The following is a 70,515-nucleotide window of genomic DNA, read 5'->3' as shown; positions in this document are numbered from 1 at the left end:
TTTTATCTCATGCTTGTCAACAATATTGTAGTTATTATAATCAACTTTCTACAGGTCCAAGAATCATCTTAATCTCATTTGCAACGCCAAGTTTATTCTTGTTTTATCGAACCTGTAAAAAATAGTAAAAACTTTTAATTACACAACAACTTATATTTTATACAATTTATTATAAAACATATAATATTTAAACATTTAATAAAACAAAAACTATATATTTATATTATAAAACATTTAATTAATGTACAATTTTTATGTTTATCACCCACTATTTTGACATTTTCATCACCCTCTGATGACAAACGGGAAATCCAATTTTCTTAATGAGTACGCAAGGTCCAATTGCGAAATTATGATCCCGAATAATATCAGCCAATCATAACTTCCAAAAGGTAGAGCCCAATTGCAAGTCCTTGCAACCCTTACGTAATTTTGCCTCACGTTTGAGGAGGGTCCAATAATATGATCCCCTTTCTCTTCGCGTGTCGAGCCGCCCATCAATATTGAACTTTAATGGACGGTCGCCATGAGATCCCCCAATAATATGAGCCGAAGTCATGGGAGTTCCACGTAGTTCACATCAAATATGTCAGTGGAAGTCACAACTTTCCGGCGTCCAAGCCTCCCCAATAATATGAGTCAGACACTGACCGCATGTAGCGTTCATCATGCAACCACCGTTGATGGAAGGCAAGGAATTATTAAAGTTTCTTTTAATTATCCTTTTAACGGGCTTGATTTAAATTTTGGATCTCATCCAAAATGAGGGATTTTAGTTTAAAAATTTGTCTCATCATTATTTTTAAAAACTCGTGCCATGATTGTTTGTATGATTGCCGGATTCATGCAACTCTTGTCATTATATTAATAATAACGCACATAAAAATTATTTATAAAATATCACATACATTATAAATAATAAAGAATGATCGATAACCGAGAGCTAATTGATCCGTACGAGCCACTTACGGATCCAAATCCATAACCTAGGTAAATGCAGGAATGCAAATGCAATATTACATAAGCTTCCAATATTTTACATGTCTTCGATCTTAAAAACTCCTTCCGAGGATTGGGCCCACCGTCTTCAAATCTTGATCTCCCACTAATTCTAATATTTACATTAAATATCCATGGCACATTGGGATACAAATTTAGGGGGTGGGAACGGACCATAAACTAGGTCCATTTTTAATTATCAAATAATCAAAAATTACAACACATAAAATATCATAACATACACCTAGCACATTGGTGATGACTCTCAATCATTCTTTTTATCATATAATATCATATATTATATAAATTCGATAATTTCACATATTAACAATAAATTGTGTATCTCGTAAATTATCACTAACCGCCATAATTATCAAATGAAATAAACTCTTTTATTAAATTTCAAATAATTAAATTTCTTGTAAAACACCTTTTACCATAAATAATTAAAATCATATTTTAATTATTTATTTTGTAAGAAATTGATTTTAACAAAATTATTGTAGGGGTAAAATCGTCCATATTTTCATAAAATATCGATTTAACCCAAAATTTTAAAAAATCAAAATATCGCCTCTAGGTCCGAACAATTCAAGCCCACGACCCAGTGCGGTGCCCAAGATGTTCCCGAGCACCTGCCCGCGCCGCCCGCCTGCTGCCCGATCCGATCGGGCGCTGGGCGCTAGCCGCGCGCACAGGTTTATTTTATTTTATTTTTTTTTCAAAAACAGATTTTTCAAAAATAAATTTAGGCGCGTTTTCCATAAAAATTCTTACATGGTTGAAATAATAAATTCTACACAATTTATTTAAAACACACGATTGAGATTAACCTGACTCTGATACCAGTGTTGAAACATCGTATTCTCGCACCCAAGACGCAGCGAAAGTTTAAATTTTTTGTTCTTGGGAGTCGTGTGTTTAAAAACATTCATAGGGCGTTTAGAATTATACATTTGCGCTCTAAACACTGGACTCCAAAATATTCCGGTTTGAGGCGGATATAGCTCTTCTTATAAATCCCTACGAACGGCTCTTCAACTTTAATCACCTAATTAGGTCCACGATCGAAGACTGTTTTCCTCGTTTTGTTTGCACTAGAAATCCAAATGATTTGTGCGTTTAGACTGTAATCTCCGAATTTCCAAAATCCGGATACGAAGCGGTGCGGTGGTAAGAAATAAAAAGTGGCCAAAATTTTCACCAAAATTTTTCTTTCTTGGCCGAGAGTTCCATGATCATGAATTTTGCTAATTGATTCTTAATCAATCATTAACCATGATAATTAAGTCATTAATCAAAATAAATCACAAGACTCAATTTGATTTTGACTCAATATGGTCGTCGGTCTTTTTATCGAGGAAGGAGAATTTTTGTTTGCTTTGTGCGCAAAAATTAAGGTTTTTTTTTATTATGAGTCCTAGTGGTATATATAGAGTGAGACACCTAATCCAATAGGAGTCCTTCTACCACAAGGACTGTAATAATTTCATTATATTTAAACTCCCATACAATTAATATATAATGTATTTATTAACCTTTTATAATACATGATATATTAATATCATATACACATATTTTATATCCCCATATAAATTAATATATATATGTATATGTATATTAAATTAAATAACAATTATTTAATTTATAAACTAATTTCTTAGTTAATTTAATTCTACACTATTCTAGAATATTTATGAGAATTTATGCATATTAGTAGTCACCACTACTAGCACAATCATTTAATTAGTAAATTCCAAATTCACAATAAAAATGATTCTGAACTCATTATAACCAAAGATACAAATCTTGTTCATATAATGACAACTGAAAATTTCGAAGATCAAAATTTTCATTTGCCAAATTTGGAACTTACCATATATGGCAGTTACCATATTTGGCAGCTGTCAGTTTTAGTGAACTCCTTCACAAAACAGGCAGTTATACTCTCCTTCCTTATTTAACAATCATGCCAAATTCCATTTCTTCCATTCTATGGAATCAGCTCATAAACTCCTTTATAAGCTTTTTGTTTGATCTCCATCAACTATAGTCGTCAAATTCCAACTTTTTGAAATTTAACTATCTCAACGGAAACACAGAATCCGATAGTTATGTGACCCTCGATTGTTCAGGGATACAGCTAGCCGTCGGTTCACATCTCCATATGATTCAGAATAACATTTATTCTTATTCGGGCTTACCCTACTTAACCCCATTCTTTTCATCAACTTTTTGATCAAGAATGTCAGAGCTCATTTCTGATTGCACCCATCGAAACATGGTAAGAGCGTCTAGCAGCATCGCCTCATGATCCCCTAGGTATCACTAATAGTGCCTGCAAGAACCTTTAGTCATGGTTAGCGTACAGTACGTCCTTTCAACACACATATCCCAATCGAATCTACAATCATTGGTATATCGAGAGTTGCATATGAATTCGATAACGATGTGATTTAGCTTTGAGTATTAATAGTGGCATGGTATGTGCAACTAGGAAAACACCTTTCCCTAAAGCACATTTCTTGCTCTGGCCAGAGGCTCCTTGCACTATTAACTCATCAGATGACATAGGATATCTTCACCCGTAGGCGAACGGTGAATCCCCGACTACAATGCATTTGCTACTACGTATTTCGAAACTACACCCAACCTCGTCACCTGATGACCCTCAATGGAGTCGGTAAACGGATCAAAGTGCATGCTAGTACGTATAGCCCTTACATTGTCTGGGGTCAAAGGACTAATGGTGTACAACCATAACTGCGGACTATTCCACTTGATAAGTAGGAACCACTTGGATAGTCCGAGGGAGGTTGTTCAGTGCATCATCTTATGATCACTCATCTGTGTGAATAGGCATCTCTATGCCCTTGCCAATGAAACATGGCATTTACACCACAAATGCTAGTCTCAAGCTCGAGCGATCTTTGTCCTTGTTTTAGGCGGCTGAATCGACTAGGAACCTGTTTAGAATATACGGTACACTTCCTAATGAGTTTCATGATCTTACGTTGTGATGCAGAACTCATGGTACCTACTGTATATTCAAAGACTTTATATATGCAGCTTGCATGGGTATACAGATATAGTATAATGCCATAATCGAATAAAATCGTAAAATATTATTAAAATAAAGATTGTTTTACATTAGAGTCAATAAATCCCGAGCCACAAGTTCGCTTGTCAGGCACCTACTCTAACAATTTTGAGTTGAATGATTGTAATAATTATCAATTTTCAAGTGAGCTTTGTTTATGGCCCGTTCTCACCCCATGTGATGTATCCCTATTTTCCATGGATATTTAATTGTAAATATTAGTATAGTGGAAGATCAAGATTGAAAGATGATAGCCTTGATGATTATGAAGATCGAAAACATGTAAATATTGGAGGCTTTTGTAATAGTCGCATTTGCATCCCATGCATTTCCCTAGGATTGGACCTAGGCCCGTGTTTAGCTCACACGGACCATTAGTTTTAGGGCGATTGATGATCCATGTTTAGTTTACTGTTTATAATATATGCATGATATATTATAAATAACGAGTATGTGCGTTATTATTATGATAATAACAAAGTTGCATGAATCCGGCAAACATACGATCAAACATGACTAGCTTTTAAATAAAAATTAATGTTGAGACCTTTCAGATTTAAAAACCCTCATTTTGAATAAGATTCCAAATTAAAATCAAGCTCGAAAAGGTGAATTATAAAGGTGTTTATAATTTCCATGTCTTCCATCGACAATGGGTGCATGATGAACGCTACCCGTGTTCAGGGCTCGGCTCATATTATTGGGGGGGCCCTAGACACCGAAAATCCGTGACATCCATTGACATGATGATGTGCACTACGTGGAACTCCTATGATTTCGGCTCATATTATTGAGGGAACTCATGGCGACCGTCCATTAAGGTTCAATATCGATGGGTAAGGCTTGACACGTAAAGATGATCGACGTCATATTATTTCATCCTAATCAAACATGAGACAAAAGTTTACGTAGAGGGTTGCATGGAGATGCAATTGGAAACTACCTTTTAGGAATTATGATTGGCTGATATTATTCGAGATCATGATTTGCTAATTGGACCTTACGTACCTACTGAGGAAAGGAGTTTCTCGTTTCCACTAGAGGGTAGTGAAAGATGCCAAAAGATGCCAAAACAGTGGGAGTAAATATTTATAAAGTAAAAGTCCATACTTTATATCTTACTAAATATTTTAAAATAGTCATTAACATTTATTTGTTTTACTTTTCAGTACAAATTTGACAATGTCTTTGATTCGCAACCCATTATCTGCAATACTCGAATATGTTTGAGATATTTAAATAAAAGTCTATTGGCTTTGTATTTGTTACAAACCCAAATAGAAAAAGCATGCAAGGGAGGTGAAAGGTTGGAGACAATTTTTTCATTAAACAATGCATGACATGCTCAAGCTGTAACGCGCCGAAAATTTAAAGGTCCATGCGAACCACATGCATTTGAGTTATTAAATTCTTTGTATTTTAATTAAATGTTTTAATTTCATAAATTAATTATGTTGTGCATATTTGCATGTTTAAAATATATTTTTCTACATGGTTGCATTAAAATATATTTTTAAAGGTTATTCGAGTTGCGATCGAGGAACGGAGACCGAGGGCTGAAAAAAATAGCAAATATTTTTATTAAATAATTTTTTTTAATTATTCAAATTAAGGGGGATGCTTTTTCATATTTTTGAAAATAAGGGGTTTTGAAGTGATTTTATACGCCGGAACTTAATTTTTATCGGTGTTGGATTTTCAACAAAAATACGAACGTTTTGGCAAACCGGCTAATAAATTCACAAACTTATTTAAGCAAAATTATTTTTAAAATTCTAATTAAGCACTAATGGGTCTAAATTACCTACTTAATGGGCCTAAGCCTAATTAGTGATTAATTAGCTACAAAATATATTATAACCCACCCCAACCCCTCATTGTCACGGCCACACACCCACAAACAAATCAAACTCTCCCCTTGTAAAATTCTTCACGGCACACACAATTTTGAAAAGGGATTTCGAAGGTTGCAAAGAAAATTCAAGCCAAGATCGATCGTATCGCCGTTCCTCGCAATCGTCAACGTAAAATCGTGCGTTAATTACGCAAAGGCACGTTATATTATCCTTTTCTCATCTTTCACACCATAGTAATTATTTAAAATTGTTTTGCATGAAAAACAAGGCACAACCTTATTATTTTCGTATATGCATATTATATGGTTTTAAAAACATGTAATTTGATCCAAAAATCATTATTTACATGTATATAAGGGGCTGCCATGATTAGGAATTGAAAAGGGATAGTTTTACACAAATTTAGAGGCCTTAGAAAACACGAAACATGCTGCACAACCTGTTATACAAAAGCTGGAAAACGTGGGAATAGCCAGGACAAGGAAACGTAAGTTGTGTGTATTCAGGTGGCTCGTCTTCTTTGCATGGGGTCTAGGGGCTGGCCAGGGCTGGTTGGGGGCTCGGCCGAGGTCAGGTTCGAAGGCTAGGTAGGGTCCTAGTGTGGCTAGGGACAAGGGAAAACGCTAGGGAAGAGTCCATGGGAGTTGGGACTCTTCCCCATGCGCGAGTAGGAGAGTCACGGCTAGGAGGCTTGCGGCTCGCCTAGTGGCGAGCCAAAGTGGTCTATTAGGGTCCAAGGGAGATGGGCAGGGGTCGGGCCAGAGCTTGGTGCGGTTGGGTTTGGTGCTGGCTCAGCTGGAAGTGGAAATCGTAAGGGAAGCATCACAAACGCGCGAGGCTGCTGTGCTGTTCAGGTGGCTCGGGCATCGGGTCCAGGGGCTTGGGCTGGTCTGGGTTGAGTTTGATCTTGGTCCAGGGAAGGTCAGGGAGTGCTGGGCTCGGTGGTGGCTTGACTGGAGGTGTCCTAGTGTCACTCGGAATCTATAGGAATGATTTCTAGGATAGTGCATAATTGGGTCAAGTTCAGTAGGCTTTTTGAGCTAGTTAGGGTCATGTTCTTTTTGCTGGGCTTGGTCAGCAGGGTCTCTAAGTGGGTTGGCTAGGTTTTGGCTCAAGGTGGCTTGGGCGTGGCTCGAGTAAATTAGGAGATGGCTCGGTGTGTCCGATAAGGTGTCAAAAACAAAAATAATAAAGCTAAAATTGAATCCATGGGTCCACGGGTGTGGCTCATGACTTGGAAGGATGGAATAAATCTTAAAAATGTTGTGTTAAAATTTTGGGATCAAAATAATAACTTTTGGATTTATTCGGGATTTAATTGCCGCACGAAATGCTAATTAACGAGTTAATTGAAAAGCCTAGTTTTAAGCTTTATAAAATAATGAAAAATTATATTCAAGCTTAAATAATTATTAAAAGTCTAAGTTTTTAATTTGGGAATTTTATATTAAGTTTTGGTTTAATTCGAGATTAAAACACAGTAATACGTCTTATTTAAAGATTAAATTAAAAGTCATCGAATTAAGCTAAATAAAAATAAGAGAAAATTCATGTAAGCTTAAATAATTATTTGGGACATGTTACAGTCAATGAAATTAAGATAATGTCAAAAACAGGAAATTTTACGTCCAGGGGTAAAACGGTCATTTTACACCTAGAAATTAGTAAACGTCATGGCAGTGCCCTGAATGCTATTTTATGTGCTAATATGATTATTTTCTATAGTTATGGATGTTTATGGAATTTTATATGTTAAAATTATATTTAAACATTTATGGGGATTTTATATGTTAAAATGATATTTTAAATGTTTAGGGAATTTTATATGTTTATGATTTAATATGTCAAAATGTTATTTTAAATGTTTTGAGGTTAAAATGATTATTTCTTTAATGGTTATGAAATGTTCATGATTAAATTACGATTTTTAAATGTCCATGGTTTTTTATGTTTTAAAGGTTGACATTTAAAAGACATGTTGCATGCTTGGTTTCAAAAGAAAAATGGGATGTTATGCATGATTTTTATAAAGTAATGAGACTGTTAAACGTTGAAGGAAGTGAAGTAATTGTGACTAATTCGATAGTGTTGGAGATATCGTGAGGGTTATGGTCCCAGTGGGAGCCCAACGATCGTGTTTCCATCATTACGAATATGTGGTAACGGTTTTGTGGTAACGGTAAGAATGGGAATATCGTGAGGGGAAAAGGCCCACGAGGGAACCCATTTGTGGGAAAAGGTCCCAGAGGGAACCCCGACGATCGTATTTCTATTCGATGAGAATAAGCCAAGGCCCAGTTGACCGGTGAGAGTGTCGCTGGAGTCCCCGCCGTCCAGTACTGTGGTTACATGTAGATGGATCCATCGACTTTTGAGGTTTATGTCATGATAAGGAAAGTCACAATTAATGATCTGAATTCAACAAAAGAAAAGGAAAATGTTTATGATCATGAGAAATGTTTATGTTATGTCATGTTGAGGAAAAAAGAAAGTTAAAGTTTATGTTTGCATGTCATGAAATGTTAGTTTTACGTAAAAATATTTTCACTGTTGCATGTGGTTTTATACGTATTATTTGTTACAAAGATTATGGTGTGTTCAGTCTTTAGACTTACTAGGTGTGATGGATGCAGGTGAGGTTGAGGGGGAGCTTGACAGATGATTTGACTGGACTGATAGCGCACACAACCCGAGGACCAGCGCTTATACTTTTTCCGCATTTATGATTCATGATTTACGTTAAAGATTTTAAGATTATTTATTTATTAATGCTTTAGAGAGATTTTTTAGAGGTTTAGTATGAGCTATACTTTTCAAATTTATTGTTTTTTAGGTTGGTTAACTTTTGACATTTCATTTTTATGACTATTTCATTTGATTTTTAAAATGCTAGTTGGTTGATGTTTTATTTTAAAAGAGCAAAATATTTTATAAAAATATTTTCATGTGGTATATGTAAAGGGCCGAAAATCGGGTATTTAAAAAAAAAAAAATTTATAGCACATTTTAAGCAAAAAGAAAGGCAGACGTTTCACAAGCACTTTATCACCTTTTCACACAACCAAGAAAAGCAATCATTCTCTCCTCCCACACATGTTGGCCGAAATTTCTTCTCCCATTCTCCTTCATTTTGCTTCTTCAATTGTTGAAGATTGCACTATCTTTTCAAAAGAAAAATCCTCTAATTTTTCTAGTGCAAAATTAGAGGGGATCTTCTTTTTTGGTGGTAGGCTTAATTTTTGAGCAAGGAGTGCTCATAGGAAGCTTGAAGATTTGTCTTATTTTTCTAGTGCAAAATAAGAGGGCTTCTACCTTGCAAGAGGTGGGCCTAATTTTGAAGCAAGGAGAACTTGAAGATTGTCTTTCCATTCAAGAGCTAAGGTGTTTACACCTTAGTTGGAGCCATCATCAATCTGAAGAGATTGATAGGTAAAAATTCTAAACACCCTATGTATGACATCTTGGTGTTTTCGTATTTTCTACACATTATGGGATTAGGGTGCTCGGTTTTTGCCCTTGAAAAACAATTTTGAATCTTCCGTTGCGCATACGGGCACCTTAATCGATCCTCTTTCAACTTCAACTTCTCCTACGTCACCCCTTCTACCACCACGGGTAGGATCTACTAGAAGATTTTGATTTATACAACACTTTGTACAAACCCACTCAGCTAGGACTTACACCACTGCCTAAACTGAACTCCTAGCTATGACTGAAGGCAGCACCTTCCAGCCAACACTTCTTTAACGTCTATGTATCAAATACTACATACACAAGTTTAATGTCTTTGTGAGAACTGAAAGAGGATGTTCTCACACACTGAGGGATAAAAGCTTCTACACTAAGCTGATAACACGTTGAAGTGTCCCTCTGGACTGATTGCTTCTAAAAGCTGATATACAATGTGCGTGCCCTTTCTTTTCTCTCTTATTTGCATTGTTGTTGTTGTCTTTTTCTTGAGTCCTCACTGATCTTCTCTTTATATATGCGGGAAAGACTGATTTTACAGAGAGACTCATTTATTGTATCTGTTGCCTCTTGAATTCGTTTCTTGGACTTTGTGTCTCGACTTTTTGACAGGCCTTTTGAAACGTTTTGTCTTTAATGCTCTGATACAACGTACATTATTGTTCTTTGACTGGACAAAGGTTTTGTACCTTCGCGCACATCTGGAATCCACTGAAAAAGTTTGTCTTCATCTACAACGGAAAGATTCTGACTGGTCAGCTGAACTAGTCTTCAGTTGGGCTGGTGAAATCAGTTGACCCATCAATTGAACTGATTTCACCCTCATTCAGTTGAATTGATCAGCTGGGTTTCTTCATCAATTTGCGATGTAAACAGCTCATGACTGATCCTAGCTTCTACACACTAAGGTAGATTATTAGTAACACAAATTAACAAGTTTTGTTAACATCAAAATCAAGATTGCGAACTTGAAAAGTTCCAACATAGGTGTCTCCATTGACCTAGTTTTTATTTTTATAAATTTTAATTTGCATGTTAATGGGCTTAGGTTTTGGGCCTTCAAGTATAGAAGCAATTAGGCCTACTCAATTTAGTTAAATTGGGTCTGATAACACTTATTTAATTGAAAAATAAAAGTATAAAATTTTATTTTTCAAAAAAAATGCATTTGATATTTTAAAAGTCTCTTGTTTGCCAATAACCGGCTTCTCGGATAAAATCGAGCTCTTCTCGTTAAATAACTTAAACTCTAACATTTTAAGAACAATTTAATCATTTTTAACCATATTAAAAGGCCTTGAAAATCTTTAATGAACAATATTTATTTTTATCTCTGTCGTTCCCGGTCTCTTTTCCCCAGCCTATTATCGAATATTCGGATAAAATCTACCATTTCATGAAATCATGCCATATAATCATGCAATCATTTCCTTAATCATATAATTTGCAGCAAGTAAGCATTTAAAATTAATTAATAAAACATTTATATAATTTAATTCATTTGCATGTATGTGGTTTACGTATGTTGTTTTTTTTTTGGGCGTTACAGGAAAATGATTAAAAAATTTCTTACAGTGAGCCCAAAATGTGCCAACTGTAATTATAATACTAAAAATAGTATATGATAAAGTTTCATCTAGACACATCACAACATAAAATTAGCTCACACATGACTGAAGTCAACTACATACAAACAACTCATATCCCCGGGACATGCTCCCGTATCTATATACATATATACACTGGGATAGACCACTCAACATTAACTCAAATATGACTCCATCCAGAAATACCCTCTCTGGTCTCCTGATAACCTGGAGTACTGCCTTTTTCACATACAAAAACAACAGCCCCCCCTTGGGGGTGAGAAAACGCTCAGTATGGAACAACCATAATAAATACAACATGTATCGACACAATGATATATGATATACAATACATGCATGTCGTGGAGATACAAGGTCAAATTCTCATCCACTGAGCATGTATCAGAATCATTCAAATTACTATCAAATCAATGCTCGAGCTGGCACACCGGCCTCAGTCAAGTATAAAGGAATATCCATATGGTAGCATCAGCAAAGCTCCATCAAATACAAAATCTCAATAAATCATAGGGGCCACGAATGATTATTTTTTTAAAGGCCACATAATTCCAAACATAGCATCGTGCTCAAAATTCAATGATATATAAGTATCCAAGTATCATAGATCAACGCGCATGTCATGTATCAATGTATGTATAAAATGATGAGTGTTAACAAAATATTTGTTTTACACATCTGTAAGGTCCTAAATGCAATAAGGTAATCCAACTGCATGCAAATCTAGGATAAAGAAAAATGCATAATTAAATTATTTTAATTGCATTAATTAAATGTGGTGGTCATGATTATATGTTTAAAATGTGGTTTTCTATTAGAATGCAAAAAATAGTGTTTTTAAGGGTTATTCGAAACGCGATCAAGGAACAAAGACCAGATACTGTAAAGGAAAAATATTTTTATTAAATGATTATTCAAATTATTTATATATGGCATATATAATAAGTGATTTCGAAAATGGTTTTTTTGAGGTGCTTTTACATGCCAAGTTGTATTTTAAACCGGTAATCGATTTTGGAAGATAACAAGGACTTTCAGGAGGCTCGGTTATTATTTTCGAAAACTTTCCTAAACTAAATAATTTTCCTTCATTATAATAGGTCTAATGGGCCTATACTAAGGTTATTGGGTCTAGCTTTCTACCAAATTATCTACTTATATTAAAGCGTGAAGTTGATTGAAATGATCAGTTTCAGTACAGTAGCAGGTCATCACTTAACACGTGTAATTCTCTTTGCAAAATAGATGACAACTTGTTACATGTTTTGCAATCCACCGCTAAAAAAAATGGAAAGCAACCCATGGAACCGATTTACAAAGCACAGGTCCTTAACTCCTTTTTGTTTCTTCCCTTTTGTTCGTTTATTCCATCTTCCTTACTTGTTCACGGTTTCTTGAGCTTCATGTCTTCCTAGCGGTGCTCTCTCTTCTTGGGTTGGAAAGCTTCTACTAGGTTAGTGTTCTTCTCTTGGTTTTGTTTGGGTTTTTTGTTATCCATGGTGTTCTTCGCCTTTGTTGTCTTAACTCATTGAATGGGTTATTTAGGCGATGCAATTTGGGTAAAAAAAATAGCACCATCGCTTTCGTTTGGGTTTTTGTTTTCCCTGATACTCTTCGCCTTCGTTGTCCTAATTCATTGAATGGGTTATTTAGGCGATGCCTTTTGGGTAAAAAAACAGCATTGTCGCTTTCGTGTGGGTTTTTTTTGTTTTCCCTGATACTCTTCGCCGTTGTTGTCCTAATTCAGCCATCAGATGATTCTTACAATATCAGGCATGTAGATTCAGTGGCTAAAAGAAAAGCTTAGGAACCAGCAAGTACTGTAACTTCAATTTCTAAGAGAAAAGCTTAGGCCTCATAAAGTAATATGGAATCCATAAAAATAATTTCACAAAAACTTGAAAAGATTGCCTTTCAACAATGCATAAACCTATGGTAGACTTCCCAGCTCCCACGTCTCGAAGAAGCACTTACAGGGATGAATAAATACCTTGAACAAGTAGATGCCGGTGATGTTAGAGTAGATGCCCTGTAAGCCAACTGTTGGCTAGGAAATTTATTGACTCAGTTGTAATAAACAATCTTTATTTTAATATAATTTACTTTTTAATGGTTTTGTTGTACTTTATCTGTATACCCATGCAAGCAGCATAGATAAAGTCCTTGATTATGCTTTAATACAAATGAATCGTAATTCGATGTTGAAACTCATTTGTAAACACTGCATATTCTAAATTCGTTCCTAGTCGATTCAGCCGCCTAAAACAGGGGTAAAGGTCGCTCGAACTCGAGACTAGCATCTGTGATGTTGTGTACTGCGTTTCTTGGTAAGGGCATAGAGATGTCCAAACATACAGATGGGTAGTCATATGATGATTATACTGAACAACCCTCCCTCGGACTTTCCAAGTGGTTATCATTCATCGATAGGATAAGTCCGTGGTTATGATTGTACACCATTAGTCCTTACGACCCGGGACAACACTGAGGCTCTATATGCTAGCGCTGTGCTTTGACTCGTTTACCGGCTCCAGGAGAGTCATCAGGTGGCGAGGTTGGGTATAGTTGCGACACATATAGGAGCCAGTGCATTGTAGTCAGGGATTCACCGCTCACCTACGGGTGTGGATATCCTATGTGATCTGATGTAATAATAGTGCATGGAATCTCTGGCCAGAGTATGAGATGTACGTTAGAGAAAGAGTTCTCCAATAGTACACGCGATGCCACTATTATAGTTGTCACATAGTTATCGAATTAATATGCAACCCTCGATGAACCAATGGTTGCAGATTCGATTGGATATATGAGATGAAGGGACCGTACTGTACGTTAATCATAATCGACTGGTTCTTGTAGGCACTATCAGCGATACCTAGGGGATCATGGGGCGATGCTACTAGACGCTCTTACCATGATCAGATGGGTGCAATAAGAAATGAGTTCTGACATTCTTGATCAAGGTGTTGATGAAAAGAATGGGGCTAACTAGGGTAAGCCCGAATAAGAATAAGTGTTATTCTGAATCACAAAGAGTTGTGAACCCACGGCTAGCTGTATCCGTGAACCATTGAGGGTCACACAAGTACTGGATCATTTGTTCCCGTTGAGAGAATAAATTCAAGTAGTTGAATTTATATATTATAGTAAATTCAAGGAGCTGAATTTATGATAATTAAATTTTGAGAAAATAAATTCAAGGAGTTGAATTTATGAGATAATAAATTCAAGAAGTTGAATTTATGAAATATGGAGAGAATAAATTCAAAGTGTTGAATTTATAAAACTTGAGAATTTAATTTATTAAACTCAAAAATTGAGTTTATTGAATATTAAATTTTGGAGGTAATAAAATTCAAGGAGTTGAATTTATAATAAATTCAAATGTTGAATTTATAATGGATTTAATTTAATAAATTCAAATGTTGAATTTATAAATGATTTAAATTAAATGTAATGGGTGTATGTATTATGGGCTTGTAAGAGTACAAGGCCAACATACAAATTATTATGGTTTTTAATTGAACTGTAAAAGATTAATTAATTAATTAAACTAGTTGGACTAGAATAATTAATTGATTAAGCCCATTAAATAATTAATTTATTAATGGGCCCTAAGCTTATATATATGTGTATTAGGCTTAGGGTCGATAAGAATTCATTCATAATTTTTCTAAAAACTTCTCCTCTCTTCTCAAAAGAATTTCGACCACCTTGAAGTAAATAGTTTGAGTCGTCTCTCAAATATTTTCTCCTACGCAAAATCTCTTACATATTTTCTAGTGCAAATTGGAAGAGAAATAAATCATCTAGTCGTGGACCTGATTAGAAGGAAACAAGCTTTTGAAGAAAGTTCGTAGGGATTTCATCAAGAGCTATCTCCGCTAAACAAGGAATAGTTGGAGCCATGTGATTAATTTNTGTCCGCCTTCTCGTACTGTTGTTTATCAATCGGTAATAAGCAACCCGAAAGATTGAATCAAGTCTTTCCTTGTTGATCACATCCCACTCGGAATCCCCATCTTATAGAGACATCTCTAGAGACCCATTCTATGAGAGCTATTGCATAGGCCTACTGGACAAGGATGTTAGGGCTTCCATTATCTCATGACAAGGGCGGCCGTAACTATAACGGTCCTAAGGTAGCGAAATTCCTTGTCGGGTAAGTTCCGACCCGCACGAAAGGCGTAACGATCTGGGGCGGGTTCGAGCCCCGCCAGTCCCGACGGATCCAAAATCCAATCTTGGGCCAAGCGTTGCCAGCCGGTAATAGCCGAAGGCTAAAAAGGGCCGTTAGCAAGACCGAAACTAGATGCGTCGAGCTGCCTAGGGGAATCTTTAGAATTCCCACTGCCCGGCCCCCGGAGGGCAGCAGGAAATAAAGAGTTAAAAGACCTGAAGTAGCAAAGCCTTGGGTAAAAATAGCACTTGGGCCAATTATTGTGCTTATAATATTTTTATTTTCCGGAATAGGGGGGTGGTGGTCCTTATTCCCTACTTTTGGTAGGAGATGGCATGCCGGGGTGAAGAAGGTGGCTCCATACGGAGGGAATGTGGGCTTCCTTTTGGGTGGGTTTCCGTGTTTTGGATCTCTTTTCTTTGGTTTTGGTCATATAATGGCCATCTTAATATTGAACCCGCTTATATAGACGCTCTAATATTGGTCAGGCTACTCACCCGAGCAGCCTTCCCTTATTCATTTAGCTCAGGGTTTTCTTTATTTCCTGCTGCCCTCCGGGGGCCGGACCGGACCACAAGACAAACTCCATACGGAATCCTCCCCTTAGGGATCCCCTCCGGTGGTGGACCGAGGCAGAGCCTTGGCCCTCGTCCCCCCTACGGGGTGCCTACGGTCTCGTAAATACAAGAAACTCCCCTCTTATCCATTAATAGTCCTTAACTCCTTCTTATAGCTCTTTAGGAAGCCCTAATAAGTCCTATAAAGCCCCATTAAGATACCTATAAGGATAGTAACTCATTAACTCATAACTCTTAGCTACATAGCTACAGGATAGGAAGATCATGTACTCGTAGGACTCGTCAGGCTCGGTTTTTCTGATTTTTCAAAATTTTGGGTAAAATTGATATTTTTGAAAATTGGTTCAATTTTTCTTTTTAAAAATTAATTTTTGGAAAATTAATAATTTTCTTGTGAAATAAATAATTAGAATATGATTTTAATTATTTATGGTAAAAATGAGTTTTTACAAGAAATCAATTATTATTGATTTAATTGGAAATTAAATAAAGGGGTTTATTTAATTTATTAAGTTCTTTAATAATTGTGGTGGTTTGTGATAAATTATTAGATATATGATTTATCAACTAATTAAATTGTTTAATTAAATTGATGTTAATATTTGATATTAAATGCATAAAGGATGATCGAGAGCCTTGACCAATGTGTTAGGTGTATGTTAGGATATTTTACTGTTTTTATTCATTTTTATAATATTTGATATTATTAAAGTAGGCCTGGTTTATGGCCCGTTCCCACCCCATGAGATGTATCCCTTATGTGCCATGGTTATTCAAATTTAATTATTAGAAATAGTGGGAGATCAAGACTGGAAGATGGTGGGCCCGATGATCAAGATGAAGACATGTAAAATATTGGAAGCTTTTGTAATAGTTGCATTTGCATCCCTGCATTCACTTAGGTTTTGGACCTGGATCCATGTATGGCTCACATGGATCTAATAGTGTTGGCGATCGATCATCCTTATTTATTGTTGAATGTCATATTATGATATATGCGATATATAGTAGTATGCATGTATGTATATTATTAGATAATATAGTTGCATGAATCCGGCAAACATACAAACTCATGGCACGCGATTTTTAAATTAAAATGATGAGACAATTTTAAAATTAAAATCCCTCATTTTGAATATGATTCAAAATTTATATCAAACCGAAAAAGTAAAAATTAAAAGAGTTTAATTTTTCCTTGCCTTCCATCAACCGTGGTTGCATGTTGATCGCTACCCGCGGACAGTGTCTGGCTCATATTATTGGGGAGGCCTGGACGCCGGAAAGCTGTGACTTCCACCGGACATATGATGTGAATTGAGTGGAACTCCCATGACTTCAGCTCATATTATTGGGGGAACTCATGGCGACCGTCTACTACAATTCAACATTGATGGGTTGGTTTGACACGCGAAAATAAACGGCGTCATATTATTGGGTCCTTATTAAACGTGAGGCAAAACACGCGGAGGTTGCATAGGGATGCAATTGGATTCTACCTTTTAGAAATTATAATTGGCTGATATTATTCGGGATTATAATTGGCTAATTGGACTCTACGTGCCCACTAAGAAAATACGATTTTCCTTTTTCATCAGAGGGTGGTGAAAATGTCAAAATAGTGGGAGAGAATTTATAAAATAAAAATCCATATTTTATATCTTAAAATTATTTTAAAATAATCAGCAACTATTATTCTGTTTCCATATCAGTATATTTTCGATTTCGTCACATAATCAAATTTTGTTATTAACAGCTAACCGAATCTAATTTTCAAGACTGGTTGGGAAAATTGTTATGAATTCGGAGAAAATGACATACACACTAATGTCAGTCTTGCTGAACTGACAATGCATGCAAGATGGCGGGACCATAGTGTGCAAGCTAAAGTGTAATGTGCTCGCTTCTATGTCAAATGAACTGTAGGGACAGTTTGAGGAAATGATTGAATTCTGCTGACATTCGAATACAGATGCAAGAGTTGCATGGTGCATGAAATTCGTACAGTGATGTACACCATTTTTAATTGCTCATGACTACACGAATGCAAGATGGGGCTTTGGTCCATGAGCGTGGTGTACATATGTTTGGGCTTATTGAGAAAGTGGTGGGCCTGGAATATGTGATTCCCAACGAGTTACTTGATGACATCAATTTGTTGTCATTCTCTTCCTCATTTGACGAGTTTATGGTGAACTTCAATTTGATTAAGATTGATGATAGCCTTGAAGAGCTAGTCAATATGATTATCACTTATGAAGCTACCATAAAATAGGAAAATGATGTTTCCTAATTGGGCTTCTTGTCAGGAACGAAAAATAGCCCACAAGGTAAGAGAAAGAAATGTTCTGCCCCTCACAAAGAAAAACAAACCCAATAAGAAGCAAACTCCGAAGGATACTTAAAGGGCCCACAAAGTCCGATAAGTTAGAACATATTTGTTTCACTGCAAGAAGAATGGACATAAGAAATTATCTGGGCCAAAAATGTTTTGGAAATGATAAGTGAATGTCCAAATTAAACAGGATTTCAACAACAAACAAAAGAAAATTAAAAGATCCAAATCCTGCACAAATATGGCACGCTAGACTAGGTCATATTTCTCAAAGAATGATGCACAAGCTAGTGGGAGAAGGCATGTTTGACTTGTCAGACATAAATTCTCTACCAACGTAGGTAAGTCCTGTCTAAAAGAAAAATGATCAAGACTCCATTCGATGGAAACGTGGAACGTGCGCATGGTCTACTGGATTTGATCCATACAGACGTTTGTGGCCCGCTAAATGTTAGCACAATATTTGGGCAATCCTACTTCATTACCTTTACTGATGACCATTCGAGGTATAGGTATGTTTATTGAAACACAAATCTGAAACATTTGAAAAGTTCAAAGAATTCAGATCTGAAGAAGAAAATCAGCTAGAAAGGAGTATTAAGACACTTCGATCTGATCGAGGGATAGAATACTTGTGTGCTGATTTTTTTTAGGTAATCTAAAAGAGAATGTGATTCTCTCACAGTGGACTCCACAATTGAATGGTGTTTCTGAAAGTCGAAATCGAACCTTGTTGGACATGGTTCGATCCATGATGGGATTCACTGAATTGCCTACATCGTTTTGAGGCTTTGCGCTTGAAACTGTGGCAATGTTGTTGAATAATGTCCATATTAAAGCTGTGGATAAAATACCATATGAGATATGGATGGGAAAACCTCCCAAATATTCTTACTTGAGAATATGGGGATGTCCTGCTTACGTGAAGCAGACAGTGGGAGACAAATTGGATAGTAGATCCACTTTGTGCTACTTTGTATGATATCCAAAGAATTCTGTTGGATATTATTTCTATCATCCCAATGAAGCAAAAGTGTTTGATTCAAGAAATGCCACCTTTTTGGAAAGAGAGTTCCTATTAGATAGAAAAGATAAGATGATAGAACTTGAAGAAATTCAAGATACTCCTTCAACTATAGTAGTTGAATCTAATCCCCAAAAACCAGTAGTTGAAGTACAAGCTCCTAGAAGGTCTGATAGGGTTATTAGACCACCTGCAAGATATACACTTCTTCATGAACAAGGCCATGATGAGCCTTGTGTTGGATGTGATCCAATGAATTTCAAAGAAGCAATATCTGATACTGATTCAAGCAAATGGCTTGAAGCCATGCAGTCAGAAATGGACTCTATGTATTCAAACCAAGTCTGGACATTAGTGGATCCACCTGAGGGAATTGTTCCCATAGGATGCAAATGGATCTACAAAAGAAAGCTTGGGGCGGATGGGAAGATAGTGACCTTCAAAGCAAGACTGGTTGCAAAAAGGTTATACTCAAAGGCAAGGAGTTGACTATGAGGAAACTTTTTCACCAGTTGTTATGTTTAAGTCCATTAGAATACTACTAGCCATAAAAGCATGGTATGACTATGAGATATGGCAAATGGATGTAAAGACTGCATTCCTCAATGGAGACATGAAAGAAGAAATTTATATGTCTCAACCTGAGGGATACACATCAGTAGGAAGTAAGTATAAGGTATGCAAACTTCAGAGATCAATATATGATCTCAAGCAGGCGTCAAGGAGATGGAACCTCAGATTTGATAGCACTATCAAAGAGTTTGGTTTTGCTAAGAATCGTGAGGAACCATGCGTGTACAAGAAAGTTAGTGGGAGTGCAGTGACATTCCTAGTACTTTATGTTGATGATATTCTGCTCATTGGGAATGATGTAGGATTACTGCAATCAACTAAAGTATGGTTAGCAAGTAAATTCTCCATGAAGTGCATGGGTGAAACATCTTATGTATTGGGAATAAAGATCTATAGAGATAGATCGAAGAGGATGCTGGGACTCACCCAAGTCACTTATATCGATACCATTCTGAAGATATTCTCTATGGAAGAGTCCAAGAGAGGATACTTACCAATGTGTCATAGTGTTACTCTATCTACAGCCATGTGTCCCAAAACTGATGAAGAGATAGAGATAATGACACGTATTCCATATGTGTCAGCCATTGGTAGTATCATGTATGGTATGATATCGAAATGTCCTGATGTTGCTTACGCTCTGAGTGTTACAAGCAGATATCAGGCGAACCCTGGTCCAATGCATTGGAAGGCCGTGAAAGATATTCTTAAGTACTTGAGAAGAACTAAGAACTTGTTCATGGTCTATGGGGGTGGAGAATTGAAATACACTGATTCTAGCTTCCAATGTGACGTAGATGATTCGAAATCGACATCTGGTTTTGTATTCATGCTTAATGGTGCGGTTGTCTCTTGGAAGAGTTCCAAGCAAGACACGTTGCGGATTCCACCACTGAAGCTGAATACGTTGCTGCATCAGCTGCAGCCAAAGAGGCAGTTTGGATGAGGAATTTTGTCCAAGAGTTGGGCGTCATTCCTAATGGAGTTGATCCAGTCCCGGTGTACTGCGACAACACTGGTGCCGTTGCGCAAGCAAAGGAACCAAGGTCTCATCAAAGATCCAAACATATATTGAGGAAGTTCCACATCATCCGGGAGATTGTGGGAAGAGGAGATATATCAGTTGAAAGAGTCGCCTCTGCAGATAATGTTGCTGATCCACTTACAAAGCTCTTGCCAGGACCATTGTTTGAAAAGCATCGCGAAGCAATGAGATTAAAGTTTATGGGTAGTTGGCTCTAGGGCAAGTGGGAGATTGTTAGAGTAGATGCCCTGTAAGCCAACTGTTGGCTAGGAAATTTATTGACTCAGTTGTAATAAACAATCTTTATTTTAATATAATTTACTTTTTAATGGTTTTGTTGTACTTTATCTGTATACCCATGCAAGCAGCATAGATAAAGTCCTTGATTATGCTTTAATACAAATGAATCGTAATTCGATGTTGAAACTCATTTGTAAACACTGCATATTCTAAATTCGTTCCTAGTCGATTCAGCCGCCTAAAACAGGGATAAAGGTCGCTCGAACTCGAGACTAGCATCTGTGATGTTGTGTACTGCGTTTCTTGGTAAGGGCGTAGAGATGTCCAAACATACAGATGGGTAGTCATATGATGATTATACTGAACAACCCTCCCTCGGACTTTCCAAGTGGTTATCATTCATCGAGAGGATAAGTCTGTGGTTATGATTGTACACCATTAGTCCTTACGACCCGGGACAACACTGAGGCTCTATATGCTAGGGCTGTGCTTTGACTCGTTTACCGGCACCAGGAGAGTCATCAGGTGGCGAGGTTGGGTATAGTTGCGACACATATAGGAGCCAGTGCATTGTAGTCGGGGATTCACCGCTCACATACGGGTGTGGATATCCTATGTGATCTGATGTAATAATAGTGCATGGAATCTCTGGCCAGAGTATGAGATGTACGTTAGAGAAAGAGTTCTCCAATAATACACGCGATGCCACTATTATAGTTGTCACATAGTTATCGAATTAAGATGCAACCCTCGATGAACCAATGGTTGCAGATTCGATTGGATATATGAGATGAAGGGACCGTACTCTACGTTAATCATAATCGACTGGTTCTTGTAGGCACTATCAGCGATACCTAGGGGATCATGGGGCGATGCTACTAGACGCTCTTACCATGATCCGATGGTTGCAATCAGAAATGAGTTCTGACATTCTTGATCAAGGTGTTGATGAACAGAATGGGGCTAACTAGGGTAAGCCCGAATAAGAATAACTGTTATTCTGAATCACAAAGAGTTGTGAACCCACGGCTAGCTGTATCCCTGAACCATTGGGGGTCACACAAGTACTGGATCATTTATTCCCGTTGAGAGAATAAATTCAAGTAGTTGAATTTATATATTATAGTAAATTCAAGGAGTTGAATTTATGATAATTAAATTTTGAGAGAATAAATTCAAGATGTTGAATTTATATTATGATATAGTAAATTCAAGGAGTTGAATTTATGATAATTAAATTTTGAGAAAATAAATTCAAGGAGTTGAATTTATGAGATAATAAATTCAAGAAGTTGAATTTATGAAATATGGAGAGAATAAATTCAAAGTGTTGAATTTATAAAACTTGAGAATTTAATTTATTAAACTCAAAAGTTGAGTTTATTGAATATTAAATTTTGGAGGTAATAAAATTCAAGGAGTTGAATTTATAATAAATTCAAATGTTGAATTTATAATGGATTTAATTTAATAAATTCAAATGTTGAATTTATAAATGATTTAAATTAAATGTAATGGGTGTATGTATTATGGGCTTGTAAGAGTACAAGACCAACATACAAATTATTAAGGTTTTTAATTGAACTTTAAAAGATTAATTAATTAATTAAACTAGTTGGACTAGAATAATTAATTGATTAAGCCCATTAAGTAATTAATTTATTAATGGGCCCTAAGCTTATATATATGTGTATTAGGCTTAGGGTTGATAAGAATTCTTTCATAATTTTTCTAGAAACCTCTCCTCTCCTCTCAAAAGAATTTCGACCACCTTGAAGTTAATAGTTTGAGCCGTCTCTCAAATATTTTCTCCTACGCAAAATCTCTTCCATATTTTCTAGTGCAAATTGGAAGAGGAATAAATCATCTAGTCGTGTACCTGATTAGAAGGAAACAAGCTTTTGAAGAAAGTTCGTAGGGATTTCATCAAGAGCTATCTCCGCTAAACCCGGAATAGTTGGAGCCATGTGATTAATTCACCTAAGGTATGAAATTCCAACACCCTATGAATGTTTACGATAAAATCATACGAGTGCCCAAATATAAACATATTTTGATTGTCAAAATAAAATAAAATTTTAAACTTCCGCTGCGTTTGGGCACATAGAAAATCGAGATCCAACAGGTGAAACTAAAATAGAGATAGAACATAGGGGTAATATAAATATAAATTAAAGTATAATATGCAACCTAATCAACGGAGTAATTAAAACAAATGTATACTTTACTAAATTCTTAGAAAAATAGAAAAACACATAATTAAGGCCTGATCAGTGTTTAACAAACCGTGAAAACTATTTTCCTCTGCTGCTTTGCTCTAACTACAGTAACATCCAACCTTATCACTCATTGTCCTTGTTAAACAACTAAATATTAAATTATTTACTCTCTCTCAGACATTTATACCTAACATGCAATGTCATCCAATCTTTCATACAGGAAACGTAGAGCATGTTAGACAAATAGAAACTGCTACACCATCAATCAAATCTCGTAAGATTCTGCTTTTACTTGAGGGAATTCAGTTTCACACAATGTCAAAATTTGTGTTGTGTTGAGCTATTGATCAGAGTTTAATCGCAATAACTTCAAAGTCCATTACTTTGGTTTGCTTATGAGGCTATAAAAAAACATTTCCCTGACTTTTTGTGTCTAAGGTAAAAAAGCAAAAAAAATTTACTATTCTATTTGATCCTCCAACACCCCATGCTGATCGGTTGAAGTTATGGTAATTGAGAACCCCATTATTTGTTATGTTATTTCAAAGTTCCTTAATCGATCTCTATTTTTTTGGAAGTAGCTTGCTATATTTAGTTCATGGTTTTATTTTGATTGATATGTACGTATATTGTTAGCTAATGTCTTTCTCATATCCTTATTATTCACTCACTTACCATTTTATTATTATAGTTTAAAAACATATTGTGGTTGTTTTTGTTGTTACTTGTGTAATATAATATATTACCTACGATGAGAACATATGAATTATAGTTATTTGTGACTATGTGTAACAACTTTAGTTGTCGTTGACTACTATTTCTGTATAAGTAACACTTTATGTTGCTTTGAGAAGCGTCAAACATTAATCCAATTTTTTTAATCAAAGATTCGTAAATTGATTATTTTCCTTTCCGGTTTTACGAGGGAGCTTGTTGTCAAAAGTTTATTTTTATTAATTTATTCTATAATTGATTCAGGAGTTATGTGCAGATTCTCTACGAAATACCAACCATAACCAAATATTTTTATGTCAAAAATTGCTATTTTTGTTATATGGAAGTTTCTAACATTCTTCATTATTCTAACATGACTTATTTGCTAAGCTTTGAACATAAATTAGTTTAAAAACAAAAAGATATAACCTCGTCCACCAGCCAGCATAGCCAACTCATATATCTCCTTTGTAAATGTTGAATTCATATTAAACTCTACTTTGACCATCTCCATCAACATAACAGAGAATCTGTGTGAGTTGGCTAGGTTAATTATTGCCTTGTTGCCTTCTAAATTAATTATTAAAACTTTATTAGCATCTTTCTTGTAGTTTGCAAGCAGCAAATATGTGTTTTGTGTTCATTAACAATTACTTTAGAGTACTTTGCTTAGATCTTGAAATCAGTTCCCTTATAATCATAAGGCAGGACCTTATTTATCATATCATTCTTTTGCAATTGTAAAGATTGACTCATTAAGCTTTTAAGAATAGTCATCTTAAAGTTTCAAACTCTTCCATCATATAACTCTTACATCATATATTCTTATCATTGCTCCAATATATTTTCATCCAACTTGCTTTTTTTTAACTTAGAACTTCACTTTTTCAGCATATGATCAAATGAAGTGAAACTTTGGCTCATTTTTTTTTGTCAAATAAACTCTTTTTGTCTCTTTGATTTTACATTAGATACAAAGGACAGGGTTTTTTTATACAACAAATTTTGATTTCCTTTGGTCTGATTGTGTATAGTTTTTTCCGAAGTTATTGTTTTTTATTAACGCGTTTTTCTCGAATTTGGCTTGGAACAAATATTGTGGGAGATGGATCACTGACATACAAACACATTTTCAAGCTAAAAGACAACAAAGAATATGTAGAAAATGTCGTTTCCCAGAGGCTGTACGAGAAAGCATGCCAAAACATAGACTAACCATATGATTTTCAGATTCAAAAAATCAAACAAATCCTTAGCTTGACTGAGATGGTAATTTCACATTCATTCACATATTTCTACACCTTTCTTTAAATTGTATGAATAGGTATTAGTGTAAATACATTTTCATTCACAGGTTCAATCTTTCTGGATTAAAGATCAACTGAAAATTACAGAATCAGAGCACCATTTATACTTTTTAGCATGTCTAAGTTGTTCCAAAGCTTGTGGAGCTGCCTACAGATATGAATTTACGTGTCTATGTTGTAATCATCATTTTCCAAGTCCCAAACCACTGTAAGTTATTCTTATACCTTGAAATCGTATACTCATTACAAACATAATTTCTAAAACTTTTATTACAAATTGTAATAGGCTTACATTGTAACTGGCTATATTCGTTTAGGTTACGTTTCCAAGCAGAATTGTTTGATGGCGCTGGAAGTTTGAATGTCTATGTAGAGCACAAGGAAGAAAAAATGTTGTTAGGCATGTCAGGTGAAGAGATTATTGAGGTAGAACACAAGGTATGTACGATTAATACTCAGTTCTTTTTAGCACAAAATGCATCATATGTTTTAGGTTTCATTCTTCTTATCTACAATATGAAAGGCAGCTTAGCCCCGATCACATCAATGAAAACTTCAAAGATTTGCAATTTCTTTTTCAAGTTACAACATCAAGAAATCCAGTAAGGGGGAGAAAATTTGTACGGAACACAATCATAGCTTGTCTCCAGCCATTTGAATCATCGTCAGCGTTATGAAGAAAAGTGGTCCTCTTTACATGCCCAAAAAGAGTTGCTGGAAGATGTACCTATTATTGAATCTCAAGAAAGCACTTCAGGGATACAAAAAGAACATCTTCCAACAAGTATCATTGAACATCAAACCAGCTCAACCGGTAAAAGAAGCCTTGAATCTAAAGAAGATTTTTAACACACAGAGGCCTACAACATTCCAAACAAGATTGAGGTACCTATAATGTGTGTACTTTTGAAGCTATTTTGTAGCTGATTTCCTATAGCTGTTAATATCTAAACAATGCAATAGGTTAGGATCTTGAAAGATACAGATGTTGCGATCTATTGTAGAGTAGGATGTATATCACTAACCCCCTTATAAGAACATAGTCGCAAAATGTTGTATTTATATATGTTGAAAAAATTTATTATTTTCCCTGGGTTATTTGGTTGAAGCATCATTTTCTTCTTACTATTTTTTTATTCTTTTCAAAAGCTTTTAATTTAAATGCCTGAAAGCCTAACTATGGATTTTGTAATTTAAAAGCTATTTTGTGGCTGATTTCTTATAGACACTACTACCTAAACACTGCAACATGCTTAAGTTTCGAGAAATATAAATGTTTAGGTCATTTAGGAAATAGTATATATATATAACAAGAATAAAGGTCCAAAATATATTTACATATATATGCTGTAAATAGCCATTTTTTCCAGTGTTAATTTGATGAAACATGATTTTCTTCTTAATGTTTCTCTGTTCATTACAAACACTTATAATTTAAATGCATAGAACTTTAACAACAAATTTTGTGTATGATACTATCATTATTTAAATACTTATAGTTTAAGTGCATGGATGTTTATCTATGAATTTTTTGAATGATACTATCATTATTTCAATATTTTTACCTACTGAATGTGATAGGATGAAGCTTGTTCAAAGAAGCCGCCCTCCTGAAACTTAAGAACACAGAGGAAGCAGAGAAGGGAATAGAGAAGAGAATGGTTTAGAATTTTTTTTTATTAATATCCTTCTTGCCCTCAATCATGAGCGTACAAAGCTATTTATACCTTGATACCAACTACCCACTCCTTATAACTCTTTGCTATTCTATTATTTACATATGCCAATGCACTTTACACCTCAATAGTTATTTGCATAACTATCACTTATTTATTTGCACTACATAATCCACCAATTTTGTTGGAAAACTTTTTATTCTTCTATTTCTGGTTGTATCATTACCCTCCTGACGAAGCACCACCTTGTCCTCAAGGTGAAAAGTAGGGTAAAGTTTGGCCAATTTCTGCACATCCTCCCACGAGGTTTCCTCCAAAGGCAGACCTTCCCACTGAACCAGCAGTTGATCAACCTCCATAGATCCCCTTTTGACTGTGCGAGAACCCACGATAGCTAAAGGTGTCACCACCAGTTGGTTGTCCTCTGCCAAGGGTGGAAGAGACAGAGTGGGAGCTTGCTCTGGATTGGGGCAGAGTTTCAGAACAGAAACATGAAAGACAATATGGATTTTACAGGAATCCGGAAGTTCAAGCTTATAAGCAACAAGTCCAATCTTCTTTATGATTTTAAATGGACCATAGAAACGTTTACTAAGCTTAGTAAACTTTCTCCCAGACACCGAAACCTGCCGGTGGGGTTGCAAACGAATGTAGCACCACTGCCCAACCACAAAATGCATCTCTCGGCGATGATTGTCTGCTGAAGCTTTCATTCGAGCTTGAGCCCTCTATAGATTTGTACGAACAGATTGCAATACTGCATCGCGATCAATCAACCATTGATCCACCGCATCAACCTCTGAAAATCCAGCAGTGTACGAAGGCAACGAAGGCGGAGGTTTACCAAAAACCACTTCGAATGGGGACATACGAATGGCCGAATGATAGCTCGAATTATAGCAGAGCTCAGCCCAAACCAAATACTTAACCCACTGATTTGGCTGTTCAGAAACGAAACCCCGTAAGTACTACTCAAGACATATGTTCAAAACTTTCGTTTGACCATCGGATTGCGGATGATAGGCACTAGACATTTGTAAAGATGTGCCGCTATTACGAAATAATTCCTGCCAGAAACGACTTAAAAACACTGGATCCCGATCGGATACAATGGTCCTGGGAAAAGAATGATGTTTAACGACAATATCTGTAAACAACACTGCAACCTGCAAGGCTGTAAAACCAACTCGCAAGGGGCCAAAATGGGCATACTTAGACAAGCGATCTACGACCACCAAAATAACAGAGAATCCATTCGAAGTAGGTAAGCCAGTAATGAAGTCCATGGAGACATCCTCCCATATATTACTTGGAATCGGAAGAGGTTGCAATAATCCTTGTGGTTTAGAAGGATTATACTTGACTTGTTCACATGTATGGCAGTGTGCAACATAAGTCCAAACATCCTTATCCATATTCTCCCAGTAAAAAGCACGCCTCAATCTGGTCAGAGTCTTTTTGACACCTACATGACCTGCCAAAGGAGTATTATGGAACTCGAAAAGCACTTTTTGTTTGAGAAAGAGCTGGGATTAAGGCAAAGGCGCTGGTTCCTGTAAATCAACCCATCACGGTACTGGTAAAGGACAGAATATGGGCCAGAAGTAGAGGCTTTCTTGAGTAAGGTAGAATAAAAAGGATCGACCGAAACTTCCGAACGGATTTCAGTAGTAAGGTGAGATAGGGGTGCAGTGATGGCCAGAAGAAAAGACTCAGTTGCTGGGGTATCGCCAAACTCACGAGACAAAGAATCCGCAACAATATTAGTTTTGCCCGGTTTGTATTGGACATCAAAATCAAAACCCAAAAGCTTGATCAAAAATTTTTGTTGCTCTGGTGTGTGGATAGCTTGGTTGAGAATGTCATGCAAGCTTTGATGATTAGTGATAATTGTGAAATAATGGACAAGAAGGTATTGACGCCATTTGGAAACAGCTTGTGAGACCGCAAAAAGCTCACAAACATAAGTAGAGGCGCAAGCCATTCGGGGAGAGAGTTTCTTACTAAAATAAGCAATAGGATGATTATGCTAAAGTAGAACAACCCCTATCCCACTGCCTGATGCATCGGTTTGGAGCTGGAATGGAACAGAAAAATCAGGTAGAGCAAGAGTTGGAGCTTGGGTTGAGGCTAGCTTAAGATTGTCAAACGAGGCTTGGGCTAAAGAGGACCATAAAAATTGATCTTTTTTAAGAAGATCGGTGAGTGGAGAAGCAATGTGGGCATAACCCTTAAAAAACCGCCTATAAAACCCTTTTAGTCCCAAAAATCCACGAAGAGCTTTCACAGTAGATGGAGTGGGCCAGTGATGAATGGCTAAAATTTTGCTAGGATCTGGTTCAACTCCTTTTACAGAAACAATGTGACCCAAGTAATCAATAGAAGGTTTTGCAAAAGATCATTTAGAGCGTTTGGCAAAGAATGAATGATGTAGTAGACAATCCAACACCAAGTGTAAGTGGTTAAGGTGATCAGTAATGTTGGTGCTGAAAACCAGGATTTCATCGAAAAAAACGATGACAAATTTGCGAAGAAAAGGCTGGAACAAGGAGTTCATCGAAGCTTGAAACGTGGCGGGGGCATTGGTAAGACCGAAAGGCATAACAAAAAACTCATAATGGCCCTCATGAGTGCGAAAAGCAGTTTCGTGGACGTCTCGGGGATGAACTCGTATTTGGTGACAGCCCGAGCGTAAATCGATTTTGGAAAAAATAGAGGCACCATGAAGTTCATCTAATAGTTCCTCTATGGTTGGGATAGGAAAACGGTCCTTAATAGTAACATGGTTTAAGGCTCTATAGTCGACACCAAAACGCCATGTTCCGTCTTTTTTTTTTTTCCAAAAGAACTGGCGAGGAAAAAGGGCTCTGAGTAGGGCGAATAACCCCGGACACAAGCATTTCGGAAACTAGTTTTTCGATCTCAGATTTTTGAGAGTGGGGGTATCGGTAAGGTCTAACATTGACTGGGGTAGAGTTTGGGTTAAGATGAATGTGATGGTCAATGGCTCGGAAGGGAGGTAGTGCTTTCGGTTCCCCAAATACATCTTTGAACAGTTCAAGCAAGTGCGAAAGCTCTGGAGAATGAAGAAGAACTGGAAACAGCTAGAAATAGCCTCTGTATATGACAACCGATGAATCTGATTGAACTGAACCTGTTGCCATTGTAACAGTGGTTCCCCTTGCAACCGCACCAACTTATCATCCCTGAAAAACTCCATATACAACTCCTTGTAATCCACCGTAACTCCACCAAGCAACTCCAACCACTGGACGCCCAATACCACCTCTGCCCCTTGAAGTTGAAGAACATAAAAATCAATGAGGAAATTCTCATGTCCCAACTGAATTTTGACCCCCGGGCAATAGCCAATGCACGTGAGAGTGTCACCATTCCCCACTAAAACGTTGAAGTTAGGGGAAGAGAGGATGGGGATTTTCAAGAAATTCACAACTCGTTCCTGTATAAAATTGTGTGTGCTGCCACCGTCCACCAAGGTCTGGACGCAGAAATTCCCAATCTGTCCACGGAAACGCAGCGTCCGTGGAGATACTTGCCCAGTCATGGCATGGAGGCTAATCTTAGGTATAACAACATTATCATCATGTGGTTCTTCATCTTCTGCCCGAAATGAGTCCTCTAATTCATCATCAATCAGAAAACAAAACAACTTGCCTTGACATCGATGTCCGAACGAGTATTTCTCATCACAATTATAACAAAGACCTTTGTCTCGTCGAGCAGCCATCTCAGCCGGGGATAGTTTCTTAATGAGTAATGGTGGTTTTGCTCGAAATCCCCCTGGTACAGTAGGTAATGAAGTATTTGGTAACAAAAGCGGAAGAGTGGAAGGCTTAGAATGATGCGAAAATCGCTCATGTTTGTAAAAATCACCCCCTGTTCGCACTTGAGACTTGACTTCCAGGATCTTATCTTCGAATAGACGTACTAACCCCATAGCCTGAACTAGAGTATGAGGCTTATACACCTGAATCTCCCTGCGTAGATCATGTCGTAAACCGGAAATGAAACAACTGGTCAAAACATGTTCTGGAACTCCCAAACTCCTATTCAACAATTGCTCAAAGAGGTGCTGATACTCCGACAGAGAACCTGATTGCACCAGCTTGCACAGCTTACCAAATGAATCCTCAAATTCCAAAGGTCCAAAACGTTTCTCAACAGCCACTAAAAACGCCGATCAATTATCCAACAACTGATTATGATGCATCCAATCGTACCAATCTAGGGCATCTCCATCCAGATGAAAAGAGGCAATGACCAAACTTTGGGAATCCGGTGTATTATAGAAATCAAAGTACCTCTGAATTCGAGACATCCACGCCGAAGGATTGTTGCCAGAGAAACGCGGAACCTCGAGACGCATAGATCGCAGGGGAAAATTGTTATCCAAACAATTTGCAGATCCGTGTTGCTCAGGTTGTACTTGCACCGGCGACTGCCGTAAATCCTCCGTACCTTGGAAAACATGTCGCCGAATGTACTGATCGACTTTCGCATCTAGCGTTTGCAAGTCGATTGACAGATCCTTCATTGAATTGGAAATCAAATCAATGCTCGAAGCTTGATTGTCCTGCATCGTAGCTAGTTTCGCGAGAACCTCATCAATTTTGGCTTGCCGTGTTCCGTCTGCCATGCCGGAAAATACCACGAGAACGATAACGAGAGCACCTTGATAGGATGAAGCTTGTTCGAGGAAGCCGCCCTCCTGAAACTTAAGAACACAGAGGAAGCAGAGAAGGGAATAGAGAAGAGAATGGTTTAGAAATGTTTTTTTATTAATATCCTTCTTGCCCTCAATCATGAGCGTACAAAGCTAATTATACCTTGATACCAACTACCCACTCCTTATAACTCTTTGCTATTCTATTATTCACATATGCCAATGCACTTTACACCTCAATAGTTATTTGCATAACTATCACTTATTTATTTGCACTACATAAACCACCAAATTTGTTGGAAAACTTTTTATTCTTCTATTTCTGGTTGTATCAGAATAGCAATTGGAATTTGCTATTTAAGAGTAATAACACTAAAAATAAGTTCAACAATTTTGGTTTTAAATTTTGATTCCTTACACAGATATACTCCTTAAAGTTGTAAAACAAAATATGTTATAATAGTAAATTAAACTATCAGTCCAGAAATTTACATTTAATAATTTCACATTATTTGTAGTTCCAGCAAATTTAAAAAATGATAATATTTGCATAGTTAATTAGAAAAATGTAAGTCGCAGCTTTTTGCTATAAAATTATGCATATATATTTTAAAAATATTTCTCAAAATATTTTCAACTCACTATATGCTAGGGCTGTGCTTTGACCCGTTTACCGGCTCCAGGAGAGTCATCACGTGGCGAGGTTGGGTACAGTTGCGACACATATAGGAGCCAGTGCATTGTAGTCGGGGATTCACCGCTCACCTACGGGTGTGGATATCCTATGTGATCTGATGTAATAATAGTGCATGGAATCTCTGGCCAGAGTATGAAATGTACGTTGAAGAAGGAGTTTTCCAAATAGTACACACGATGGCACTATTATATGTGTCACATAGTTATCGAATTAATATGCAACCCTCGATAAACCAATGGTTGCAGATTCGATCGGAATATATGAGATGAAGGGACCGTACTGTACATTAATCATAATCTGTAGAGGCCTCTAAATTCGTATTTGAAAATTTGCGGAAAAATTTGAAAATTTTCTTTTTCATTAATTAAAATGCCTCTTTCATAAATAAACTGATAAATAAAGTTTAATGTTCAAACTAGCAGCGGAAGTAAATAATGTTTCAAAACGACAGCTTAAAATAATTCATTGTAATAAAAATGAGTTTTCGCACAAATAATAAATAAACTTATAAATGAGGTCCTCGGGTCCCACTACTGCCGACTCGAGCTGGCTCACTTGTCCCCGCCCTCAATCCCGACATCATCAATACCCACAACAATCAAGTCTAGTGAGTCTAAAGACTCAGCATGCATATATCGTAAATAACAAGTGAATAGATAATAATAAAATTGCATGCGAAGTGAAAATATCATGTCATGAGGAATTATAGTACTTGCATAACTGAACTGTAAATATCTTATCATGGATAATTATAAATACGTGCATAACTGAACTGAAAATCATAAGTGAATTGTTTGCTCAATAGAGCTCTGTAATAAAATAGTCTGTCATAATTTTTTTGAGATTATGTTCTACGCAAGTGGCCCCATGAACTGCACTGAACTGAACTGACCGGTAACTGACGACCGGGACCGCTAACTGACGACCGGGTGAAATACTAATCGTCTGATCAGACTAATGCCACAGTATACTGGGTGGTACACAACTGAACTGACCGGTAACTGACAACCGGGTGAAGTAATAATCCCATAATAGTACAATGGCCACAAGCAATATCACATAAATCTAAAAAATGAGTAATTTCTATTTTTATGCACATAATATAATTAAATAACGTAATTAAATGTCCTGTATTAATTTTACCAAACGGGTTAGATCGTTCTCAGGCTCGCTGCGACCTAATTATGTCATGAAAATATGCAAATAATTTACTTGACCAAACTTTGTAATTGAATCCAAAAACGAGACAATTACGCCCACTGACTTAGTATTTAATCATGACTCCGAGCCAACCCGAACCAACACCGAACGAACATTTATTCATGATTAAAATACTCTTAAAAATGATGAAATAATGCTCTTAAATTTACGGTACTCGAAATTTAGTGAATGGAGGCCAAAAACGTGAAACGCTCTTTCGAGAGTCACTTTGACACATTGCACCGTAAATTCTCGTACGACCTCTAAAATGATCCGAATCATGAACGGCCAAAAACATGGCCTTCATAACTCAATGAGGCACTGTCCAGTCCAAGGCCATAGGCTAAAAGCCAACCAAGAACCCGGACGAGCCTCTGAACCAAAAGCGTCAACTTGCTGTCCAGAAAATACAGCAATAGCGCTTGCACTTGCATGCGTCGTTTGCGAGGCTAATGGCCATTGGCGCTTGAACCACCAACCAGAGCCTCTTCCCAACATCCTAAGGTATGGTTTGAACCATGGCTAAAGGCCCTAGGCCAGCCACAACCCAAACCACACCATGAATCAGCCGAGACTCCAACCCGAGAGGCCAACCTGCGCTTGGGCTGTTGCAATCGTTCTTGCTGTCATGGGTCGTTCCAATGGCCATTGATTGACCATGGCACGATATAGACATCAAGGGTTATGGTGGGAACCAGGGCTAAGGGCCAGAGGCCAACCAAGGTCCACTCCAAACCACCAAACCCGAAAGGGACATGTGCAGAATTTAAAAGGGGTCGAAGGGGCTGTTCTTGTTTTATGTTTGAAAACCGATTGGGGCTATGAACCAAGCTATGCAAGGTCATCTTGGTCATGTCCTAGACATGCTAAGGAAGGGTTCTAACCATGGCTACAGCCCCTAGGGCAGGCAAGATCATAACACTTGCCTTAGAACAAAATCGTGCAACTCGAGACACAAAAATGACTCTATGGAAGGGTTGCTGTATTTTCTCAATTCCAGGATACATGGGGCTTGAACTAATGGACCAACATGGTCTTGACACACCCTAGTACGTTCCTAGGTGTAGCCTTGGGAGCCTAGGATCGAGCCGAACCCTGCAACAATAGAAACAAGCCAAACCGTGAGAGCACAAGGGAAAACCGAAAATCTGCACCTTGTTTTCGAAAATATTTGTCATGTATTTCGGTTTTTCCCTTCAAATTCGTGTACATATGATATTTAAAATTAATTATATGACTTTATTGAAGATCAAGGAATGATAGAAACATGCCTGGAAATCGTTTGAAAAGAAAACGAATTAATATGACGATACGGCGCGGCGGAGACGGAGTTGCTTCTCTTGTTTCTACTCGGTTTTCTCTCTTATTATTCTATGGCTAGCTCACGATTTTTCAGTGCTGAAGGAGGCTGAATTTTGAAATAATGGAGAGGGAGAGAATGCTAGAAGAAATGAAGAGAAGTCTACAAGATAATTGGAAATTTGAATGGTAAAATGAATCTTTCTATCTTCTAGTTTGTGAGATAAGGAAATGGCTTGATATCAAAAGATTTTGAAGGATAATTCTAGGGTGCACTTGGTCGATATTTAGGTCTAGGAACAATGGAGAAATATTGCTTAATTAATTATTTGTTGGTGATTTAAAAGTGGGGAGAATATCTACCTAGAAAAAGATGATGGAAAGATAATAAGGAAATGAATTGTCCAACTAATAAAATCTTTTAAAATATAAAAGAGGGGCCGATTTTTTTTTTTATAAATAAAGTAGGGTAGGGAAATTGCTTATTTAATAATTAATGAGGATTTAAAATGGTGAAAGATTATCTCCAAGAAAAGGTTAAGGAAAGAAATAAGAAAGTGATTTGTCAAAATAATCCAAATCTTCTAAATGAAGGGGCCGAAATTTGATGATTAAAAGAGGTAAAAATATTGCTTAATTATTAATTATTGATGATTTAGTGTGATGGAATTATCTTCCAACAAAATGGATAAGGAAAGATATAAAAAAATTGGTGAGTTGTCAAAACAAAAATTTAAATCTAGAAAGGAGGGGGCCGATTTTATCTAGTCAAAAGAGGTGAGAAAAGCGCTTAATTAATATTTATTGAAGATTTAAAGTTGAAGGGATTATCCATGCCATGAAAAGATTAAGGAAAAATTAAAGATGAAGAGTTGACAATATTTTCAAATCTCCTCAAGGGGTGGTCGATTTTTTTTTTCTAGGTAAATGGGGTGGGAAAATATTTCTTAATTATTGAATTTCAAATCTTTAGTGTGTTATTGTGGGGACCCGGACGCTAATCATGTTCTTAATCGTCATTGGGACTAATTAATCAATTATAATAAATAGGGTCTAAATTTTTTTTTAAATATAATATCAAATGCGGAACGTAATGGAATCACTCTACTATACATATCAGTATAAAAGTAAAGTACAAGTCTTGTACTATATACAATCATTTACAAACTAAGGTTCAACTACTAAATATCAAGTGTTCAACCCTATCTCAGATCAAGTCCGTAGTCTCCACTCTAATCACGATCTCTCTCTTCATCTCCTCGACCCTGAACCTGTCCCACCTGTTGTCATGCACACATACAAACACGACAACAGCCGGATAACTCCGGTGAGAATAAATCCCAGTATAAATCAACGAAACATGCAATCATATAATTAATATAAAGCATGAAGCAGATATCAGATATATATCAAAACCTGAAACATAATTAATATCAAACTATCAATCATACTCGTGACTCCACGACTCAGACTAGACTCAATCCTAGTCTAGGGATCCCGGTTTCCAGACGTTGGTATTCCTATATCGACCAACAGTAATAGAAGAAACTCCGATTCTATCCACGTCGATATAACCAACCGTCCAGTGTCTTGACCTATCCGTCACAGACTGTGGCACTATCGCCAATACACTATCTTGTGACATCGTGCAATGTGCCCGTGGCGATCCCGCCACTATCAGGTACTTCTGTCACAATATCACTCGTCTAATATTCGTGTAACACATGATCTCTATACATCAATAGGACAAGCATATCAAATCAAATCAATGCAAATAATAACAAATAGTATGTGATTTAGGGAAACACAAGTATATCCTACTTGTGTCGATCTCCCAATACCACATTGACTTATACCTTTCGTTTGTAGTCTCGGTCTGAAGAAACGGAAGTTCTAAACTCAAGATTTTCTCTGTAAATCTGAAAGGACATATCGAGAATAATAATATCAACCTTCCATTCTCAATTCAATATTGAATTTGATCAATCTGAATTTAATTCAAAATCAACGGCATAACGGTACAATCTCAATATCCCCGTAAATACCATATCAACAAATATCAATTACAAATCATAACCCATATCCGATACAATCTGTACTCAATCAGTAATCTAAATCTGTCCGGTTTATTGCCTTTCTGTGCTTCTTTGATTCTCACAATAAGTTCTGGTTCAACTTGAATCGTATAGAGTCTCAAGGGCTTACAATCTGTCTCAAATACTAACCCAGAAAGACAGCAATCTTCAATCAAATTTGAAACACCAATCATCGATAAGGATAATGAACATACCGTTCGACTCAGTGCATCAGCTGCTGCATTTGATTTCCCTAGGTAGTATTTGATTTCACAATCAAAATCTTTCAGCAAATCAAGCCATCTTCGTTGTCTCATGTTCAGTTCTGACTGGGAAAATAGATATTTCAGGCTCTTGTGATCAGAATAAATCTCAAACTTCTCACCATATAGATAATGTCGCAAAGTCTTCAGAGCAAATACGATAGCAGCCAATTCAAGATCATGAATCGGGTAGCGAGTCTCATGTGTCTTTAATTGTCTCGAGACATAAGCAATAACATGTCCTCGCTGCATCAAAACCCAACCCAATCCTCGGTGAGAAGCATCACAATAAACAACAAAATCTCTAGTACCTGACGGAATAGTCAATACCGGAGCACTGGTTAATCTTTTCTTCAACTCAAGAAACTGGACTCACATGCCTCTGACCAAACAAAAGGTGCATTCTTCTGTGTTAGCTGAGTAATCGACTTCCCAATACTAGAAAAATCTTTAATAAATCGTCGATAATAGCCCGGTAAACCCATAAAACTGCGTATCTGTAATGCCCGAGATTTTAGTACTGTAATCAGATATTGATTAATTGACAGAATTGAGCTTTTAGGAGCTAAAATAAGACGTGAAAGGAGAAGCCGGGAGTCGGTGTATTATAAGCCAAGATGTTGGACAGAACATCTGGCGCCCGAGCGGTAGAAGATGACCGCCCGAGCGCCAATGCACCATCAACCTTGTCTTTGGACAGAACGTCTGGCGCCCGAGCGGTAGTTTTTGACCGCCCGAGCGCCAGAGGATAACAAGCAAGGTGCTCGGACAGAACATTCCGCGCCCGAGCGGTAGTTTTTGACCGCCCGAGCGCCGACTGAGATGCAAGAAAAATAAGCCACGTTTTTTCCTCATGCAAGTGGATATATATATATATAGATTTCCTTCATTCTTTCAGAAAGGAAAAACGATACTTCATCTCTGGAGAAAATTCCCTCAAGTTTCCTTACTTCTTAAAATTGTGATTTTGCGAAATCCGGCCATCCAATTTTGAATCCGAGTTCAGTACCGTGTTCCTCTCATTGCAGGCTACAACAAGACGTAAGTTTTCTTATGTTTTGATATGATTTGAAAATATGATGTTGAAGGAATCGGATAGGATTCATATAAGGTGTTCTTGATATCGTAGACATCGTATAATTGAAACTGGATTGAATAACAGATACCATATGAAATTGTTATGATTTTCAGAATGGATTTGATTGAGATTTGATATCAGATTTGTGTTGTTATTGATTATGAGTTGTTGATTGATATCTCAATTGTCTGAGTTGCCCGGAATATCGATATTGTGCCGTTATGCCATCAAAAGTTGATTTGATTGAGAATTCTTGTGTTGGGTTGTATTATGATATTGTACTCCTAAATACTGTTATTCCAGAGTTGGGATCGAAGGCTTCGAAGACTGAACAGAGCCAGATTGATTGACGAAAAGAAAGGTATAAATCAATGTTAACCGGGAGATCGACTTGGGTCAGATTAGACTTGAGTTTCCCTAACTCACATACTTGTATGTTATTGGTTTCATACCTTTATATTGTTTGAATGAGTATGCTTAGTCTATTGATTTATAGAAAAGCAGATAATAGCAGATAGCTATTGAGTGAGAGTCACTGACAGAGGTGCCAGATTATGACAGAGTAGTCACTGGCCCATTGCACATTGTCAGAATAGGCATTGGCGGATATGCTAAGTCTATGGCGGATATTCCAAGACACTGGATATTTGATTTATATCGATGTTGCTTAGGAGTGGATCGATTCCTATCGTTGAGATTCGATATATGTGTTAATGTCCAGGAACCGGGATCCTTAGAATAGATATGAATCGAGTCTGAAATGACGAGTCAAAGAGTTTTATCTGTATTCACTAATGTGTCATAAATTATTATTTATGTTTTGTGATACATAGTTTATGCTTTTGTATATGATTTTATGCATTGTATGTATACATTGTTTATACTGGGAGTTTATTCTCACCGGAGTTATCCGGTTGTTGTCGTGTTTGTATGTGTGCATGACAACAGGTGGGACAGGATCAAGGTCAAGAAGAGGATGAGAGAAAGGACAAGTTAGCGTGGTGATCCGGATCAGAAGTAGTTAGGTTTCAGCACTTGATATATAGTAGTTGAACCCTAGTTTCGTTTGTTGTATGCTGTACAACACTTGTACTTTTATACTGATACGTATACTAGACTGATTCCATTACGTTCCGCATTTTAAAAAAAAATTTTAGACCCTGTTTATCTTAATTGATTGAATTATTCCAAGAATGATTAAGAAATGAATTAACGTCCGGGTCCCCACAGCAGGTGGTATAAGGGCCGTAGCTTCCTGAGATTGAACTAGATTAGAGCAGTAGGTCTAGAACTGCAGGTTCCTGGAGACGGAGATAGAAGCTAGTGAGCGGGTAGATTGAGTTTTCTTTCCTGCTTTTGATTGCTAGCATGATTACTGCTTTTATTATTACATGTTTACCTGATTATCTGATTTGATTGGTAAACTGTATTAATTGAGAATGAATCAGAACCGATTCTTGATCAGCAGTAAGATGATCGGAGGGGGGATTGAACTGAAACAGATTTGTTGTATTGGGTTACTAATCCTTTTGATAATCAGATATGCCTCCCCGAAGAGTACCGGAACAGGGCAGTACTTCGGCTAATCCGATGGATGTTACAGCAACTCCGAAGGAAACGCTACTGAAGGGATTTCAGTCGTTCAAACCGCCAACCCTGAAAGGAACAGAGACTTCTGTTGACTGTGAGTGTTGATTAGATGACATTGAGATGCTGTTTGATTCGTTGGATTACACTGATGAGCGCCGAGTCAAACTGCTTGGACACCAATTACATGACGTTGCAAAGAATTGGTGGATCACGACAAAGAGAGCATTGGAGCATCGAGGTACGAATATCACTTGGAATGTCTTTAAAATTGAGTTCTATCAGAGATTTTTCCCTGTGTCGTACAGGAAAGACAAAGGGTCAGAGTTTGCGAATTTGAGACAGGTTCAGTTGAATATTGAAGACTATGTGGCCAAATTCTCTACATTGCTCCGATTTGCTCCTCACGTTGCCGAGAATGATGAAGCTGTTGCTGATCAGTTCATCAATCGCCTGAATCCCGAGATTTTTACATTGGTGAACACAGGGCGACCGAATAACTTTGTTGATGCCCTGAATAGAACAAAAGGAGCTGAAGCTGGTCTGATGAGACAGAAAGGAGCTTCGTATGTTCCTACAGCACCGAGACCACCGCAACCACCTCCCAGATTTGAGAGTGGCAACAGCAGTGGTGGGAAGAAGGATTATCTGAAAGCCAGAGGAAAACAGTTTAAGAAGTCTGGCAGCAGTTCTTCTAGCTCCAATGGTTCACGACAGAGCTAGAGTTATACCGGAGTTTACTGCAGAACTTGCGGAGGGAGACATCTCACTGAGCAATGCCAAGGAGTGATTGGTAGTTGCCGTATCTGCAGACAGCAGGGACACTTTGCCAGAGTTTGTCCACAGAGAGGTTCCCAAGGATCCCATGGAGCAGAATCAGTTGGATCAGTGGCTCAGACTGATAGACGATCATCAGCTGTATATTCTTTTCAGCCACCACCATCCACCCAGTCACAGCAGATGCCAGGAGGAAGCCAGACAGTTAGCCAGCCTCCTAGACAGCAGGCCAGAGTCTTTGCCTTGACTGAGGAGCAGGCTCAGGAAGCGCCAGACGATGTGGTTGAAGGTAACTGTTCTTTATGTGGTTATCCTGCTTATGTATTGATAGATACTGTTGCATCTCATACATTTATATCTGAGAGATTTGCATTGAGTCATGCATTACCTGTTGAGTCCTTATCTACTGTAGTGTCTGTTTCTTCTCCGTTGGGGAAAGGTTTGATATCCGTGAATTCGATTAAACATTGTACAATGCAGCATGAAGGGCATGAGATTGAGTTAGATTGTATTGTTCTTGGGTTGTCTGATTTTGACTGTATTATCGGTATTGATATGTTGACCAAGTATAGAGCTAATGTTGATTGTTTCCACAAGATTGTGAGATTCAGACATGACATGGCTGACGAGTGAAAATTTTACGGTAAGGGTTCTAGATCTAGAATTCCTTTGATATCTGTTTTGTCTATGACTCGATTGTTATAGAAAGGAGCAGAGGGGTTCCTTGTCTATTCAGTTGATTTACTGAAATCGAGTCCATCATTGGCGGACCTGCCAGTGGTGTGTGAATTTGCTGATGTCTTCCCAGATGAGATTCCGGGATTGCCTCCGATTCGAGAGATAGATATTAACATTGAATTGGTACCAGGTACAATTCCGATTTCTAGAGCTCCGTACAGAATGACACCAATTGAATTTAAAGAATTGAAAGATCAGTTGGAAGATTTACTGGCCAAGGGATACATCAGACCAAGTGTTTCTCCTTGGGGTGCTCCGGTGTTATTTGTGAGGAAGAAGGATGGGTCAATGAGACTTTGCATTGAATATCGGCAACTGAACAAAGCTACGGTAAAGAATAAATATCCTTTGCCTCGTATTGATGATTTAATTGATCAGTTGCAGGGTTCTTCTGTTTATTCCAAGATCGATCTGAGATCTGGATAACATCAGTTGAGAGTCAGAGATTCTGATATCTCGAAGACAGCGTTCAGAACTAGGTATGGACATTATGAGTTTATTGTCATGCCGTTTGGTTTAACGAATGCTCCAACTGTTTTTATGGGTCTGATGAACAATGTGTTTCAGAAGTATCTCGATGATTTCGTGATTATTTTTATCGATGATATTTTGATTTATTCGAAGAATATGATTGATCATGCTGAGCATCTGAGAATGATGTTGAGAACATTGAGAACTGAGAAATTGTATGCAAAACTATCGAAATGTGAATTCTGGTTGAGACAGGTTGTATTTCTGGGTCACATCATATCCGGAGATGGTATTTCTGTTGATCCTAGCAAGGTTGAAGCCGTGATCAGTTGGCCGAGATTGACATCAGTACCAGAGATTCGCAGTTTTATGGGTTTGGCAGGATATTATCGACGATTCATTAAAGACTTCTCGAGTATTGCTAAACCGATCACTCAGTTGACTCAGAAGAATGCTCCATTCATTTGGTCAGAAGACTGTGAGTCCAGTTTTCTGGAGTTGAAGAAGAGATTGACCAGTGCACCTATATTGACTATTCCGTCAGGTACAGGTGAATTTGTCGTTTATTGTGATGCGTCTCACAGAGGATTGGGTTGTGTCTTGATGCAACGGGGACATGTGATTGCTTATGCTTCGAGACAGTTGAAGCCACATGAGACTCGTTACCCAATTCATGATCTTGAATTGACAGCCATTGTATTTGCTTTGAAGATATGGCGACACTACCTCTACGGTGAGAAATTTGAAATTTATTCTGATCATAAAAGCTTGAAATATCTGTTTTCACAGTCTGAATTGAATACGAGACAGAGAAGATGGCTTGATTTGCTGAAAGACTTTGATTGTGAAATCAAATATTATCCGGGAAAGTCGAATGCAGCAGCTGATGCAATGAGTCGAAATGTATGTTCTTTATCCTTATCGACAATAGGTGTTTCCAATTTGATAGAAGATTGCTGTTTGTCTGGATTGATATTTGAGACAGATCATTGACCATTGAGATTATGTGCTGTTCAAGTCGAACCAGAGCTGATTTTAAGAATTAAAGCGGCTCAGAAAGTTGATCAGAATGTGCAGAATTCTATATCGATTGTTAGAGCAGGGCATCGATCAGAATATTAGGTACGTGACAATGTACTGTATGTGAATAATCGATTGGTTGTGCCAAATGTCTCAGAGTTGAGACAGCAGATATTGTCAGAAGCGCATAGCAGTCGATTTAGTATTCATCCTTGTGGCAGAAAGATGTATAATGACTTGAAAAGACAGTTTTGGTGGAAACAAATGAAAGCTGATATTGCAGAGTTTGTATCCAGATGTCTGAATTGCCAACTGGTAAAAGCTGAAAGAAAGAGACCCGGAGGATTGTTACAGAGTTTGTCTATTTCTGAAGGGAAATGGGATCACATTTCCATGGATTTTGTGACGCAGTTACCGAGATCCTCCCGAGGTTGTGATGCAATTTGGGGTGTGATTGACCGATTAACCAAATCCGCATGTTTTATTCCATACAAGATGACGTATCGACAAGACCAGATGGCAGAGAACTATGTCAGAGAAGTAGCCAGATTGCACGGAGTGCTGAAGTCGATCGTATCAGACCGTGATCCTCGGTTTACTTCAGCACTTTTGGCAGAGTTAACAGCAGGCTCTTGGTACGAAGTTGCATATGAGGACTGAGCACCGCATATCATCCACAGACCGACGGACAGTCAGAGCGGACTATTCAGACACTGGAGGATATGCTGAGAGCTGTAGTGCTTGACTTTAGCACTAGTTGGCAAGATTCATTGCCACTTTGTGAGTTTTTGTACAACAACAGCTATCAGACGAGTATTGAGATGGCACCTTTTGAAGCATTGTACAGAAACAAGTGCAGATCCTCTCTGTATTGGGATGATATCTCTGAGGTACCTGAGATTGGACCTGATATGATCAGAGATATGACTGAAAATGTGAAGCTGATTCAGAAGAGAATGAAGACAGCTCAAGACAGACAAGCCAAATATGCCAATGTTCGACGAAGACCGTTGGTATTTGAGGCTGGAGACCGAGTATTCTTGAAAATTGCACCTTTTAGAGGAGTTGTCAGATTTGGCAAGAAGGGGAAGCTATCTTCACGTTATATTGGGCCGTATGAGATTTTCGAGAAGATAGGAGATCGTGCCTATCGTCTCGCATTACCGCCTTCTCTATCTGGAATACATGATGTCTTTCATGTATCTTTATTGCGAAAGTATATTTCTGATGCTTCACATATTATTCAGCCAGATGAGGCCGAGCTTGACGAGACACTGAGTTACTTCGAAAAGCCGATACAGATTCTCGATCGTAAAGAAAAACATCTCAAAACGAAGACTATTCCACTTGTGAAAGTTCAATGGAGTCGTCATGGCATCGAAGAAGCTACCTGGGAGACTGAGTCAGATATGAAGCAGAGATTCCCAGAGTTATTTCGATGATGTGAGTTTCCTATTTAGCTTCTGTTATACATTTCTTTCTGATATGATTTGATTGCCTGTGATTTCGGGGACGAAATCAGATCTTAGGGGGGGGGGAGAAATGTAATGCCCGAGATTTTAGTACTGTAATCAGATATTGATTAATTGACAGAATTGAGATTTCAGAAGCTAAAATAAGACGTGAAAAGAGAAGCCGGGAGTCGGTGTATTATAAGCCAAGATGTTGGACAGAACATCTGGCGCCCGACCGGTAGAAGATGACCGCCCGAGCGCCAATGCACCACCAACCTTGTCTTTGGACAGAACGTCAGGCACCCGAGCGGTAGTTTTTGACCGCCCGAGCGCCAGTGGATAACAAGCAAGGTGCTCGGACAGAACATCCCGCGCCCGAGCGGTAGTTTTTGACCGCCCGAGCGCCGACTGAGATGCAAGAAAAATAAGCCACGTTTCTTCCTCATGCAAGTGGAGAGATATATATAGATTTCCTTCATTCTTTCAGAAAGGAAAAACAATACTTCATCTCTGGAGAAAATTCCCTCAAGTTTCCTTACTTCTTAGAATTGTGATTTTGCGAAATCCGGCCATCCAATTTTGAATCCAAGTTCAGTACCGTGTTCCTCTCATTACAGGCTTCGAAAGACGTAAGTTTTCTTATGTTTTGATATGATTTGAAAATATGATGTTGAAGGAATCGGATAGGATTCATATAAGGTGTTCTTGATAACGTAGACATCGTATAATTGAAACCGGATTGAAGAACAGATACCATATGAAATTTTTATGATTTTCAGAATGGATTTGATTGATATTTGATATCAGATTTGTGTTGTTATTGATTATGAGTTGTTGATTGATATCTCATATTGTCTGAGTTGCCCGGGATATCGATATTGTGCCGTTATGCCCTCAAAAGTTGATTTGATTGAGAATTCTTGTGTTGGGTTGTATTATGATATTGTACTCCTCAATACTGTTATTCCAGAGTTGGGATCGAAGGCTTCGAAGACTGAACAGAGCCAGATTGATCGACGAAAAGAAAGGTATAAATCAATGTTAACTGGGAGATCGACTTGGGTCAGATTAGACTTGAGTTTCCCTAAATCACATACTTGTATGTTATTCGTTTCATACCTTTATATTGTTTGAATGAGTATTCTTTGTCTATTGATTTATAGAAAAGCAGAGAATAGCAGATAGCTATTGAGTGAGAGTCACTGACAGAGGTGCCAGATTATGACAGAGTAGTCACTGGCCCATTGCACATTGTCAGAATAGGCATTGGCGGATATGCTAAGTCTATGGCGGATATGCCAAGACACGGGATATTTGATTTATATCGATGTTTCTTAGGAGTGGATCGATTCCTATCGCTGAGAGTCGATATATGTGTTAATGTCCAGGAACCGGGATCCCTAGAATAGAGATGAATCGAGTCTGAAATGTCGAGTCAATTAGTTTTATCTGTATTCACTAATGTGTCATAAATTATTATTTATGTTTTGTGATACATGGTTTATGCTTTTGTATATGATTTTATGCATTGTATGTATACATTGTTTATACTGGGAGTTTATTCTCACCGGAGTTATCCGGCTGTTGTCGTGTTTGTATGTGTGCATGACAACAGGTGGGACAGGATCAAGGTCAAGAAGAGGATGAGAGAAAGGACAAGTTAGCGTGGTGATCCGGATCAGAAGTAGTTAGGTTTCAGCACTTGATATATAGTAGTTGAACCCTAGTTTCGTTTGTTGTATGCTGTACAACACTTGTACTTTTATATTGATATGTATACTAGACTGATTTCATTACGTTCCGCATTTCAAAAAAAAAATTTTAGACCCTATTTATCTTAATTGATTGAATTATTCCAAGAATGATTAAGAAATGAATTAACGTCCGGGTCTCCACAGTATCTCTGGCACAGATGTCGGACTAGGCCAACTAATCACAGCCTCAACTTTACTGGGATCAACAGAAATACCTTCTCCAGATATAATGTGTCCAAAAAATACCACTTGTCTCAGCCAAAACTCACATTTCGACAGCTTGACATACAGTTTTTCAGCTCTCAGAATATTCAGTACAATCTCAAATGCTCAGCATGATCAATCATATTCTTCGAATAAATCAGAATATCATCAATAAAGATAATTACAAAATCATCAAGATATTTCTGAAATATACGGTTCATCAAACCCATAAATACAGCTGGAGCATTTGTTAAACCAAACGGCATGACTATAAATTCATAATGGCCATACCTGGTTCTGAAAGCTGTCTTGGATATATCAGATTCTCTGACTCTCAACTGATGATATCTCGATCTCAAATAAATCTTAGAATAAACAGAAGCACTCTGCAACTGATCAAATAGATCGTCAATACGAGGCAAAGGGTATTTGTTCTTTATCATAGCCTTTTTCAGTTGCCGATAGTCAATGCAGAGTCTCATAGAACCATCTTTCTTTCTGACAAACAGTACTGGAGCTCCCCGAGGAGAAACACTCGGTCTGATGTATCCCCTGGCCAGTAAATCTTCTAGCTGATCTTTCAATTCTTTCAGCTCAATTGGTGCCATTCTGTATAAAGCTTTTGAAATAGGAACAGTACCTGGTAACAATTCAATGCTGAAATCTATCTCCCGGATCGGAGGCAAACCCAGAACCTCATCGGGGAAGACGTCAGCAAACTCACATACCACTAGCAAATTTTCCAATGAAGTCGAGCCCTTCCATACATCTACTGCATACACAAGGAATCCCTCTGCTCCTTTCTGTAATAATCGAGTCAGAGATAACGCAGATACCAAAAGAATTCTAGATCTAGAACCCTTACCGTAAAATTTTCATTCATCAGCCATATCTGGTCTGAATCTTACAATTTTTTGAAACAATCTACGGTAGCTCTGTACTTGGTCAGCATATCAATACCGATAATGCAGTCAAAATCAGACAAAACAAGTACAAGACAATCTAATTCTATCTCATGCCCGTCATACTGTAGCATACAATTTCTAACAGAAGTCACTGAAATAAGACCTCTCCCCAAAGGTGAAGAGACAGATACTACAGTAGATAAAAAATCAACAGGCAAAGCATGCATCAATGCAAATCGTTTAGATATAAAGGTATGGGATGCACCAGTATTGCTCAATACATAAGCAGGATAACCACAAAGAGTACAGTTACCTGCCACAACATCATCAGGTGCTTCCCGTGCATGTTCCTCAGTCAATGCAAATACTTTGGCCTGCTGTCTCGGAGGCTGGCTAACTGTCTGGCTTTCTCCTGGCCTTGGCTGTGACTGGGTAGATACTGACTAGAAAGAGTGAACAACAGATGATCGTCTATCAGTCTGAGCCACTGATCCAAATGATTCTGCTCTCTGGGATCGTTGAGAACTTCGTTGTGGACAAACTCTGGCAAAATGTCCCTGCTGTCTGCAGATGTTACAACTACCAAACACTCCTTGGCATTGCTCTATAGGATGTATTCCTCCACAAGTTCTACAATAGACCCCTGTATAACTCTGGTTCTGGCCAGTCTGTCGTGAACCACTGGAGCTAGAGGAACTACTTCCCAATTTCTTAAACTATTTCTCTCGGGCTTTCAGATTATCTTTCCTTCCACTGCTGCTACTGCCACTATCAAATCTGGAAAGAGGTTGCTGGAACTGAGCTGGAGGTTGTTGTTGTCTCTGTGTCTGAGCAACATAAGAAGTTCCTCGCTGTTTAATCAAACCTGCTTCAGCCCCCTTTGCTCTGTTCAGGGCATCAGCAAAGTTATTCAGTCGCCCCGTATTTACCAGTGTAAATATCTCAGGATTTATTCCATTGATGAACTGATCAGTTACAGCTTCATCATTCTCAGCAACGTGCGGAGCAAAACGTAGCAAGGTAGAGAACTTGGCCACGTATTCTTCAATACTCAAAGGACCCTGTCTCAGGTTGGCCAACTCTGCACCCTTGTCTTTTCTGTACGATACTGAGAAAAATCGTTGATAAAATTCAGTCTTAAAGATCTTCCAAGTAATAACCGTACCTCGATGCTTCAAAGCTCTCTTGGTCGTGAGCCACTAACTATTTGCAACTTCATGTTACTGGTGCCCAATCAGTTTGACTCTCCGTTCATCTGTATATTTCAGGGAATCAAACAACATCTCGATATCATCAAGCCAACTCTCACAGTCGATAGAATTCTCAGTGCCTTTCAAAATCGGCGGTTTGAACGACTGAAATCTTTTCAACGGTGTTTCCATGGGTGTCGTTGTAACATCCATCGGATTAATGGAGGTACTACCCTGTTCTGGGACTCTTCGAAGAGGCATATATGATTATCAAAAGGATTAGTAATCAAATCTAACAAATCAGTCTCAGTCCTCCTCTGATCATCGTACCTCTGATCAAGAATCGGTTCTGATTCATTCTTTTAATAATACATGTTACTTATCAAATCAGATAATCAGGTAAACATGTACTTATTAAAGCAGTAAATCATGCTTTCTTATCATAGAATCAAGAAAGGAAACTCAATCTACCCCGCTCACTCGCTTCAATCTTACAGCTCTGGTTCTATCTCAATCTCAAGAACCTAATGCTCTGATACCACCAGTTGTGGGGACCTGGACGCTAATTCATTTCTTAATCATTCTTTGGGATTAAATGGATCAATCAAATAAGTTGGGACATAAAATTAATTTTTTTAATTTGCACAGCATATAAACAAGTGTACGAATCTATACAACAAGTCATGCTCCATTTTATTTAAATACAAGATCAGGTTCAATGTGTACAACCTAATCAAAGATACAAAACCTACTCATGATACAATCATATCAACTAAGGTTCAACACAACATATCAAGTATTGAAGACCAAATCTACATCGAAGGCCGGAATCACCACTCTATCTCAATCTCTCATCCTCTTCTCGACTCTGATCATGTCCCACCTGTTGTCATGCACACATACAAACACAACAACAGACGGATAACTCCGGTGAGAATAATTTCTCAGTATAAACAATGCATACATGCATTTCATATGAACATATACAAAAGCATATAACAGTAATTACTAACATGTATCAAATCTGAAACATGAAACGATATAAAATTGTAAATCCAACTCTTAGACTCTTAATCTCTGACTCGACTCTTATCTAGTCTAGGGATCCCGGTTCATGGACGTTGGCACCTTATATCGAATATCTGCAATAAGAGTAGATCTACTCGTAAGCACATCGATATAACCAAACATCCAGTGTCTTGGCACCTCTGCCAAAGACTTGGCACCTCTGCCAAAGACTCGTTCTCGATGTCTATCTTCTATTCTCTGTTTTTCTATAAATCAATAGAAATAGCATTCACATTCAAGAAATACAAAGGTATAAAAACAATAACAAACAAGTATGTGGTTTTTGGAAACTCAAGTCGAATCTAACTCGAGTCGTATCTCCCGATTAAACATTGATTTATACCTTTCTTTTGTCGGTCTGACGAAGTCGAAGTCTTGAATTCGAAGCTGTCAATATCAAATCTGGAATTGACATTTGAGAAGTATAATATCAATATACAACTCCAAAGCAAGACTTGCAAATACTCAATCTAGTTAACTGTCGACGGCATAACGGCGCAATCTCGAGATACCGATAATACAAATAACAACCGGTCAATTTCAACTACTCATAATAAATCAACCAACATAATTCCAATGCTCAAAATCTGAATAATCTCAACCAAATATATTCTGAAAATCATAACAATTGTATACGGTATCTGTTCTTCAATCCGGTTTCGATTATACAATTACCAATATCTCAAGAACACATAATATGAATCGATTAATAATTCTTCCAACACATAAATTCTGAACCATGCTGGAAATCAATAAAACTTACATTCTTGTTAAGTTCTTGACGAGAGGAGTAAGGAAATGAGCTCGGATAAAAAATCAAACGGTTGGATTTTGCACAATCAACTTTCTAATATAGGCAAAGCTTGAAGGTTTTCATGGAGGTTCGTCGGTTTTTTTTGTTGCTCCAGGCTGAAATAAAGGAAGGTTTACATGTATTTATGTATGGCTATACATGTGGCTCATTTCTTTGTACTGCACGTCTCGCGCATATGCGTGACCATCCCCGACGCATATACGCGAGACTCTCTATCTCGGCATTTTACCTTTAATCAGCTCGTGCATATGCACGCCCCGTCCTCGCGCATATGCGCGAGACCTATGTCTCAGCGCATGAACAAACATCTTGCTCGTGCATATGCGCACCCTGTCTCGCGCATATGCGCGAGGTCTTCTGCCTCGGCATGTGCTTCTCGCGCATACGCGCTCCACTCCTCGGCGCATATGCGACACAAATTCTGTCCTCCACATTGCTTTTCTACTCAATTTTATTTCTTGCACTTTAGCCCCTGAAATCTTCATTATTCACAATTCTGTCATCGAATTAATGTCTGATTACAGTGTTATAATCTCAGGCCTTACATTAGGACTTACATAACTGCCTAACTGAACTCCTATAATAGACTGAAGGCAGCACCTTCCAGCTAACAATTCTTTAACGTCTATGTGAGAAAGACTATATACACAACTTTATTTTCTTTGTGCAAGACTGTATTTTGGGTGGTGGTGGTGTGCGTGTGTGTGTGTGTGAGAACTGAACAATGATAACAACCCGAAGGTGTTCTCATACACTGAGGGAAATAATCTTCTACACTAAGCTGATGTAACTCTGGAGTGTTCCATCGACTAGGCTGATTGCTTCTTCAAAGCAGATATGCAATATACATGACCTCTCTTCTTTTTGATGAACACACTCTCTGTATATGTATCGTGTATATCATGTGTGTATCATCATCCTCTTTTCTTCACAGATCTTCAGTTTCTATTTATAGGCATTCGGCTGAACGTAAAGTGAGACTCAGTGAATGAATCTGTTGCAGTTTGAATTTGTTCGCCCAAATATATATCTGGAACATTTAAATTTAAGTGCTGCTGCAACGTCTCTTATTGTACCTTGATCGTAAAATGCTTTTGTACCTTTGTGCACAGCTGGATTAATCTTGTCGTATCTGAAAACTGGTTCGCTCCTAACTGATGTTCTGACTGGTCAGTTATACTTGTTTTTAACTGGTGAGGTGAAATCAGTTGACTCGTCAGCTGAACTGATTTCACTGATTCAGTTGAACTGGTCAGTTGGGCTCTTCATCAGTTGAACACTTCATCAGCTGGCCAGACTTCTGAAGGTCTTCTGCTGAACCATCTATCAACTGGACAATCAGTTGAACTGCTTTTGATACTTCAGTTGTACTGGTTCAGTTCGATCATTCAGTTGGCACTTTCAGTTTGCGTCTTGATAGCTTCAATTTATGCTCTGTAACTGATAAGTTCGATCAGTCACAACATCTGCACACTCGATAAATCATTAGAAAAAAAATAACAAGTTTTGTTAACATCAAAATCCAGATTGCGAACATGAAATGTTCCAAAAATCTTCATCTTTTTGATGATCACAAAACTTGAACAGGTAAAGCGATTTAAAAACAAATTTTTAGTTCGAGGGATAGCGGAAAGAAGAGCTCCCCTCAACAACTCAATAAAACGATTTGAAAACAATTTTTCAGTTTGAGGGATAGCAAATTTAAAATTAGTTTTTAAGGAAAAGCTTCCCCTCAAGAACTGAAAAAAAACTCCCCCTTAAAAATATAATCGTTGCGCGATTTTAAAAAGAAGTTTACGCTATAAACACTCAAACAGTTAAGGCAACATATAAACTGGAAAAATCAGTTCAGTTACATGCAAACTAACTGGATACACTTGATGATAATTTAATCCATTACGCGTCCCTTGTATTAATATAAAGCACGCCATCTAATGTGAGGGAATTGCTACTATACTTAGAAAATATCAAACAACATCAAGTATCAGTCAGTTTATATAAAATAGAACGGAGTGTACCAACAATTGGTCGCCTAGAATGCTTGGAATGCTGCATCGATTTTGAGTTTTTTTTGCATAAGAAGAGCTAATTGCCTTGGACTTGATCTCTGTGCTGGTTAACTGGTCTAACAGATGCAAACTGGACTCAACTGATGTTGAACCTCAATGATCAACTACTACGATCTGATATGGCAATGAAGCGGCGGCACTTCGGATGATTAAGCTTCACTTAACTCATCAGTTTCAACTGGTAGTTGGGTTTCATCTGTTGATCAGTTGAACTGGTAAGCTGGCAACTGAAATCTTGTCCACTGAATAGTTTAGCTATCATGTTGTCAGTTGAACTCAAGAATCCTGCAAACAGCTAAACAACAAAAACATAACATCAAACATTTAAGATATTATCAGAAGGTTTTGAAAATCATTTTAAAACATTCTAAAACACATTTTAAAAATCAGTTTTCAAATGTCTTTCTTAGAACAGCTAGCACTGATACCAATTGATGGAACGTGTGCTCGGCACCAGTGAGGTGCTTTCAATACAATAAATCAATGAACTGCAATAGCTCGTGTTCTAAGAATGTTTACACCGATGAATTAGATCAAATCTGGCATAAAACCAAACGGAAAAAACTTGAAGTAATCATTCGTTAAGAAAACTGATAGATTTTATATCATGTGCAACTGAATAACTGAAATACGAGAAATAAGTTAGAGCTTATATCAGTTCAGTTATGGACAGAACTGAACTGATATCAGCTGGACTGATTAAAATAGTTAAGAACAAAAACAAGCAGTTAAACAGAAATAACACAAGATATGTTTATGGATGTTCGGAGACTGAACTGCTCCAACGTCACCCCTTCTACCACATCGGAGAGGATCCACTAGAAGACATAGATTTATACAACTGATTGTATAGATCTTACACAGCTTAGGACTTACACAACTGCCTAACCGAACTCCTATACTAGACTTAAGGCAGCACCTTCCAGCCAACACTTCTTTAACGTCTATGTGAGAAAGACTAAATACACAAGTTTATTGTCTTTGTGCAAGACTGTATTTTGGGTGGTGGTGGTGTGTGCGTGTGTATGTGAGAACTGAACAATGATAACAACTCAAAGGTGTTCTCACACATTGAGGGAAATAAGCTTCTACACTAAGCTGATATAACTCTTGAGTGTTCCCTCGACTGGGCTGATTGCTTCTTCAAAGTAGGTATGCAATATGCGTGCCCTCTATTCTTTTTGTTGAACACAATCTCTGTATATGTATCGTGTATATCATGTGTGTATCATACTCCTCTTTTCTTCGCTGATCTTCACCTTCTATTTATAGGCATTTGGCAGAACGTATAGTGAGACTCAGTGCATGAATCCGTTGCAATTTGAATTTGTTCCCCCAAATAGATATTTGGAACATTTAACTTTAAGCACTGCTGCAACGTCTCTTATTGTACCTTGATTGTACATTGCTTTTGTACCTTTGTGCACAGCTGGATTAAGCTTGTCGTATCTACAAACTGGTTCGCTCCTAACTGATGTTCTGACTGGTCAGTTGTACTGGTCTTGAACTGGTGAGGTGAAATCAGTTGACTCGTCAGCTGAACTGATTTCACTCATTCAGTTGAACTGGTCAGTTGGGCTCTTCATCAGTTGAACACTTCATCAGCTGGCCGGGCTTCATAAGATCTTCTGTTGAACCACCTATCAACTGCTCAATCAGTTGAACTGCTTTTGATACTTCAGTTGTACTAGTTCAGTTCGATCATTCAGTTGGCACTTTCACTTTGCGTTTTGATATCTTCAGTTTAGGCTCGGTAACTGATCAGTTCGATCAGTCACAACATCTGCACACTCGGTAAATAATTAGAAACAAAATAACAAGTTTTGTTAACATTAAAATAAAGATTGCGAACATGAAATGTTCCAACATAATGGCATGGATTCGGCCGAGTAATTAGGGAAAAAAAATTTCTAGTACGTTTTAAAGATAAACGAGTAGTGGGCGTTTCATAAAACATCTACAGCCAAATATTCTGAAGTACGACACCATACTTTTCTTTCCATGCCAGATCTCATATGGTGTTTTCAAATGATTTTTATTAATCATTGATCTGTTCTGAGTATAACACGCATTGTTTATTGTTTTTGTCCAAAATCTTTGAGATATACCAGAATCAGCAAGCATTGTTCTAGCTGCTTCTTTAAGCGTACGATTTCTTCTTTCAGCTACACCATACTGCTGAGGTGTTCTAGCAGCTGAGAACTCATGCTTAATTCCAGTATTTTCTACAAATTGAGAAAGATTTTGATTTACAAATTCAGTCCCTCGATCAGACCTTATTCTGTCAATTTCAACTGATTTTTCATTTAATAATATTTTGAAAAGCTTAATCAGTTGTGCAGCAGTTTGGTCTTTAGATTTAAGAAAAATAACCCAAGTAAATTTTGAAAAATCATCAAAAATTACCAAGATGTATTTCATTCCCCCCTAAACTCATGACTGATATAGGATCAAAAAGATCCATATGCAGCAGTTCTAACAATCTGGAGGAAGATTTAATACTCTTGTTTTTCAACGAAGAACTTATTTGTTTATCAAACTGATATGCTGAACAAATTTTATCTTTTGAAAACTCAACTTTAGGCAGACCTGTTACAAGATCATGATTACTCAGATGAGCTATAAATTTGAAGTTCAAGTGGTTCAACCTCTTATGCCACAACCAGTTCTCAGAACATTTTGAAGCTATAAAACAAACTGGTGCATTAGGTTGATTAGTCAAACTCACCTTGTAGGTGTTACCACGACGATTTCCAGTTATAATGATATCATCAGTTGAGTTCTTAACTGTGCACGTGTGTTTATTTAATTGAATTGAAAAATTATTGTCGCATAACTGACTGATGCTAATCAAGTTATACATCAATTATCAACAAGTAGACATCATTAATAATAATGTTACCATGGATAAGCTTATCGTTACCCACAGTTCTACCTTTAGAGTTGTCACAAAAACTGATGTTTGGACCAAAATATTTGATCAGTTGGGATAGCAAATCAGCATGCCCTGTCATGTGTCGCAATTATTCAATGTCCAAGTACCAAATTGATTCTTTCGCTAGTTTACCTGTCACCTGCATTCACACACAATAAATGATTTTGGTACCCACATCTATTTGAGTCCTAAAATGATTAGTCCTTTAGGAACCCAGACTTAGATTAGTCTAACTAACTTTCTAATTTCTGTGTTCCAAATGGTTTTTCTTGATTTGTGTGTGTTTGGTGCGTTGTGTGCAGAAGAAACAATATGATTTTTCACCTTTTTAAACTGATTGTTCTTCCGATATCTCTTCTGAATAGGCTTACATTTGTAATGATTGTAATAGTCATTCCTAGAGTGCTGATTTTTGTAGCTGAACCGTATAGATGACCAGCTTCATGAATCAGTTGGACTCTCAGGGCTATATCCAATTCCATACCTTTTTTCCTTGTTCGTATTTTCGATCGGTTGGACAATAGGTTTACTTTGTTCTAAGAATTCATTTACCACAGTTGATTTTACAAAGGTAATGTACTTCCCTTTGTTCTCATTCAACTTTGGCATTGTATAACATGCAGTGGTTTCATCATGACTGTTAAAGCCCAAATCAGTTATGCCAGTAACTGATTTTTGTTAACCTTGTATTTCAATCTGAGTGAGTGATGACTTGTTTCATGCTTGAATCTGATCAGTTTGTTTTGAAATTTCAGTTTTTAACTCTCGAATCAAGGAATGGTTTTCTGTCATTTCAGATTTTTGCTTCGCGATCTCTCTTCTTAGACTTAACAATTCAATTGATTCATCAGTTTCAGTTTTGTTGTCTTTGGGATCAATTTGCTCAGCTTTGGCTTTTTCAAATGATAGATCAAGTTTGTGATACTCATTAACCATGTCTTGCAGTGTGATAATGAGTTCTTCTCGTGTAAAGTCAGTAGAACTTAAATCAAATACCTGTTCACTTGTTGATTCCAGTTGTGCATCATCTGCCATTAGGTACTTTACTTCCTATTCATCACTGGAGCTAGTTAAGCTCTTAGACTCTGTCTCTTCACTATCAGTCTCTGCCCATTTAGATTTACTTTCTTCAGTTAGCAGGACTTCATGTTTCTTCTTGAATGATCTTTTGTCATTCTTATCCCGTCTTCTGTATTCAACTGACTTCTTTCCTTTTTCATTTGAATTCCGACTGTCCTTCTTTGGCTTTGGACAATCAGCAATGAAGTGTCCTGATTTGCCGCAGTTGTAGCAAGAGTTTGGTTCTTCTTTTGAGTTGTTTTTTCTGATAATGCCTTTGGAAGGAACCTAGATTTCTTCTGATGAATTTTCCAAATTTCTTGACAAATAATGACTTGACATCATTACTCAGTTGTTCTGCTGTCTTCTCAACTGAACCACTTGGATCCAGTTTGATTGCACTAAGGGCAATTGTGATTTGTGGAGTAGATGACACTCCTTCTCTTGTTTACAGTTCAAACTCATAGACTTTGAGATCAGCAAACAAATCATGTAATTCAACCTTGTTCAGATCCTTATATTCTCTCATAGCCATGGTCTTGACATCCCATTCTTTGGGAAGGCTTTGGACTACCTTTAAAGCAACTTCTTTGTTTGAATATACTTTTCCAAGTGCATTCAGTTCATTTATAATGTTGCTTACTCGTTCGTCGTACTCGTTCATCGACTCTCCAGTCTTTATTTTGATATTATCTAATTTCTGTACTGCAACTGAGAGTTTATTTTCCTTTGTCTGTTCATTTCCCTTGCATAACTGAATCAGCTTCACCCAAATTTCTTTTGTCATTTTGCACATCTTTATTTTGCTGAATGTAACCTTATCCAAGGTTTTGTACAGAATATCTTTAGCCATGTTATCCAAGTTGACTTTCCTCTTATCTTCAGTTATCCACTCTTCTCGTAGTTTCTCTATGCGATGGGGAGCTCCTTATGTTATGGCAACTGTTGTATTTGCCTTTAATATCTTCATTGGTTCGTCAGTTATGACGTACCACATGTCATCATCCTGTACAGCTAGATGATCTTGTATTATAATCTTCCAGTCATAAAATTATAAATGTTATATATGATTGGTCATATAATCGTGCTTATATAGATACTTTTTATACAACATCCTTCACTGGGTCGATAAGAAGATTGACACAATTAACTCATTTTTTTGATAAACGAGTAATTGATGGAATTATGAATGGGGTTGGTGTTATAAGTTTTTTTGTGGCAGAAGATATCAAATATATAGGGGGTGACCGCGTTTCTTCTTATCTTTTCTTCTATTTCTCTTGTGTATCAATTTCTACCGTTTTTGAGGTTACTTTCAATTTGTTAGTAAGAATAGGAACCACATGCATGAAATTATTAAATTCTCTTGTATTTTAATTAAATGTTTTAATTGCATTAATTGATTATGTGGTGCATATTGACGTGTTTAAAAATATATTTTTCTACATGATTGCATTAAAAATTATTTTTGAGGATTATTTGAGTTGCGATCGAGAAACGGAGACCGAGGGCTGAAAAATGTATAATGTTTTTATTAAACAATTGTTTTTAATTATTTAAATCAAGGTGATGTTTTTTCTTATTTTTGAAAATAAGGGGGTTTTGAGGTGATTTTATACATCGGGACGTAATTTTTATCGGTTTTGGATTTTCAACATAAATACGAACGTGTTGACAACCCAGCTAATAAATTCACAAACTTTTCTACTCAAAATAATTTTATATATTTTAATTGATCACTAATGGGCCTAATTAACCTCTTTAATGGGCCTAAGCCTTGTTAGTGGCTTAAACGAGTATTTAATATTCAAAACCCACCCAAACCCTTTTCATATCACACGCCCCACTTCCCCATTCAAAACAAACTCTCGCCATCAGCATCAACACACGCACACACGCAAGGAAAAGAGCCGAAAGGCTTTTTGAAGTAAAATTCAGCCTAGGGCCTCGTCGCCGTTCTTCGCATCGTCGTTACGTTTTCGTGCGTAAATTATGCAAAGGCACTCCATATTCTTCCTTTACTCATAATCACACCATATTATGTAATTTTTTTTATGAATTTGCATGAAAATAAGTCATACAACCTTTAAATTTCGTAGCCATGCACATAGGTGTTTTAAATCCTTGATATTTGGTTCCAAAAATATTTTTTCATGTGTTAGAAGGTGCTGCCATGATTAGGACATGATCAAGGATGGTTTTACATGAAATATAGATTCTTAGAACACAACCAAAATGTTGCAAATCAAGGGAAACGAAGCAGGAACCACAAATCTGTCAAAGGGTATGTAAGGCACGGTTTTGAGGGCTTGAAGGGAGGAAAAGCTCGGCCAGGGGGATATGGGCTAGGCTAGGACGACTCTTTAGGGCCCTAGGAGGGTGCTTGAGGGGTTGGTTCAAGGGCTGGTCCGTTGGTTAGGTGGCTAAGCAAGAAAACAAGATTCCTTGCCAAGTGGGTCTTCTCGGCTGTGTTTCTGCAGCTATGTTGTGGCTTCGGTTTTAGGAGCTGGGGTCGAGGCTTATGGGTTCTAAGGGTGCAGGGAGGTCTCTAGAGGGGCTGGTCATGAGTGGGTGCAGGGTGGCTCGACGTGGCTCGAGCCAAACACAGAAAACGTGAGGGAGGCACTTGGGAGGCAGCATGTGCGCAGGTTATGTTTCTGAACTCAGGTGGCTTCGCTGCTGGGTTCTAGGTGTTGGGCCAATCTGGTCTTGTTCTGGGCATGGTCCAAGGAGGGTTAGGGTCAGGTAGGCTCGGTGGTAGCTTGGCTGGAAGTGTCCTAAGGCAACTAGGAGTCCTAGATATGTTAGGAAGCACTCACGCACACACACATGCAATCGAGCCTAATGTCCAGCAAGTATTTGAGGGGGTCAGGGCTGGTTCTTGGGGCTGGGATTCATCAGAAGGGTGGCTAGGTTGGTTGGCTCGGGTTTAGCTCGGGCGTGGCTCAAATTGGGAGATGGCTCGGGTGGTTCGATAAGGTGTCTATTTCAAAAATTAAAAGGCTAAAAATAGAATCCATGGATCCACGGGTGTGAAAAATGACTTGAAATGGTAGCACAAATAAAAAAAATGCTATGTTTAAAGTTTGGGTTCAAAATAACGAGTTTTGGATTTATCCGGGATTTAATCGCCGCACGAAACGTTAATTAACGAGTTAATTGAAACGCCTAGTTTTAGGCTTTATAAAATTATGAAAAATTATATTTAATCTCAAATAATTATTAGAAGTCAAAGTTTTTAATTTGGGAATTTTATATTAATTTTTGGTTTAATTCGGGATTAAAACGCATTAATACGTCATATTTAAAGATTAATTTAAAAGTCATCTAATTAAGCTAAATAAAAATACGAGAAACTTCATGTAAGCTTAAATAATTACTTGGGACATGTTAGAGTCAAAAAAATTAAGAAAAAGTAAAAAAACGTAAAATTATATGTCCAGGAGTAAAACGGTCTTTTTACACCTGAAAATTTGTAAACGTCATGGCAGCGCTATGAAAGCTGTTTTGTACGCTATTTAGATTATTTCAAATGTTTATGAATTGTTACATGCTAAATTATGATTTTTAAATGTCCATGGATTTTTATGATTAAAAGTTGACATTTAAAATACATGTTGCATGCTTGGTTTCAAAAATAAAAATGATATGTTATGCATGATTTTTTATAAAGTGATGGAAATGAAAAACATTGAAGGAAGTGAAGTAGTTGTGACTATAATAGTGTTATGTTGGAGATATCGTGAGGGTAATGGTCCCAGTGGGAGCCTGACGATCGTATTTCCAGTGACACCATTGATGATATGAGCATATGAGGATAAGAATGAGGATATAGTGAGGGAAAAGACCCCAGAGGTAGCCTATTTATGGGAGAAGGCCCCAGAGGGAGCCCGAAGATCGTATTTCAATTCGATGAGGATAGGCTAGAGCTCAGTTGACCGGTGAGAGCGTCGCTAACGTCCCCCGCCGCCCAGTACTGTGGTTACATGTTGATGGATCCATCGACTTTTTGAGGATTGAGGAAAGTCACAATTAACGATCTGAATTCAATAAAGGAAAAGGAAAATGTTTATGATCATGATGAAAGGATTTATGTTATGAAATGAGGAAAAGGAAAATGTTTAGATTCATGTTATGCATGTTCATATGAATATGTTTATGAGGATATGAAAAGGTTTACGAAAATGTTCATGGAAAGTTATGAAAATGTTTATGTTTTAAGTTGATGCATCATTGTGAAAAGCGTTTGGTTTAAAGTTTATGCATCATGAAAATATTTACGAAAATGTTATATTTATGCATCTTCATGAAAACGATATTTTAAGTACAAGTATTTTCACTGTTGCATGTGTTTTGTATATGTATTACTTGTTATCAAGATTATGGTGTGATGAGTCTTTAGACTCACTAGGTGTGATTGGTGCAAGTGATTATGATAATAATGTTTATGGAGGTCTTGATGGTTGACTTTGCTGGACTGAAGGTGCACATAACCCAAGGACCGACGCTAGTTTTCCGCATTAGCTATGATTTATGATCTTAAGTGATGTTTAAGTTATTTTTACAATGATTTATTTATGAGTGGTTTTTGAGAGGTTATAGTATGGGTTATACTTTTCAAATAGTATTGTTATGATTAGTAAAATGTTGGCAAATTTTATGCTAAATTATTTCCGTTGGTTTTAAAATTGTAGTTGGTTGATTTATTTTAAAATGATGTGAAAAATATTTTATGGTTCGGTCGAATGCTATATAAGGTTTGAAAAAAAAAATCTAGCACGTTTTAAGTAAACAAGTAGCAGACGTTTCAGTTGGTATCAGAGCAATGGTTCTGTAAAGGGTTGTGTCACCATCAGCGCCGGGAAGATCAGTCGTAAAGTCTCAATTTTTAAGTTTTACATGCCTTATATCAATTAATATGATGTTACCTGCATAAGTACATAAATTATATGTTCACGTCACATGTTTTATAGCTTTATGATAATATATGATTTATATGCTTTAGAATTTGTATACGTGATACGATATGAAATAAGAAATTATTTGATTTCAAGGCTCGTTGGCTTCGTGGTGGAATTGGACAATGTTGATTTTTGGGTTTTAGTATTAATGTTCTACTTTTGGGCGATAAGTTAATCGTGAATATTATGAATGTTTCTGGGACACGTAGATTTTCTAAGAAAATATTTATGATTCGTGGTTACTAGTTGAATTAATTTTTAGGAATTACTCAAAGGTAATAATGATTCGAGGATTCGCAACGACTTTGGGAGTATAGTAATGTATAAATTGGGATTTTAAGTTTGACGAAAGGTAAGATTGATTATAAGAAATTGATTTTTGCGGTAAATAAGTTTAAATTTTTGAAAATTATTTTATGGGAAACTTGTAGAAGGGTATTAAGAATACCAAGAACTTATTGGTTAATCATAGGAGTTTTGAAATTTAGGACCAATTGAATAATTTTTGAGGAAATTAATAATTAATTTTGCAATTTTTAAGGAATTTGGGAACTAGTTTAGCAATAAGCGATAATTGAATGGTTTAAATGATAAGAATTTTTGATGATTTAGACTTTTAAGAATATTTGGAATCTTGAGATATCCTGGGTATAATGTTATAAGGAATGTTAATCAAGGGTTTTTAAGAATGAATCAATATTAGGCTCGAAAATCTAAGCGTTAGCGGATGAGTTTGAGATTTTAAGATTGAAATATAATAAGTTGATGAACATTTTGGATATAAAATAAGGAAAGTAATATACGATAAGTATGGTCATCTATCTTTTAATATTGGAAATTGTAAGAAAAATTTGAAATTTAAGGTTATAATAGTAACAACACTAGGCCATTATGGGACTTTTTAAGTTGCAACTCGCAAATAAGGATTTAAAAGGAAAGAAAAAAATTATTTGGGATCAAGGGGACGTAAGGACATTCTAGAACTTAAGTTTGATCAGAGTAGCGCAGCGGAAGCGTGTAATTTTGGGATACTAGAACTGAATCTAAACTTTGGGTTATTAAGCATAAGCAAATTTCGAGGACGAAATTAAATTTAAGAGGGGAAGATTGTAACGTCCCGAAAATTTAAAGGTCCACGCGAACCACATGCATGCAATTATTAAATTATCTTGTATTTTAATTAAATGTTTTAATTGGATTAATTAATTATGTGGTGCATATTGACATGTTTAAAAATATATTTTTCTACATGGTTTCATAAAAATGTGTTTTCAAGGATTATTCGTGTTGCGATCGAGGAACAGAGACCGAGGGCTGAAAATTTTAAAATGTTTTTATTAAAAAATTGTTTTAAATTATTTAAATTAAGAGTGATGTTTTTTCTTATTTTTGAAATTAAGGGGTTTTGAGGTGATTTTTGTAGAACCCGTAAATTGGACTACGTATAAGTCATGTATAATTCCTAGTATTTAAATTAAAATGATTTTATTGCATGAGTATTTACATTCTTTTCTTTAAATGTATTTATTTCATGCAGTAGTTTAATTACTGCCTTTTTTGTTGAATAAGTGAGGCCGGACCGGAGTTGGAGTAAAGAGATAAATTTTTAATATTAAGAAAATATTCCTAGAATTTATTTAAGATAAATAATAATTTATTTTAAGGAAAAAGAAAGTTTAAGAATTTATTTAATTAACTTGAGATAAGTAATAAATAAATTCTTTTAGGTTCAATAATTTAATTAAAAGCCTAAAATAAATTTGTGACCAATTGAGATAAGTTAATCTAGACTTATTTTAATTAAGGAATTTTAATTTGACAAGATAGTAAATTTATCTTTAAAATTTAAAGAATTATCCATGCATGCAAGATAATGGCATTCCCTAACTAATTTATTTATTCACTAAAATATTTAATGGGTAGATCAAACTCTAAGGAATTAAAATACAAGATTTAAGAAATATTTCCCCTCCATTTTTTATTCTAATTTTCGGCCCTCCTCTTTAGTTTTTTTAAAAGATTTTAATTAGTGGGACAAATTATTCTTTAAGCATATTTCCTTATCTATTTTCTTGGGAGATAATTCCATCACACTAAATTATCAATAATTAATATTTAAGCAATATTTTTACCTTTATTCCATTGAAAATTTCGACCCCTCCATCTAAAAGATTTAAAATATTTTGACCAATCATTTCCTTATTTCTTTCCTTACCCTTTACTTGGAGATAATCCTTCACCATTTTTAAATCCTTATTAATTATTAAATAAGCAATTTCCCTACCCTACTTTATCTAGGACAATCGGCCACCCCCTATTTTAAAAGATTTAATTTCGTTTAACAACTCATTCTTTATTATTCTTTCCCTTAATCTTCTTTTTAGATAGATATCTTTCCCAACTTTTAAATCACAAACAATTAAATAATTAAGCAATTTTCCCTTGTCCTTAGACCATGAGAAACGTCCAAGTGCATTCCTAAATATTCCCCAAAAAATCTTTTCATATCATTCCATTTCCCTTATCTCTCAAACTAGAAGACAGAAAGATTTTTCATTTCCTTTATCTTGCAAACTTTCCCCTCACCCTAGCCATTCTCTCCCCCTCCATTATTTCGAAAATTTCAGAGCACAATTGAGAGGAAAAATCGTGTGAGGCTTGAGAGAAAAACAAGAAGCAAAGCACTCCGTCTCCTCCGCGCCACGTCGTCGTAATCGTTTGTTTTCTTTCAAAACAAAAATCCAAGGCATGTTTATATCTTTCCTTGCTCTTCAATCAAGTCATATACATGTTTTTAAAACCATATTTGTTCATGATTTTTAAGAGCGAAACCGAAATATTGCAGCAACTACACAACAAAAAAATTCTGCACAGATTTTTCTTCCTTCATACTTCACGGTTGGTATTGCTTTTGTGGTTTCAGGAGGTTGGCTCGTTCCAGGGGCTTGAGGCTGCATATAGACATGTACTAGGACATGTTAGGGTCATGAAAGAACATTGGTTCCAGCCCCACGCACGCTGGACATTCAATTGGACAGCAACTCACTCATGATGCCATATGGTGCATCGAAATTTTTGTTACTAGCTGTCAAGGGAGAGTTCTTGATCTTGGCTGCCCTAGGGGCCTACAGCCATGATGGTGGAATCAGTTTTAAATCAAAAGAACAAGAACAGCCCCTTCCCCTTCGGCCCCTTCATTTTTCCTGCATGTGTACTTTTCGGGTATATGGTGTGGTGTGGATCATGGTTGGCTTTTTAGCCCTTAACCACGGTTCATACCATACCTCTTGATGTCTAGATCATGCCATGGTCAATCCAATGGCCACTAGAAGGGTCCATGACAGTAAGAACAATTGCAACACCCCACGCGCAGAATTTAGTGCTCGGTTGGGACGCATGATTGGTTTCTGGTGTGATGCGAATTGTGTCTGTCCTAGGGCCCTTAGCCATGGTTCAAATCATTCCCTAGGATGTTGGTAAGAGGTTCTGGTTGGTGGTTCAAGCCCAAATGGCCATTAGCCTAGCAAACGACGCAAGGAAACCAAAGCACAGCTGCTGTATTTTTATGACAGCAACTTGCTGCGGCGGTTCAGTGGCTTGTTCGAGTTCTTGGTTGGCTTTTAGCCTATGGCCTTGGACTGGACCGTGCTTCATTGAGTTAGGAAGGTCATGTTTTTGGTCTTTTGTGATTCGGATCATTATAGAGGTCGTACGAGAATTTACGGTGCAATGTGCCAAAGGGACTCTCGAAAGAGAGTTTCATGTTTTTGGCCTCCATTCACTAAATTTCGAGTACTGTAAATTTAGGAGCAATATTTCATCATTTTTAAGAGTATTTTAATCGTGACTAAACGTTGGTTCGGTGTTGGTTTGGGTTGGCTCGGAGTCATGATTAAATACTAAGTTAGAGGGCGTAATTGTCTCGTTTTTGGATTCACTTACAAAGTTGGTCAAGAAAAATCAATTGCATATTTTTCATGTTAGATTTAAGTCGCAGCGAGCCTGGGAACGAGCCAACCCATTTGGTAAAATTAATACAAGACATTTATTTACGTTATTTAATTATATTACGTGCATAAAAATAGAAATTATTCATTTTTTAGATTTATGTGATATTGCTTGTGGCCATTGTACTATTGTGGGATTATTACTTCACCCGATCGCCAGTTACCGGTCAGTTCAGTTGTGTACCACCCAGTATACTACGGCATTAGTCTGATCAGACGATTAGTATTTCACCCGGTCGTCAGTTACCGGTCAGTTCAGTTGAGTTCAGTGCAGTTCATGAGGCCACTTGCGTAGAACCTAATCTCAACAAAATTATCATCCAGGCTATTTTATTACAGAGCTCTATTGAGCTAACAGTTCACTTATGATTTTCAGTTCAGTTATGCACGTATTTATAATTATCCATGGTAAGATATTTACAGTTCAGTTATGCAAGTACTATAATTCCTCATGACATGATATTTTCACTTCGCATGCAATTTTATTATTATCTATTTACTTGTTACTTACGATATATGCATGCTGAGTCTTTAGACTCACTAGACTTGATTGTTGTAGGTACTGATGATGTCGGGATCGAGGGCGGGGACTAGTGAGCCAGCTCGAGTCGGCAGTAGTGGGACCCGAGGACCTCATTTACCAGTTTATTTATTATTTTTGGAAAACTCATTTTATTACAATGAATTATTTTAAGCTGTCGTTTGAAACATTATTTAATTCCGCTGCTAAGTTTGAACATCAAACTTTATTTTATCAGTTTATTTATGAAATGAGGCAATTTAATTAATGAAAAAGAAAATTTTTAAATTTTTCCGCAAATTTTCAAGTACGAATTTAGAGGCCTCTACAGGTGGTATCAGAGCAATGAGTCTGTAAAGGGTTGCACTACTACTGACCTCGAGAAGCTCACGAAGTCATGTCTTCGGTTTGTAAGTTTTACATTCATGCATTTTATTTAAAGCCGGAATTATTTTAACTGCATGTTCTCATGAAGTATTTTTACGTTCAGATTTTAATCGTTCAGTGTTTATTTACATTTAAATAAATTATGGAATTATGCATGTTGGTTATGTATCGGTTATATATGGAACAGTATGCCTCCTAGACGCCTAGTTGGACGCCCGAGAGGTGATGATGAGCCTCGTCAAGAGGACAGGGAGGAGTAGAGACAGGAGAGGAACGGACCTCCACCTTCTCCACCAAATATGAATGCCCAGATGCTAGCTGGGATGACTCAGTTATTCTCACAGTTTGCGGGGAACAATGCTGTGGCGACCAGGCCGACAGGGCATGACGCTGTCTACGAGAGATTCATGAAGATGCGTCCTAAGGAGTTTTCAGGGACGACGGACCCCATGATTGCCGAGGGCTGGATCAAGTCCCTCGAGGTTATCTTCGAGTTGATGGAGCTTGGAGATGCAGACAGAGTCCGATGTGCCACCTACTTATTCGGAGGAGATGCCCGCTTATGGTTGGAAAGAGCATCAGTAGCCTTGAACTTGGCTACGCTGAGTTGGGCGTGCTTCACGGAGGTATTCTACTCCAAATATTTTACTGAGGAAGTGCCCATCAGGTTGACCACTGAGTTCATGACCCTGAGCAAGGAGATCTGACTGTTACGGAGTTCATCCGTAAGTGATAGGGGTTGTCATTTTGTACCCCTGATTGCGAATGATGCCAAGGCCAAGTTAATGCATTTCTTGGTGGGTTTACGACCGATCTTGTGCCGTAATGTTAGGGTATCTGACCCTACTACTTATGAGGTCGCTGTCTCTATAGCTCTAGCAGCAGAGCAGGATCAGCGTGATATCGAGAGAGACCGCCAGGGCAAGCGCCCAGTCCAGGTACCACACTGCCCTCCTCCTCAGCAGCATCAGCAGCAGAATAAGAGGCCTTTCCATGGCCTGCCCAAAAACACAGGCCACCAGCAGCAGTAGCCACCGCGGGGATGTGCAGTCCCTAAGCCTATTGAGCATCCGATCTGTCCTAAATGCTCACGCCGCCATCCTGGAGTATGTATGTATGACTCTGGGAAGTGTTACAAGTGCGGTAGCCCAGACCACGTGCTACCGCAGTGCCCTCAGAGGAATCTGCCTACCCAAGTCAGGGTATTTGCTCTCCATGCAGTGGAGACGAACCCCGATACCATGCTTATGACAGATACCTTTAAGCTTTATATTTATATTTGGGATTTAATGTTTTGGATGAGGTTTTGAACCTAGTATTGCGATAGTATTGCATGCTCTACTCAGTGTTATTTTGGGGAATTTAAGAACTTTGGCCTTTGCATGTCTATAAGTTAGTTTTGTGATTATTGGGTTCAGCCTAGTGTTCTAACCTTTCAGGGAGAATTTTCATAGCTAGCTCAGCTACAAAATCCCGGATAGATTCAGGGGCTACTCATTTATTTATGATGTCTTTGCGAATTTTCTCAAATTTAAGACTGTTGGACTAGATGTAGCCTACTCAGTGGTACTGCCTTCGGGAGAGGAGATGGCAGCCACCAATGTGATCCGAGACATAGATCTGGAGCTTCATGGCAACCTTGTTTATGCGGATCTGATTGTCTTGCCGATGACAGAGTTCGACATCATATTAGGCATGGATTGACTATTGCGGAACAGAGTGTTGATAGACTTCCAGCGGAGATCTGTTCTAGTCCGACCGCCTGGGATGACACAGTTCTTATTTGAGCCTGACAGGTACTTTCCCATGCCGCGCATTATTCCTTATGTCCAGGTTAGGAAGCTCATGCATAGAGGGTGTCGAGCGTTTTAGCAAATTTTATATCTGTCCCCGAGACACCCAGTCAGTTAGCCGCAGATGTTCCGATTGTTAGAGATTTCTTAGACTTTTTTCTTGAGGACGTCTCTGGTATGCTACCCGAGAGAGAGATGGAGTTTTCTATTGAACTTATGCCAGGTACGGTACCGATCTCAAAAGCACCGTACCGACTAGCGCCGATAGAGATGGCAAAGCTGAAGAAGCAGATTCAGGAACTTCTCGACAAGGAGTTCATTCGACCGAGTTTCTCACCATGGGGCGCGCCAGTCTTGTTTGTGAAGAAGAAGGATGGATCCATGAGACTTTGTATCGACTACCGGGAGTTGAACAGGGTTACAGTGAAGAACAAATACCCACTCCCGAGGATCGAAGATCTATTTGACCAGTTGCAGGGAGCTCCGGAATTCTCCAAGATTGATCTGCGTTCCGGTTATCACCAGTTGAGGGTGAAAGACGCTGATGTTTCCAAGACTGCCTTCAGGCCTCGTTATGGCCACTACGAGTTCCTTGTGATGCCGTTCGGTCTGACGAATGAGCCAGCGATCTTCATTGATCTCATGAATCGCGTATTTCAGCCGTATCTTGATCAGTTTGCGATAGTGTTCATAGACGACATTCTCGTCTACTTGAAGAATCAAGAGGATCACAGCAGACATCTGACCACGGTGTTGCAGACCTTACAGAAGCATAAATTATTCACAAAGTTAGTGAATGCGAATTTTGGTTAGAGAAGGTGGCGTTCTTAGGCCACATTGTTTCTAGCAGTGGTATTGAGGTAGACCCAGCGAAAGTTGCAGCAGTTAGAGACTGGGTTGTGCCGCAGAATGCATCTGAGATCCGCAGTTTTCTTGGCCTAGCAGGATATTACCGGAAGTTCATTCAGAGATTTTCTTCCCTCGCAGTTCCACTCACATCATTTACAAAGAAGAATGTGAAATTTGTGCGGAGCGATGATTGTCAGAAGAGCTTCGATACTTTGAAGCAAGCTCTTATCTCAGCACCAGTTTTGGCCATGCCGTCAGGGCCCGGTGAGTTTGTTCTATATACCGATGCTTCGAAGCTCGGTCTTGGCGCAGTATTGATGCAGCATGGGAAGGTGATAGCATATGCTTCTCGTCAGTTGAGGACTCATGAGAAGAATTACCCTACCCATGATCTAGAGTTGGCAGCCGTTTTATTTGCTTTGAAGATCTGGAGGCATTATTTGTACGAAGAGAAGTGCCAGATCTTTTCCGACCATAAGAACCTCAAGTACTTCTTTACGCAGAAAGAGCTGAATATGCGTCAGAGGCGTTGGTTGGAGCTTGTGAAAGACTATGATTGTGACATTAGCTACCACCCGGGTAAAGCTAATGTAGTTGCGGATGCACTGAGCAGGAAAGTTGCAGTGATGGCCGATTTGACGATTCTTCAGTCTGAGATGCAGAGGTTTGATCTAGAGGCATATCCTCAAGGTAGAGTTCCCCGTCTATCTACCTTGACTATTCAGTCCTCTCTCCTAGACCGTATTCGCAGTGGTCAGCCAGCAGATGAGCAGTTGGCAAAGTGGAAGCAGAGAGATGAGGCCAAGGGCAGTGGCATGTATTCAGTTAGTGACGGTATTGTGAGATACCGAGACAGGATATGGGTTCCTAGAAGTGATTCCATCCGAGAAGATATTCTATCAGAGGCCCATATGTCGCCGTAATCTATTCACCCTGGGAGTACGAAGATGTACAAAGATCTGCAGTTATTATATTGGTTGCCCGGAATGAAGAAGGACATCATACGGTTTGTATCCGAGTGTCTGACTTGTCAGTTAGTGAAGGCAGAGCATCAGAGACCAGCAGGTTTGCTCAAGCCTCTTCCTATTCCCGAGTGGAAGTGGGAGAATGTTACCATAGACTTCGTGACCGGTTTACCGAAGTCAGTCAGAGGATCAAATGCTATCTGGGTGATTGTCGATCGTCTTACCAAATCAGCGCACCTCTTGCCTATCAAGACGACTTTCACCATGGTTCAGTATGCAGAGTTGTATATCCAGGAGATAGTCCGACTTCATGGTATTCCAGTTAGCATTTTCTTCCAAATGAATTTTATGTGTGCAAATTAAAGGATTTATACCTTTTATATCTTTCAAAGTCCAACCAATTGCATTTTTATATTTTTAAGTAATTTAATTAAATCTTCTTCTTGATTTGGTAGAAGAGTGGAAGAAATTACAACAGGAAATGTTTTATTTTCACCAAGAAATACATATTTCAATTCGAATGGTAAAACTTTTAATTCAAGTTTTGTATTATCATCTTCTTTAAAATTATTTTCAGACTCAAAATTTTCTATTGAAAAAACTTCAGATTGTTGATTTAAGTTTTCTTCTTGTATATTTTCTTCCACAATTGATTCAATTTCATTATCATATTCATTTTCATTAATACTTGGTTGTTTACATAAATTGAACACATTAAGTTCTAGAGTCATATTTTCAAAAGACAATTTCATTATTCCATTTCGACAATTAATTAAAGCATTTGAAGTTGCTAGAAAT

General features: G+C 37.5%; 1 long non-coding RNA gene across 3 annotated transcripts; it reads left to right on the top strand.

Moving 5' to 3' along the window:
- The first annotated feature begins 12,364 nt into the window (after positions 1-12,364).
- LOC140961132 (uncharacterized) lies at positions 12,365-26,002 on the top strand. 3 transcript variants are annotated; one of them, XR_012172287.1, is made up of 4 exons: positions 12,365-12,480; positions 23,418-25,426; positions 25,536-25,656; positions 25,712-26,002. It is a non-coding gene; the product is annotated as an uncharacterized lncRNA (long non-coding RNA). The 3 variants fall into 3 exon arrangements; XR_012172288.1 differs by lacking the exon at positions 12,365-12,480 and having other exon boundaries at positions 23,907-25,180; positions 25,266-25,426; XR_012172289.1 differs by lacking the exon at positions 12,365-12,480 and having other exon boundaries at positions 24,891-25,426; positions 25,801-26,002.
- Positions 26,003-70,515: the final 44,513 nt, after the last annotated feature.

This window comes from Primulina huaijiensis, chromosome 16 (genome assembly GCF_012295235.1).
Source record: "Primulina huaijiensis isolate GDHJ02 chromosome 16, ASM1229523v2, whole genome shotgun sequence".
Classification (NCBI taxonomy): Eukaryota; Viridiplantae; Streptophyta; class Magnoliopsida; order Lamiales; family Gesneriaceae; genus Primulina; species Primulina huaijiensis.
The sequence above is the reverse complement of the archived record's forward strand: the minus strand, read 5'-3'. Positions and strand labels throughout refer to the sequence as shown.